Raw genomic sequence first — 66,906 nt, forward strand, 5'->3', positions numbered from 1 at the left:
TTTTGGCCTGAGGGGCCCAGTCCTAGGAGCTCCAGTCTCTATAGGAGGCTATAGGTTCTATAGGATGATTTCCCTGGTGGCTCAGAGGGTAACAGTGTTTGCCTACAACACGGGAAACTGAGTTCGATCCCCGGGTTGGGAAGATCCCCTGGAGAAGGAAACGGCAACGCACTCTAGTACTATTGCCTGGAAAATTTCATGGACAGAGGAGCCTGGTAGGCTAGGTAGGCTGCAGTCCGTGGGGTCACAAAGAGTCGGACGAGACTAAGCGACTTCACTTTCACTTTCTATGGGATAACAGCAACCTCCTCCAAAAGGACTTATGCCAGCATGCTGCACCTCCCAGGACTGCTGCTGCCTGTGACCCTCACCCTGTGGCAGGCCACTGTTGACCCAGGCTTCCGCCGGAGACTCCCAAACACTCACAGGTGAGTAGGGCTCAGTCTTTTCGGAGGTCAGTTCTCCTTTCTCCTGGGTGCTGGTTCACAGAACGTTTTGTTTGCGCCCTCCAGGAGTCTGTGTTTTCCCAGTCCTTTGGAAGTTCTGTAATAAACTCCTGCTGACCTTCAAAGTCAGATTCCCTGGGGATTCCCAGTCCTTTTACCAGACTGCCAGGTAGGGACGTCTATTGTGGGACCTCAAACTTTCGCAACAGTTCGAGAACTTCTTTGATATAATTGTTCTCCAGTGTGTGGATTGCCTACCCGGCAGCTCTGTAGTGGGGCTGTCAACCTCCCCCAAGAGGACTTATGCCACATGCCACGCCTCCCAGGTCTGCCGCAGCCAGAGCCCCGGTCCCCACAGAAGGCCACTGCTGACCCATGCCTCCGTAGGAGACCCTCAAACACATGAGTTTGAGCAAACTCTGAGAGATAGTGAAGGACGGGGAAGCCTGGCATGGGGCAGTCCAAGGGGTGGCAAAGAGTTGGACATGCCTGAGCAGTTTAGCAAAAACAACAATTTAGAGATAAGAAAAGTAAAGCTCAGTGAGGTCCAGTGAACTGCCTCTTCACAAAACCAAAAAAATACAGAGTCAGGGTTACGATCACATCTCTGACTCCAGAGACCACTTCTAATCAAATGTTAAAGGTACCACCAGTACCACCAGTCTGCCTTGGCCAATTCCCCATTCATTCAGTACAGTTTTTACTGAGCACCTGTGATGTTCCAGGCACTGGGAATGCAGCAGCGAACGACATCTCTGCCCCCATGGAGTACAGGTTAAGACCTCAGAACTAAGGTGTACTGAGACATCCTACCAGGAAGAACACACACGCCCAACCCACATTCACAGTCTCCCCGCCACCACGGCCGAGGGATGGGCAACTTCCTCTTTCATTTGAATTTACGGGAATAAAAACCTATGCATGTAAAAATGAACGGAGCTTACAAACTGATTTCCTCCCCCAGTATCATCCCTCCAAGAAGGGTGACTCAAGGTCCCTAATCCCAGCTCCGTGTGTTTCACCCATGGTTTGAGGCACGATGGCCAGCTGGCCCAGGTCTCATTCACAGAGGCAGAGGTTGGCTGCACGTTCTTCCCTTCCTCACTGCAGCTGGCTCTGTGCTAAAGATGGACTCAAGTTCATTCTTACCATCAGTCTCTGTCAGCCCACCCTCGCCTCCCACCATCTTCCCTAGAAGAAAGGCGGATGTCTTCACGCCCTCCACCTAAACACGTTTTCCAACCTTTGTGACAAGAGAATTTTTGTTTGTTGCAGGAACGGGTCCTGACTTGCAGAGTCCTCTCCCTGCAGGGCTGGGATAAGACAAACTTGGAACGATAATGAAAGAATTGCTGAAATCACTGAACCAGAGCTGACTCCCGGGGCTGGGGGCCTGGGGAATTCCTCCGTCCGCCCAGGGGCTGTTTTATCGCCTTCCTATCTTTCAATCTGCCTTTTCATACTATGTATGAGTCAGCTTCCAGATTGCTCAGAAAACAGTCTTTTCCTTACTCAAAGGAGCTCAGTTCTACTTGGTTCTCAAAGATGGAGCCAGAGGATAGTTATCTTTGACTTACCCGCTGAAGAATATTTTTATTGTAAAATACCCCCCTCAGAAATGGTATCCTTATCAGCAGTGCCGTAAGTCCTCTACAGCAGAACAAATTAGCACTGAACTCTGTGTGGCTTGGTCCCCGTCTCTCATCGCGGTAACTCTCAGGGAGTCGCATGCCTCCAGTAAGATTCTAGATACCTCTGATGAGAGCTGGAGCCCCTGGTACAGTGGTACCCAGGGTGGTGCCAGGTACTCAGGCTGCTCAGTGCTTCTGGATTATCCAAAATAGCATATTCAGCCTCAAAACAGGAAGAAAGAGAAAGATTTTTCTTCTGCATCTGAACATTTGTGTAAACAATCAGCTCACTCATCTCTAGAACAAGACAAAGACCAGATGTAGGCAGTGAGTACATCTTATCTGGAGGGAATAAGGGGTTTAACAAGATAAACATCTTGGGATGTGATAAAACCCAGAGACTCCTTCCTGGCCTGTCATTTTTTTTTTTTTTTTAAATCCAGCAATATGTGACTTATCAGAGAGATTTATATTCAGTTGAAAACAAAGTTATTTTGAGCTGAGCAAGTGAGAATGCTTATAGTGGCACAGAGTGAACTTTTAGCATTTCAATGGATGTCTCATTAAGTTTCTCAGGGACAGTGATATTCAGAGGACAGGATTAAAAGGAAATTTTTTGTGATGTCGCACAGGAAACAGACTCTACATTAGGCCCAGCACCCATAGGAGTTCAATCAAATTTTATTTATGAAAATAAATTTATTTTAAAAATTGATTTATTAAAGGAACATTTGCACTGAAAACATGTCAAGCACTATTCTAAGTGTTTTACAACTATTTACTTATGTTCTTTTCTCTTTCTGTTTTGAGGTCAAGTGTGTTGTTTAGCAGAGACAATAGCATAAAGGACGAGACTCTGAGCATCCTGGCACGCCTGGGTCAACCCTGGCCACACTAACCCCTCCGCTTGCGTTGATGTCTGATCCTAAGAGCTAACTTCAGACTCAGGCTGTGTCCAGGTCAGAGTTCCTCTATGTCAGGCACGGCTTCTACCATCTTATCATCTGTCCTTCATAACAAGCTCCCCAGCCCCTGCCATCTCTGACTTGTGCGTTCTGTTGCTTTCAGGCTGAACCACATAAAACTGCTAATCTTTGTTGCTGATGTTTCAACTGGTTTCGTTTTATTGAAAAAATGATAATTTAATGCGATTCAACCTTACGCTGTCTACATTTTTTAAAATCGAGGTATAGTTGATCTGGGGACTTCCCAGTGGCTCAGCAGTAAAGAATATGCCTGCAACGCAGGAGCCATGGGACATGTAGGTTCGATCCCTGGCTCTGCAAGATACCCTGGATGAGGGCATGGCAATCCACTCCAGTATTCTTGCCTGGAGAATCCATTCCACGGAGAGAGGAGCCCGGCAGGCTACAGTCCATGGGGGCACAAAGAGTCGGACGTAACTGAAGCAACTTAGCGCCAAGCACCATAGTTGATTTACAATATTAGTTTCAGGTACACAACATAGTGATTCAAAATTTTTACAGATTATACTCTAGCTCAGTTGGTAAAGAATCCGCCTGCACTGCAGGAGACCCTGGTTTGATTCCTGGGTTGGGAAGATCCACTGGAGAAGGGATAGGCTACCCACTCTGGTATTCTGGGGCTTCCCTTGAGGCTCAGCTGGTAAAGAATCTGCCTGCAACGTGGGAGACCTGGATTCGATCTCTGAGTTGGGAAGATCCCCTGGAGAAGGGAAAGGCTACCCACCCCAGTATTCTGGCCTGGAGAATTCCATGGACTGCATAGTCCAAGGGGTCACTAAGAGCCGGACATGACTGTGTGACTTTCACTTTCATAGCTATTACAAAATATTAGATATATTCCCCATACTGTACAATGTACCTTCAGTAACTTATTTATCCTATACATAGTAGTTTGTTAATTCTCTACCCCATTATGTCGCTCCCCCTTCCTTCTTCCCACTGGTAACCACGAGTTTGTTCTCTATATCTGTGACTCTGCTTCTTTTTTGTTATATTCACTAGTTTGTTGTATTTTTTTTAGATTCCTCATATAAGTGATATCATACAGTATTTGCCTTTCTCTGACATATTTCACTAAGCATAATGCCCTCCAAGTCCATCCATCCATGTTGCCTGCCGTTTAAAGAGCAACGGGCTGCTTGGAGTGGTCTGAGTAACTTGCCCTAAAGTCCCAGAGGTAGTCAACAGCAGTACCTGGATTTAAAATCCTTCTGAACTTATAGTATGCTACTTTTAGGTACATATTAAAATCTTGCACTCAAAAACAGCTGCTGGGGTTTGAACATCAGATGATTATCCACGTAAAAGCCTGTGACTTTGGGATGAAGACTTTTTCTCTGTGCTTCAGTCTTATCTGTAAAATGGAGATAATAATAACGCAGTCCAATTTGTAGGGTGGCCTTGAGGATTGGATGAGGAAACCTAAGTACAGAATTTAGTGTCAGGCACTTATAAGGGTCTGTCTTCCCTGGTGGCTCAGATGGTAAAGCATTTGCCTGCAATGCAGGAGACCCGAGTTCGATTCCTGGGTTGGGAAGATCCCCTGGAAAAGGAAATGGCAACCCACTCCAGTATTCTTGCCTAGAAAACCCCATGGTGAGAGGAGCCTGATAGGTTATAGTCCATGGGGTCGCAAAGAGTTGGACACGACCAAGCGACTTCACTTCTTTTCTAGTCAAGACTATGGTTTTTCCAGTAGTCATATATGGATGTGAGGGTTGGACTATAAAGAAAGCTGAGCACCAAAGAATTGATGCTTTTGAACTGTGGTGTTGGAGAAGACTCTTGAGAGCCCCTTGTCAGCAAGGAGATCCAACCAGTCCCTACTAAAGGAGATCAGTCCTGAATATTCATTGGAAGGACTGATGACTGAAGCTGAAGCTCCAATACTTTGGCCACCTGATGCGAAGAACTGACTCACTGGAAAAGACCCTGACGCTGGGAAAGACTGAAGGCAGGAGAAGAGGATTACAGAGGATGAGACGGGTGGATGGCATCACCAACTCGATGGCAGTAAGTCTGAGCAAGCTCCAGGAATTGGTGATGAACAGGGAAGTCTAGTGTACTGCAGTCCACGGGGTCACAGAGTCGGACACGACTGAGAGACTGAACTGAACTGACTGACTTTTTAAGCACTCTGTCCCTCTGTCAAGTTAGCTATTATCCTCAGATTGCCTTTGATACGTTATCCCTGCTTGAGTAATCACACACACACACAGACACATCTTTGTCTGCTAATATGTTGCCCTCGAACTGAGAAACTCAATAATAACATCGAATCATGATGCCAAGCAGGTAGGAGATGAAGGATTAACAGGCTGAGAGATGGTCTCACATTTCCGCCCGCTACTGGGGCTGAACCTGCAGTTTTCGTTACACTATTAGATTTCCCCCGCTCTTCTTAATTTTTTTTCAAGGGGAAGCGGAGGTCGTCACGCCTAGGGACTACAGGTGTGATTTATCATTCTCAATATGAGCCCAGGAGTCTCCAGACCAGGGGAGGGGTTGCAGCCGGAAAGGCTGCAGGCCCAGGGTAATTCTTGTAAACCGTCCCTAAATCCATTCTAGCGGCGGTGGGGGGTGGGGATCGGGAAATTCCCCCACTTCAAAGTCTAGGAAGCGTGGTCAGGCTGACCCCGGGGCGGGTGAGGAAGTCCCCATCTTCCTCGTCCCAGAAAGCGCTCAGGTAGAAAGCTCACGTCTAGAGTACACGGGGGCGTTTTCCCCGGGGTCGGTCACCGGGCAGGGGCGGGGACGTCTGGGCCGGCGGCCCCTTTAAGGCCGACGGTCCCTTTAAGGCCGCGACCCACGTGTCCCGTGACGTCAGAGCAGGAAGTGTTTGAGGAAGTGGCGCCCGTCTGGCGGCTCCGAGGGCCCCGCACGTTCATGTCTTCCGGGCGGCGCCCGGGCCCCGCCGCCAGGTGAGTGCCTCGGGCTGGCGCCCCCGGTGTCACCCGCCCCCCGTCTCCGAGGCTCCCAGAGACGCGCGTGACCGGCCCCGAGTCCGAGGCTTCCGGGAGGGGAGGGCTGGGAGGCCCCGGCGGGGTGGTGCCGGGCGGGGGCCCGGGACGCGGCGGTGATTCGTTGGGGCCTCGGGGGGCTGAGCGGAGGCGGCGGGGCGGGGGCGCAGCCCGGGGATCCCCGGGTAGGTCCTGGGCGCGGGGGCGTCCTGTCCTGGGCGGGACCTCCCCCCCCTGCTGCTTCCATAAAGCTTTGGGGTGCGGTGGGATGGGGTGCGGTGGGTGGGGGGCTGCGAGAGACAGGACTTGGCTCCCCAAACGAAAACCAGACCCAGCCACCTGCTTTCATCTACGGAGATGAGAAATCAGTTCCGATTTTTCTTTGCCGTCGAAGCGCTGTGGCATCTCTTAAGCTTGTCCATCTTCTCGAGTCCCACTTTTCCTTAACCGTCACCTTTTGTCCCCCCCGCCCCACCTTGCTTGCAGCGTTAGCCGGACTTCAGTATGAGCTGGTCACCTTCCCTACCAACCCAGACATGTGGGGCCTGGGAAATGAAAGAGCGGCTTGGGACAGGGGGATTTGGGAACGTCATCCGATGGCACAACCAGGTAGGCTATTTGCTGCTGGGAGGAGCCGGGGTGCGGCAGGGTTGGGGGGTGCAGACTAAGTCTCCGCCCCCTCCCCTCCCCCAGTAAATGGGACTCATCTTGGCCCTGGGCTTCTTGGGAGAGAAAGGGCCTGGGAAGGCCCTAAGCTGACTCTAGGTTAGTGGTCTCCAAGTTTTACTATGTCACCTAAATAAATAGTTTAAAAAAAAAAGATTAAGTTTTCAGCTTCAAATATATATTTTAAAAATTACCTGTCTTTGCTAACCTAATATTATCACCTACTAATGTATTGTGTACTAATGTATTAGATCTTATGAAACATACAAACATGTTTTCACACTTTAGAAAAGTCTAAAGTGTGAAAATATTTTTAAGTGTTTTAAAAGTTAATGTAAAAAACATTTAAAATACTTAGCAGTTATGGTGTCTTCCCAGTGTTGTTTGCAATACCTCACAGCAAGAGTTATACAGAGGCACACACACGAAAATGAGAATTATTGTTGAGGATGGTGGGTGAACATGTGCATTTCAAGTAATTTTTATAATTTTGAATTTTGGGGGCCGATTTTACATCTCATAGATCCTCTTTGTTTTCTTAATGTTTTTGACACATGGATTTTTCACCCCACAAGCGTTAGGGCTTCCGTATTCCTGTTTGTCCTGGTGTTACATGCACTGAAATTCTCCACAAGAATCTCTTTAAGCCACTCATCCATTTTATGAGAGTCGTTTTATTAAAATCCTGGAATGCAAAATCAACTGGGCCTTATGAAGCATCACTACGAACAAAGCTAGTGGAGGTGATGGAATTCCAGTTGAGCTATTTCAAATCCTAAAAGATGATGCTGTGAAAGTGCTGCACTCAATATGAGCAAATTTGGAAAACTCAGCAGTGGCCACGGGACTGGAAAAGGTCACTTTTCATTCCAATCCCAAAGAAAGGCAATGCCAAAGAATGTTCAAACTACTGCACAACTACACTCATCTCACATGTTAGCAAAGTATTGCTCAAAATCCTCCAAGTCAGACTTCAACAGTACGTGAACCATGAACTTGCAGATGTTTAAGCTGGATTTAGAGAAGGCAGAGGAACCTGAGATCAAATTGCCAACATCCACTGGATCATCAAAAAAGCAAGAGAGTTCCAGAAAAACATCTACTTTTGTTTTATTGACTATGCCAAAGCCTTTGACTGTGTGAATCACAACAAACTGTAGAAAATTCTTCAAGAGATGGGAATACCAGACCACCTGACCTGCTTCCTGAGAAATCTGTATGCAGGTCAAGAAGCAACAGTTAGAACTGGACATGGAACAACAGACTGGTTTCAAATTGGGAAAGGAGTACGTCAAGGCAGTATATTGTCACCATGCTTATTTAACTTATATGCAGAGTACATCATGAGAAATGCTGGGCTGGATGAAACACAAGCTGGAATCAAGGTTGCCAGGAGAAATATCAATAACCTCAGATATTCAGATGACACCACCCTTATGGCAGAAAGTGAAGAAGAACTAAAGAGCCTCTTGATGAAAGTGAAAGAGGAGTGAAAAAGTTGGCTTAAAGCTCAATATTCAGAAAACTAAGATCATGGCATCCAGTCCCATCACTTCATGGCAAATAGATGAGGAAACAGTGAGAGACTTTATTTTTTGGGGGCTCCAAAATCACTGCAGGTGGTGACTGCAGCCATGATATTAAAAGATGCTTGCTCCTTGGACGAAAAGTTATGACCAACCTAGACAGGGGCTTCCCTGGTAGCTCAGATGGTAAAGCGTTTGCCTACAATGTGGGAGACCGGAGTTCGATCCCTGGGTTGGGAAGATCCCCTGGAGAAGGAAATGGCAACCCACTCCAGTATTCTTGACTGGAAAATCCCATGGACTGAGGATTCTGGTAGGCTACACTCCATGGATCGCAAAGAGTCGGACACGACTTAGCAACTTCACTTCAGACAGCATATTAAAAAGCAGAGACATTAGTTTGCCAACAAAGGTCCGTCTAGTCAAAACTGTGGTTTTTCCAGTAGTCATGTGTGGATGTGAGACTTGGACCATAAAGAAAGTTGAGTGCCAAAGAATTGATGCTTTTGAACTGTGGTGTTGGAAAAGACTCTTGAGAGACACTTGGACTGCAAGGAGATCCAACCAGTCCATCCTAAAGGAGATCAGTCCTTAATATTCTTTGGTAGGACCGATCCTGAAGCTGAACTCCAATACTTTGGCCACCTGATGCAAAGAACTGACTCATTTGAAAAGACCCTGATGCTGGGAAAGATTCAAGGCAGGAGGAGAAGAGGTTGCCAGAGGATGAGATGGTTGGATGGCATCACCGACTCAATGGACATGAGTTTGAGTAAACTCTGGGAGTTGGTAACGGACAGGGAACCCTGGCATGCTGCAGTCCATGGGGTCGCAAAGAGTAGGACACGACTGAGCGACTGAACTGAACTTATTAAAATTGGATGAATTGTCCATATTTCTCCATAAGTGGGGCACTTGGAACCTCCGGCGTGTCCCCACCTGCCCCTGTCTGCCCCTGCTGGTGGAAGGCCCGTTGTCCTTGGGATCCCCTGAGTGTTAGGAGTGACACGGGACCTGACATGCTCTGAGCCGGTGCTGCACAGTTAAATAGCAGGAAAGCTTCATTTCCTGTGTATGTTTTTTGGATTCCTGTCTTGAGTAACCTCTGCCTATACCCAGTTTGGAGATCTCTGCTTGGGGGAACCCTCACTCACCCTATAGCTAATACTAGCTTCTTGACCCAAAATTCAGACACACTGAAGCCCTTGAGGGAAGGTACCCACTTTTTAATCAAGGGCCTCTAACATCTTTCTGGACTTAAAGAGATGGCGGATTTCACACGGATTCCCAGGAGCCTGGCTGCAGCCAGCAGGAAGAGTCATGCCGGCCTCTGGCCAGTCACAGCAGAGGTCATCTCACACCCCCACCCTCCCCTATCAACTTGAAGACGTGGAACTCTGAACGGGTGGAGCAGCCCCTGGAGGAACCTAGGGGCCAGAGGACAGTCCCGCAGATGGTAGTTCTCACAGTCACCCGGGAAACTCCCGATTCCAGCAAACCCCATGGCTGGGGGGCAGGGGGGTGGGGGGTGCAGCCAGAGCCCTGGCATCAGGATGGAAGAGCCAGCTCCCTCCTCAGTTCGGTTCTCTCCGTCGTGTCCGACTCTTTGTGACCCCGTGGACTGCAGCACGCCGGGCCTCCCTGTCCATCACCAACTCCTGGAGCTCAGCTCCTTCCTCAGCCCCACACAGACCGGGGCCGGGCGCTTTCAGATGGGCTGGGGCCTTCAGAGTCTCGGCTCCAGCCCGCGTCCCGAGGCAGCCACATCTCGGGTGGGCCACGTCTGCCGTCTCCACCCCCGAGGGCCCCGGTTGGCTCTCTGGGCTTGGGGTACGGTTGTTAGATGGAGGCTGTTTCTGGCTTTATAGCTGCGAGCCCGAGAGAGAGAGTGTGTGTGTGTCTTCTATTTCAAGTTTCTTCTCCTGCTCCAAAACCTTATTTAAAAAAAAAAGAACTGAAAGCAAGCTCTCCTCCCGCCGCCCGGGGCCCCTGCCCTCCCTGCCTGTCCCCTCCGGGCTCCACAGGTCAGTCAGAGGCCCACCGCCGGTCGGGGTCGGTGCTCCCGGAGCGCCTCAGCCTCCCGCGCGGCCCGTGCGTCTGCGGAGGAGGGCGCCCGTCAGCCCGGACCCCGGCTGCCTTTGGCCTCTTTCAGTTCCCTCACGGAAACTTGTGCATGTATTGGGTGCACCAGAGTCAGCCACTGTTTGATGAAGGCCTTTTTTGGAAAAAGGAAAGCACCGTTAATCAAGCGTTATAAACGTAAGCTCCCAACTGTGGTCAGCGTGACCCGGGAGAGGGACCCCAGGGCAGTGAGACCGTACACCGGGGGCCAGGAGGGGTCTGGGGGTCGGGAAGGCTGCCCTGGGGGGCATCGTCCGGCAGGAGGAAGAAGCACCCTGAGCCCGGTGGGGAGGGTGGGAAGAGGGTCCAGGCTGAGGGGGCGGCCTGTTCCTAGCCCCTGCCGAGGGTGGGTCCTGGCCAGCAGGTGTGAGCAGGTGGGCTGAGAGGGGAGCCGGGGGCAAAGGAGGCTGACGTGCAGAAGGTGGGCGCCGCTTTGGGTGGGGGGGACACATGGGAAGGGGCCCAGGCAGTGCTGGGCGGGGCAGTCAGCTCTCCCCCCAAACACGCCCTGACTTCTACGGGGTAACAACTCCCACCTGGCTTATTTCAAACCACTGGCGACTTGACCACCTTTCTCTCCAAATTCCTGGATATTAGCCGTCAGCTCTTGGGGTCTGGTACTGGGACCCCACTGGCCCTGCCCCGTCCACTGGGGAGACCAGTTATGAGGTCTCTGGAGTACTCCAGGCGTGAGACTGGATGAGGCTGATGGTTGTGGAGGGGGCAGATGTAAGAGCTGTTTTCAGGGTGACAGTCGGCAGGAGGTAGGAGTGGGGTGGACGTGAGGGGCTGGCGGGAGGCATCCAGCGTTCGCAGGTGTGTGGTGAGCACTTGGCCATGTGCTGGCTCAGTCCAGGAAGCACTCCAGGGCCTCCTGGGCTGGTCCCCCCATCAGGGAAATCCGTGGGCCGCTCTGGGTACTCAGGGGAGGGTCTTTCCTCAGTGTTCACTGTCAGAACATGAGTCGCGTGTTCTCTGGGAGATCCCCTTGTGTTTGAGCCTCTGGAGGAAGGCAGCCAGGAGAGAGGGGTGGCTATGTAACTCCAGTCGGGCAGAGTCATGGATTCTACTAGATGTGACAGCTATGCATGTTTGCCTAACACTCCACGTTCCTTGTCCATAGAGAGAATACTTGTACCTCCTCAGAGGCGGAGTCCCATGCGAGAGCCTAAGTGTTGGCATCCTCATTGGGATGAGAGACACCTAGTGATGAGACCCACATTTGTGGAGAACGCTCCTCGTGCCTGCATGGGTGAGACGTTTCACCTGCTTTGTCTCCAGCCAGCATGGCAGAAGTACTGTTCTTACTCCCATTCTGTAACCGAGGAAACTGAAGTGTAGGGAGGTTAACCCCTTCCCAGAGAGGCTGAGCTAGTAGGTAATGGAGCCGGAATCTTCTGAACCTCTTCCTCTTTGAATCCCAGCCTCACGCCTCGTCCACTGGCTTGTGGGGATCCAAGGTCAAGGACACCCCCGGAAAGGCTCAGTTTTGTCCACCGTCAATCTTAAACTGTTTTGAAGCACTATAGTGAAAACCCGCCTTTCGATGACAAAATATGTAGGTCTTCATTGCTAAGCAGAGACCCCGAAAATGAGTATCTCCGAGGGAGAAGGGACAGTGGAACGAATGACCCCACCCGCTTCCCTGAGGTTTTTTGCTTTTTTTAACAAGCATGGGCTTCGACAGTCCCTGTTATGTGGATACTGTCTTAAATCTTCAGCCCAAGTACTGTCTAGATGGGCTGGTATTTTCAATAGGATGTTTTGTTAGACACAAAGGAAGAAGGAGAAGAGGAGGTGACCTCAGTGACCTCAGCTGCAACCCTTTCCAGGACTGAGAGCTTGCATCACACGGACCCAGGCTCGGGTCCCAGCTCTGGTGTGGGCAGCTTCGGGACTTTGCGCCACAACCTCCCACGTGGATTTGGAAGAAGCTAAGATGTTAGTCCCTTCTGCTGTCAGCCTGTCTGGGCTGGAAGCCTCCAGAGCACCTTGCAGATACAAGCACTGGCATCCTGAGTCAGGCGAGTGAGATGTCCCAGGGCACCTTGCTAATGCCACATCCTCTGCGCTGCGATGGGAGAGGCTGGAAAGTGCTGCCTGATCCCTGTGGACACACTGGTCACCGCCCGAGAAGTCGGGCCAGCTCTCCCTGCCCCCTCACTGGACGACACTACGCTCGCTGTAGCCTGTCTGTGTGTCTTCAGGTCTTATAGGCTTTGAGCGCTGGCCTGAGCCATCAGGGGTCCATCTTTTTGATGGACTTACTGTGCTCACGCTCTAGTCGAGGGAATGAAATGAATACTCAGGAACATATCAGATAGGTGTAAATACGAGTACCAGATCGTGCAGAAATCGTCACGGCTCCTGTTCAGTGAGGATGTCATCGCCAGGTGTTCTAGGTGCCTTACCCACGCTGCCTCCTGCGTGCTCGGGCGTGATAGGCAGATTCTCAAGCAGGATTTGACGGGAGGTGGGGTGTTCCTGCCTGGAGAATCCCGTGGAGAGAGGAGCCTGGCAGGCTGCAGTCCGTAGGGTCGCACGGAGTCGGACACGCCTGAAGGGACTTGGCACAGAGCGCGGGCTGCACGCAGTGTGGGGGGAGCAGAGCCGGCAGGTCGGGTGGGGAGAGGAAGTAGGAACGTGCTCCGAGCCCCCGAGGGTCAGACGCTCCGTCTCATTTGACCAGCAGCACCAGAGGGGGTACGGTCACCCCCATCTTGTGGACAAAGACCTAGAGGCTTAAGTAATGAACTGGAGGTCGCACATTCACCAGGCGATCTGACCTGCTTCCTTCCGAGCCCCTGTGGGTGGGCCTGGAGGCAAAGGCGGTGGGCGGGGTCAGCCGGCCCCCTGTGGACTGGTCACCAGCTGAGCCGGGGGCAGAGCCGCAGCCAGACCTCAGCCTTCTGACTCTGGGCTGGGGTGCTTTCTCTAGGGCCCTCCTTCCTGAAACACTCGTCTGGGAGGGAGGATCCGAGAAGGAACATGGAAGGTGTTTGCAGTCCTCCTCTTAGACCACAGAGGCCTGTTGAGTGGTTGCCTTGGTAACAGGAGGTGACTTCATGACCCGAGGGTGTGGACAGACCCCTTGGCTTCCTGTTTGTGGCCCCCCAGCCATCAGAAAAAGGCTGCCACTGGCCTTCGGCTCACTTCTATAATGCCGTCCAGGGGTCCCAGGAGTCTGGGGGAGCCTGTCCCCTCACGCTGCCCTCACTTCAGGGTACACTCACCTTTGTACGCAAAAGGCAAAAAGGTCGCAGAGACTGGAAGGACCTTTGTAATCACCTGCCTTCCATGGAGACACCATCCTGGGCCCCTTTCTCTGTTTTCTCCAGAGACACTGCTTTTAAATTTTGTCTCAACTCCCTAGGAGTTGGGTATCGAGATGGTTCGGGCCAAGTCTGGGATTCCAGAGAACTGAGCTGAGACTAGGAGGTTCCAGGCCAAATAGAGCGTCATCCATGCCCTGACGTGTCGTTGCTGCTGGGGGGCAGACACACCCCGAGTTTCAAAATCAGCTTCCTACAGTCCGTTCATGATTAATTGAATTTTGGTTTTCAGAGAAGGTATGTGTTTAGCCACAGAAGGTCCTTCTGACTGGGTTTCTGTTTCAAGTGAAAGATCAGTCCTGGAAAGACGGGAATGTTCTAGAGGACTTCCTAGAGGGTCACAGGGTACGACGTGTCTGTGTGTGGGACCCGCAGGCCTGGGAAGGCAGGGTTTCCCCTGGCACTGCAGGACCAGGCTGAGCTGCCCACTCAGCGTTGGGGCCTGCGCCCACTTAACCCCATGGTGTGTTTGCGTTCACATACAAAATTCACTCTTTAGGTTGAGTTTGACTGTTCCTCAGTCTTGAATACCAGTCTTCAGTATTGGGGTCTATTAGTGGTTTCTGGGATGGGCCAGGTGACGGCTGGATGTGAGGTTCGGTATTTGTGTTGGGCAGGAGATTACAGCTATCTGGAATCACCCAGTGTATATACAGACGGATTCTATAAAAGATCTTCTAAGTCGTGTAATGTCTACCCTTTGGGTTTGACTTCTCCGTCATTTTTTTTTAAGATTCATTCATTTATTTTCTCACCTTGGCTCTGCTGTGCTGTATCTCTGCTGCTGCTCGGCCTTTCCTCTCGTTGCAGTGAGTGCGGGCTGCCCTTCGTGGCTGCCCTCCATGGCCTCACGCCCTCCACGCATGCCCTTCATGCAGGAGCTTTTCTCCTTGCAGAGCACAGGCTCTGGGCACACGGCCTTCAGTAGTCTTGCGTCGTGGGCTCTGGAGCACAGTCTCAGTCGTGCGGTTCACGGCTTAGTGGCTCCACGGCATGTGGAGTCTTCCAGGACCAGGGATCGAACCTGGTGTCCCCTACACTGCAAGGCAGATCCTTAACCGCTGGCCCACCAGGGAAGCCCTATCCGTCATCCTCATGAAGGCAGCGTACTGTTTATGCTCAGGAGACTAGTGATCCCTCCCACGGTGTCTGCGTCCTAACCCCCTGAGCCTGTGAAGGTGTTAGGTTACGCTGCAGAGGGAAATCAGCGTTGCTCCTCAGCTGACCTTAGTTGGGAAGCTCATCCTGGGCGATCCGGGTGGACCCAGTGTGACCACGAGGGTCACTGAAAGTGACGGGAGACTGGAGAGTCAGTGTCAGCAGCGCAGCCGCAAAGACTGGACTGGCCACTGCTGGCTTGGAGCTGGAGGAAGGGGCCATGGGCCACAGGTTGCAGGCAGACCCCAGTTTCTAGGGCGGACATGAAGGGCATTCTTCCCCAGGGCCTCTGGAGAGGACATGCCGCCCTCAGCTTGATTTCAGTCCTGTGAGACTCTTGCCAGACTTCTGTACCTCCAGAACCATCGGGAACTAAGTTGGTGTCGTTTTAAGCCAGCAAGCTGGTGGCAGTTTCTTGTAGCAGCGATAGAAAACGAGTGCGTGGTCGTGTATGTTAACGTAGGTGGAGATTTTATAAACTCGAGGAGACCTTCTGCAGTAACAAACCATGAGTTGCAGTATCTTCTACTCAACGGTTGCTTAAAATAACCGTCCATCTCAACATCACGTGCTCAGCGGACACCCCCGGCGGCCTGACCTCCCTCTGCAGCGTGGCCATCGGTCCCCTCTTGTTGCTGGAGCTCGGGTTTCTGTGCGATCCCACCCACCTGCAAGCAAGCTTCCAGACATGCATAGGGATGGCTGTTGGTGGAGTTACCAGAGAACTGAGCAAAAAAAAAAAATGAGTCTGAACCCTAATGGGAAGTGAAACTTGAAAGCAGATTCGAATCAGTTTGAGAGCCGGGGATTCAGGAAGTTCATGCTGCAAAGGGTGGAAAATCTCGTGCGATGTAACACAGTCTGGTTGTTTGTCGATGAAAGAAGTCGTGGCCTCTTGACACCCTAACTCTGGAGCAGTGCTAGCTGGATGTCCATCCAAGGCCGCTCGTCCAGCTCTCCTGGTGGGTTCAAGAGCAGCAGGATGCCAGTTTTTGAAAGAGGTCAGCTCTTCTCCAAGGGCACCTCCGAATCCTGGCCAGAGATCGGGGTACTGACGGCGCAGTAAGTGGACGAGGTGGCAGAGCCTGGCTGGTAGCACCTGCTGCCGTGGGCGATGCCGGGGATCGTGGCTCAGAGAAGGTGTGGGCCACCAGGGTGAGCCTTCGAAATACTTCTGGGCGAGGGGCCGTCACAGAAAGCCACATCTTGTACGATCCTCTCTATGTGAAGCGTCCAGACGGCTAAATCTGTAGAGGCAGCGTGTGGATGGGTGCTTGTCTAGGCCTGGGGGTAGGGATTTCTTTGGGAGATGATGAGTATGTTCTCTTTTAAAATAATTAACTTAAAAAATTAAAAAAAAAAATAAAACAATTAACTAATTAGTCCCTTGGACTGCAAGGAGATCCAACCAGTCCATCCTAAAGGAAATCAGTCCTGAATATTCATTGGAAGGACCGATGCTGAAGCTGAAACTCCAGTACTTTGGCCACCTGATACGAGGAACTGACTCATTTGAAAAGACCCTGATGCTGGGAAAGATTGAAGGGGGGAGGAGAAGGGGACGACAGAGGATGAGATGGTTGGATGGCATCACTGACTTGATGGACTTGAGTTTGAGCAGGCTCTGGGAGTTAGTGATGGACAGGGAGGCCTGGCGTGCTGCAGTCCATGGGGTCGCAAAGAGTCGGACACAACTGAGCGACTCAACTGAGTGAACTGAGTCTTAGTGACAGCACTTGAGATCTTCAGTCTTGGTGTGGCATGCGGGACCTTTACTTGCAGCATGTGAAGCTGTTGTGGCATGTGGGGTCTAGAGCCCCGACCAGGGACCGAACCCTGGCCCCCCGCACCACGAGCCCCGAGTCCTAGCCACTGGACCCCCAGGGAGGTCCTGGTGAGCGTGTTCTAAAACTGACTGAGGCTTTGGCCACATGACTCTGAGTGTACCCCAGACCATCAGCCTGTATGCTTTCCATGGATGAGTTGAATGGTGTGTGAATGATACATCAGTAGAGCTGTTGGAAAAAAAAAAGAGTAAGCATATAAGCTGACTGCGTGACTGAGCCTTAACCACGGCCGCATGGGGACTTACTTTATAGAAGCCACTTGGGAGAGTGCCCTGGGGGTGCTGGAAGTATCTGCTTCTGGCCTTGGACCCGGCACGGTCAAGAGATGCCTCCACCTCATTCCCGAAGCTTTCATTCGTGTCGGTTTTAGGGACGGGTCTGCTAACCATGGAGTCAGGTGTCCTCGTGGACGCTGTCTGTTTCTTGTCTGCGTGCGTGTGTGCTAGGTCGCTTCAGTCCTGTCCAACTCTCTGCGACCCTGTGGGCAGCAGCCCGCCAGGCTCCTCTGTCCATGGGGTTTCCCAGGCAAGAACGCCGGAGTGGGTTGCCATCGCCTCCTCCAGGGGATCTTCCCCACCGAGGGATCGGACCCAGGTCTATCACGTCTCCTGCATGGGCAGGCGGACTCTTTACCACTAGCACCACCTGGGGAGCCCTGGCTCCCACTGTCCTTTTCTCCCAGGTGGGCCCTTGGTCTGCAGGGATCGTGGCTGGATTGGTGGACCTGTGACCTCGATGCACGTCTGCCACCCTGAGGAAGCACGTGTCCCTGGGGGCCTTGCCACGATCTCGACGTGCATCCATTGAGTCCCAATCTGGACTGAATGAATTCCTGCACTTATAAAACTTAGGATTCCTCGTAACACATGTTTTCATAAGCAGAGAAAATGGTCCAGTGGGGCCTCTAGGATTCCCATCTTTCATTTGGGCACCGGTGGAATTTTGGTACCATTCTGAAGCCTTTTCTTGCTGGATTTCTCCTCTGTCTGCCCTGCAGGTCAGGACTGGTCCCAGGGCGTATGGGCTCTTAGGGGGCTCACACCGCAGGGGCCTGGGACCCGCCGGGTGGGGCGGAGGTCAGCTCACTCGCTGATGGCAGGGCTGGCCCCCGGCTGCTGCTCCCAGAGCTGTGGCCGAGGCCGCTGCTGTCCCTCGGCCGTCCTGGGAGCCCTGGGGGCCCAGGAGGGGGCAGCCATGGGCTCTCCTGGGTGCTGCCTGGACACCCAGGGGGAGGGAAGCGTTAATCTTGGGGACCCAGGCCATCTGTCGTTCACAAGAATTGTAGCGATTCCCTCCTCGTTCACGAAGCTTCCACGGAGGGCACTATGTCAGTTATTGCATTAGAGGTTAAACTCCTGAGGATGGACAGGCCTATAGTTTAACAGAGGAAAGGGGAAGTAACTGTGGACCCTGCAGAATAAGCCTTTGGCGGGTAAGTGCCGTGAAGGAGTGCCCTGTTGAGACAGGAGGGCAGGAGTCCCTGCCGTGGGGGGCACCCGGGCCTTGCCCCAGAGCAGAGACCAGAGGGCCCAGGCCGGCCAGCGGTCTGACCCTGACCGGGCATCGGAGGCCTGGGGTGGAGTCGCAGGAGGAGGATGGAAAGGTGGGTTGAAGCCCAGCTTCAGGGAGTCTTAAATGCCAGCGGTGCCTGCGTGGGTCCACCCCCAGGCGTGTTACCCAGTGCCTGCTAAGGGCTGGATGCTGCTAGGGGCTCAGCTCTAAGGCACCCCCTAGAAGGTTGGTGTCAGTGTTCCCACTGTACAGATAGAGAAGCCGAGCCAGAGCCCGAGGTCGGCCCAGCGTCACAGAGCTGGTAAATGGCTGTGTTGGGATTTGAATCAGCATGTGTTCCGTCTCCTATACCAGGCTTGCCTTCTCTCTGGAGAGAGAGACAGCGCCCCCCGCCGCCCGCCCCCAGCGGGAGAAACGTGAAACCTGAAGCCAGGGCGTGAACCGTTAGGCTGAAGCGCAGGGGAGTGCCTTTTGCATGGGTCGGGCGTTAACAGGCTGAAGCGCAGGGGAGTGCCTTTTGCATGGGTCGGGCGTTAACAGGCTGAAGCGCAGGGAAGTGCCTTTTGCATGGGTCCGAGGTCAAGTCCAGTAGTGCCAGGGGTCAAGGAATGAGGATTCTCTTGGGCAGAAATGGTCCAAAGAGGTCTTGAGGGGGAGGTGGGGACAGGGCAAAGCCTGGGTGCAGACGTGGGGTGCATAGAGATGAGCAGGGGCAGGCTGGGAGGCGGGCTGGAGGGGACTCGGGGACATCCGTTAAGCAGGCACGCTGCCGGTCTCGGCTGAGCGTGGGCGTGTTCTGTGCCCAGAGGTGACAGCTGTGGGTTTGGCCCTTGGCTGTCTCTGATCGTCTGCGCGTCCTCTGCAGGAGACTGGCGAGCAGATCGCCATCAAGCAGTGCCGGCAGGAGCTCAGTCCCCGGAACCGCGAGCGCTGGTGCCTGGAGATCCAGATCATGAGGAGGTGAGGGCCTGGGCGCCAGCATCCTCGGGGCGGGACTGCGGGGGCTTGGGGTGCAGGGGCCGGGGGACCGCAGGGCTCAGGGGACCGCAGCGCTCGGGGTAACCAATGTGGCTTGGGGGACACTGTAGTGACTCTGGAGGAAGCCAGCTGGGCCTCGGAATCTGGAGCCCCAGCTCTCTGAAAAGAGGCGTGAGTCCCAGCGCTGATACCCTGATTCAGGCATCAGGGCCCCAGCCAGACTGTCCAGGCGGGTGGCCGCCGGAGCAGCGGTAGTGACAGCCCAGCACCCAGCCCCGCCGAGGGCTCCGGGTGGGCTTCCTTTGTTACATGATGTAAAGTAGCCGTCACGCCAAGCTTTCCTTTGTCAGCAATGATCCTTTTTCCCCAGTGTTTCCAGTTGTGAGCTGGTAGGTGAGTCTCCCTGCTGTGAACCTTCTGCCGAAGTCTGTTCCTTCAGGGGGGCCGGGGCGGGGGGCTGGGGGGCTGCCCTCCCAGCTGGGAAGGCCTGGGGGAGTCACAGCCCAGCGGGGGCTCCCTCCCGACCTCGGGGAAGGGGTGTCTCCTTGTTTGCATGTGCACACACACGTACTCACACCACACATGCCACGTGCACACACACCACACACTCTACACGCAGACGCACGCGCACACACATGCCACACACACACCACGCACACTCCACATATAGATACACACACCACACGCACACACACAAGACGACACACACCACATACACACCATACACAGACACTCCACATACAGACACAGATGCAGACACACACAGACCATACACACATGTACGACACCCCCCCCCCCGCACACATGCCATACACAGACATACACACCAACACTCCACGTGCAGACACAGATGCAGTCACACACACACACCACATGCACAAACACGACACAAACACGCCACCCACACACCACGCACACACACCCCATTCCCACCCAGTGGCGCGCAGTTGGGAGGCACGGTGGGCCTGCCGGGGGGCCTCTGAGGAGAACCACGTCCCCCAGGGCTCTCGCAGGGCCAGGGCTCATGGTGCTGACCGAGCGCTGCCGCCGGGGCCCTGGGCGAGGGGCCAGCCGTGCCCTCGCCCCCGCACCCTCCAGACCCTGGCACCTTGAGGCCCTGGGGGGCAGGGGAAGGCCCGGTGTCCGCCCCCCTCACCCGTTCCCCTTCCCCCCAGGCTGAACCACCCCAACGTGGTGGCTGCCCGGGACGTCCCTGAAGGCATGCAGAGCCTGGCTCCCAACGACCTGCCCCTGCTGGCCATGGAGTACTGCCAGGGCGGGGACCTGCGCAAGGTGAGGCTGCGGGGCCTGGGGCGGGCGCCCAGGGTGGGGGGCCAGGTGAGGCTGCGGGGCCTGGGGCGGGTGGGGGGCCAGGTGAGGCTGCGGGGCCTGGGGCGGGCGCCCAGGGTGGGGGGCAGGGTGAGACTGCGGGGCCTGGGGCGGGCGCCCAGGGTGGGGGGCCAGGTGAGGCTGCGGGGCCTGGGGCGGGCGCCCAGGGTGGGGGGCAGAGTCAGTCTGCGGGGCCTGGGGCGGGCGCTCAGGGTGGGGGGCAAGGTGAGACTGCGGGGCCTGGGGTGGGCGCCCAGGGTGGGGGGCAGAGTCAGTCTGCGGGGCCTGGGGCGGGCGCCCAGGGTGGGGGGCAAGGTGAGACTGCGGGGCCTGGGGTGGGCGCCCAGGGTGGGGGGCCAGGTGAGGCTGCGGGGCCTGGGGTGGGCGCCCAGGGTGGGGGGCAAGGTGAGGCTGTGGGGCCCTGGGCGGGGTTGGGGGGCGCCCAGGGTGGGGCGTGGAGGTCAGGGCAGGGCTTGGCATACACGCTGTGGCTGTCCCTTGAGTGATGGGGGAGTGCCACCGGTCTGAGTCCAGGGCGGGGCTGGACCAGCCCCAGACAGACCTTCCTCCCCCAGCAGGCAGGGCTGTGTCAGCCCTTCGGTGCCCTATGGTCGCCGTCCCTGTGAGCACAGCTTCCCCCAGACGTGGACGCCCGGGGTCACGGAGCGGGGCAGGAAGGGACTGACTTGGCCCTGGCGGGCCGGGCCAGGGACCCAGAGCCGCCACTGACGCAGCTTCTGGGCTCCGCTCCCCGCCTGCCTTCCCACCACGTCCGCACATCTCTGTTTGGGGCTGTGTGTCCCATCTCTGAAACGGTACCATGGCCTGCTCTTACTCATGGCCTCGTGAGCAGCCCCGCGATGCAGGGGAAACAGATGGGATCCCCAGTGAAGCGGGGGTGCATCGTGGCCCAGAGGGGCTGGGCCGCCACAGCTGCAGCGGGAGAGCCCGGGTCTCACCTGCGGGTCCCAGCTGCGGGCCCTGCTCCGTATGTGAGGACAGTAGTGTGAAGACAGAGCCCGAGGACCGTGCAGGCTCTGGGCAGAAGGTGGCTTTGTATTGCAGAGAGGTTGCCTGTCCGTGCAAACCCCTTACTCCTCACCCCGGAAGAAGGTGCATGATACGGGCAGGGATGGGGATGGGGAGGGCAGGAGAGCCAGTAGGTGCCCCGTGCCCCCTCGGCCGCTCCCAGAGCCAGCGGCGCCTGCTTTCCCGCTGATCTCCTGTCCCCTGCCGCTGTTCCTCTGCAGAGGGACTTTCCATGAGGCCCATGTGCCCGAGCGGCCATCTCCTGCCCGGGGGTGTCAGGACAGGATGTGAGCACAGTCGCTGGCACGGCCCATGGGCAGGGACTGATAGGAGAAACGGGGACTGGACAGCACTTCCGTTTTCCTCACTTATTTTCCTAACCTTTGACAGCTATTGGATTACTAACTGCAGCTATTTAGGGAGATAAGGCCGTGTCCCTGAAGCCGAGTGGACACTCCTTGGCGGGCAGCGTGGGCAGTAGGTGGGAGGCGACCAGCTTACGGCAGCAGGGGGCCTCCAACGTCATCTCATGGGCAGCAGGGGAGCTGGGCCGCCGGGGAAGAGAGTGACACAGACTGGGGCGTGATTGTCCCGGCCGGGAGTGCAGGGTGGTGCGGCGGAGGCAGGGTGGCGCTCCACGGAGCCTGCGTCCACGCGGTCACCAGGGGAGATCGGTGGGGGGGTGGTGCTGCTGTCCCGGCTCCCGGGGTCCATTCTCTCGGTTCCAAGTGGAGTGGCCTGTCTTTCCCCGCTCCTGAACGCTCAAAATCCATACTCCTGGGCGGGGAGACAGGGTCGGCCAGTGCGTGAGCGAATGTAGAAGCCAGAGCTGATCGGAGGAGTGAGGCATGTGTGCTGGATATGGGAGTAGCTCACGGACTTAACATCGGTGCCCCTCTTGTCTGGAAGTTGCTTTCTGAAGTCGAGGCCGGCTTCTCACAGCAGACCGAGCCCCTCGATAGGCTACAGGGGCCAGAAGGTGGACGAGCCTCAGGTGGACTCGCCTCCTGAGGCAGCTCCGTCCTGCAGCGGCCGTGGGGGCGGACAGACCCCTTTGGTCTGGCATCTTCACCCATGAACTGGGAAGGCCGCCGATGCTGGCCTCAGAGGTGGGCAGGGCAAGGTGCAGTGAGACGGGGCAACAAGGCTCCACGGAGCGCATCCACGCAGCTCTCCATCCGCGAAGAGCAGGAGGACCGTGCGGGCTCTGGGCGCAAGCTGGCTTTGTACCAAAACGAGGTTGCCTCCATCCACATCCCCTCACTCCTCCCTAGGGAAGAAGGTGCACGGTTTGGGGCAGAGATGGGGCTTGGGGGGCCGGACAGCCAGGTGATACTGTGTCTGCGCTCGGCCATTCCCGGACCCAGCGTCGTGTGCTTCCCCGTTGCTCTTGTGGCCCTGTCCTGGGGCCAGCACGTGGTGAGCGCTTGCCACGTGATCCCTGCTGTCATCCCCATCCAGGGGAAGGGGAAGGAGTCGGAAGGAGGGGTTCAGTGGGTCCCCAGGGCTCTTGGAAGCAGTGGGTCAGCAGTGGCTGATCTGGCTGCGCCAGCTTCCCTGAGACTGTGGCTCAGGTGAGGCTCCGAGAACAGGTCAGGGTCGCACACATGAGCACCTCCAGGAGCTCGCAGGCTTCCTTTCTCCTTCCCCGCCCGGGCCCCGACCCTGCCAGTCCTGCCGCCCAGCCGCCTGCCCACCCAGGACCCGGGGAGCGCTCAGATGGCCTTGCCTTGCGGAGCACCCTTGTGGACGGCACGTTGGTGGCTGGCGACTGCTCCCCCTGACGCCTCTCCCCTCTTCTCGACAGTACCTAAACCAGTTTGAGAACTGCTGCGGCCTGCGGGAAGGAGCCATCCTCACCTTGCTGAGCGACATCGGTAAACCCCAGCCCCGGACGTCCGGCCATGCCCGCCAGGGAGGGGCCTCGCGGGGGCGGAGGGGAGGTGACGGGTCCGCCGGTCTCTGCGGAGGTGGGGTTGGTGGGGACAGACGGTGGCAGGAGACTGGTGGGGGGGCGGTCGACAGGGCCTAGTCAGGCGGGCGCTGAACTCAGATTTCCCTTCCTTCCGGACTAACTCGTGCACAGAGGAGCAAGTTTCCTTTCCCGTTAAAGAGCCCCACTCCCAGCTTTCCCGGCACGGCCAGCGATGGAGTTGGTTGTCCTTTGAATGCATCTCATCCCTTGGCAGTGAATTTTTCCACTGCCTCGTTGGTACTTCTCTTCCTGGCCGAAGGCATAGGAAAAAAACGGTGCTTCTTTAAACCCTGTTTAACCCTTGGCGTTCTCCGGGGAGGGTGTTGACGGCCCTCTGAGAAGGCCCGGCTGGCCTGGGCAGCAGGAGCCCGACCTCGGCGTGCAACGCTCAGATACCACCTCCCCGGCCCTGGCGCCTGCCCTTTTGGGGTAAATCTGCAGGGTTGATGGTGCCAGGTGACAGTCCGAGATCTGGAGTTGAGAAGTACCCAGGGTTCGTCACTCAATGTTTGCCCCCAGCTTGGGGAGCAACACCGTTTTCACCCCTCGCCCACCGCACCCTCTCGGAAGCTGTGTTTTTCTTTTGGTGTGTTCAGACTTTCTCTTTAGGAAAATACCAAGCATATAGGAAAGTCGGAAGAGCAGTGCAGTGCACCCCACACGCCCTTCACCGAGGTTCACCAGTTATTGCCACCTCGCCCCGTCTGTAAAGCCGCGCTGCTGACGCTTGGCCTGGGAGGGTGGGAGGCTTGCAGTGCCCGGGGCTTTGGCCTTGCCCCTGCCGCCTCTTCACCCTGGGCGAGAAGGAACCGACAGGGAGTGGAGTGACGATGTGCTTACGGTTAGGATCCGAGCAGTGGGACGTGGAAAATTCCCGCTCGCTCTCGAGCCTGTGTCTGTCCTGTGGATGGGGTTCACGGTGAGGACACGGTGACGTGGCAGCAGTTTGGGGTTTCTTTTCCAGCTCCATTGAGGTGTAATTGACGTTTGACACGTGAGTTTCAGATGTGCAGCGTGAAGACGTTGCAGCAGTTTTATGTGGCCTGAGTGTGCGTCCATCATCAGCCAGACTGCTTCAGAGAGGGAGGCGCCCTCTCTGACTCCCTAGAGAGTCCAGTCCTTCGGCCAAGATCCCACCTGCTCCCTGGACCCCTGCCCCACACTGGCCCATCCCCGCTGTGCACGGATGTTTACGTGTCTTTTGCGCCGGTGGCCACATCACAGTTTATTCTCTTTAGTTGAAGGCAGATCAGAAGGTTGGAGCATGTTGTTTTGCTCTTTGTGGACAGCTTTTGTCTCTGGTTAGAGCCTCAAGTCTTTTCTGTATGTTATCTCTTCAAATGTTGTGCTTTCGTTCAGTAGATTATTTGTGCATTCAGGAAATTGTTATTAAGATAGTCTCTGCGTGATTGTCTCAGGCACCCAGAACTGTCCACTCCCTCCTGTACCTTTAGCATCCTCCAGTGACCCTCAGGATATTTACGGAGCCTCTGCGGGTCTTACGTTCTCGGTGTGGCCACGTGTCGTGTCCAGGTACCGCTGCTTCCTGTGGTAGCTTTCTATTATGTATTCAAGAGGTGAGTGTGTGTAAGTTACACGTAAGTCAGAACAGTGAGGACAGGTAAGCCCCAGGGAAGCATATGCGGTCCCACTCTCCTGTCAGTGGATGAATGTCAAAGGTTGTTAGGTCACCTGTTCCCTGTCTTCCTCTCTGTGGCCCCGAGTTGGAAATAACGAGGCTTTCTTTGAAGTGCTAGTCCGCTAGAATTAACCTCGTGAAGGCCAAGAGTTCATCATCGCTGTGATTCCTGCATCTGCAATAGTAGTACCTTGCGTAGCAGCTGATTTATACGTACTTGTCAGTGAATGAAATAAATCCCAAAGGAAATTAGATTAAGGGCCTACTTTTTATTTAAAAGGACAGCTGTTCACATGTGATTAAATGAACTGTCACGGGTCAGATAGCAGCTCTGGCCGCCTGTTAGCCGCGTGACCTTCGGCACGTTTCCTTTAATGGAATTTGGGTCTCCAGTGCCGCACTCGGGCCTCCTCTGGCTGCGGCGAGTCGGGACTGTTCCCCGTTGTGGTCCGTGGGCTCCTCGCTGCAGCGTCTCCGCTTGCTGCCGAGCTCAGGCTCTTGTGTGGACAGGCCTTGGCGGCTGCGGCGCTCAAGGTCAGTAACTGCGGCTCGCAGGCTTCGTTGCCCTGAGGCTCGTGGGAATCTCCCTGGGCTGGGGATCAAGCCCGTGTCCCCTGCATTGGCCGGCAGACTTTTAAGCACCAGGTCCTCAGGGAAGTCCCCTGTTACTTCTTAAGGGCAGCAGCTTTATTTGCTGTGAGACGGGCACATAGCTCGCCTGGTGAGAAGCGTCAGGAGGCTAGGGCAGTTGCCCTTTGCTCGTCCCTCCTCTCAGCCCCCCGGGTGTGGGTTCACAGCACCCCTTTTGGAAAACCTCCACTGTCCTCAGTTGTGTGACCCAGGGCTGAGGTCCGGTGAGCCGGGCAGGTGGCTGTCTTCCAGGACGTCCCTCCCTGGAAGTGGCCGGCCTCGCTCAGACCACCGCCCTCGCTGCCTCCTGGATGCCATCCGGCCGCCTGATTGGGGGATTGCTGATAAGCTCAGATTGTCCTTTCGGTCCCTTTTCTGATTTGTGTACAAGATTCATGAAGCTTATTTTTCTTTTGCACAATGTCGTCACGGAGCCCGAGTTCAAAAGGGTTTCTGGGAGCTCCTCTCACATAACGCTTTTGTATTCTGGAATGTTTCCTGAGCCTGTTTAGTTCGAGTTAGTCCCAGGGGCCAACCCACGTCCCTCTGTGGAGCTGCCCCACTGGTCCCTGCCAGGCTGACCGCAGATATGGCTGGAGCCCACCCCGGCCCCCGGGGCAGGTACGTGGCGCGCCCTGGATGACACCTCGTTCTTGTTGTTGTTCAGTCGCTCGGTCGTGTTCAGCTCTTGGTGACGCCATGGACTGCTGCCCACCAGGCTCTTCTGTCCTTCAGTATCTCCCAGAGTTTGCTCAGATTCATGTCCGTTGAGTCGGTGATGCCATCCAGCCATCTCATCCTCTGCCGCCCCCTTCCCCTCCTGCCCTCAATCTTTCCCAGCATCAGGGTTTTTTCAAATGAGTCAGTTCTTTGCCTCAGGCGGCCAAAGTATTGGAGTTTCAGCTTCAGCATCAGTCCTTCCAGTGAACACCCAGGACTGATGTGCTTTAGAATGGGCTGGTTGGATCTCCTTGCAGTCCAAGGGACTCTCAAGAGTCTTCTCCAACACCACAGTTCAAAAGCATCAATTCTTCGGCGCTCAGCCTCCTCTGTGGTCCAGCTCTCACATCCATACATGACCACTGGAAACACCACAGCCTTGACTGGCTGGTGACTGCTGCTTAGCTTTAACCTCTCCGGTGCCGCTGTTCTCCCAGAGATGCCCAGGCAGAGCAGCCTCGGGATGATAGACACAGGCGGGAATTTCCCAGGGAGCTTCACGTTGCCCGAGACGGTCTTGCAGAGTGCACATGAGCAAGCGAGTGGACGCCCAGGAAGCCTGTGGGTGAGCCCATTTCCTGTGCCGGGACAGGCGGGCCTGTTAGAATGCTGCCCTTATGCTGCCGAGAGGTCTGGAGACAGGTGCTGAGGCAGCTGGAAGTGATCTGTCCTCCACGTAAAGCGACCTTAAAATAGCTCAAGGAAGTTGTAACTCAGTGGACTCACTATCCTCTGGAAAACATTGCCGTGTGTTTCCTTCTGCCTGCTGACAGCAAACTCCTGCCCGCGCTGGAGGCCCGGGTCTGTGCTGCCGGAGGGGTGGGGACTGCCCACGCCCAGGCCAGCCGGAAGGGACAGGGAGCGATCCCTGGGGCCCTCCTGGGCCCTGGCTCTGCAGCAATCTTGGTTCTCCGGGCGCCCGGGGGTCGTGGGGACCCGCCGCCCTGTCCTCGAGCCTCGGGGGCCCCCCACTCACTGTTCCGTATGTGCTCAGCTCTGAGTCACTGTCGGTCCCCGGCGGAGCGTCTCCTCGCAGGGGTCCAGCCCGTGCACCTCACAGGGCGGGGAGGGCTCCAGAGGGAGCGCAGGGCTTTCGGGAGTCAGAGCCCGGGGCTCTCTGCTCTGATTCCTTTCACTGTGGCTTTACTTGCTTCTTCTGTTGAATACCTACATTCTGACTGCACTGCTGATCGTCCTGAAAGGTGACTACCGGATCTCAGAAATTCAGCTTATTTGTGTATAGAGTACCTGGAAAATCGTTAAGTAAGCAGGTTTAACGAACATAATCAGAATAAAAGCGTTGCTCTCAGTCCTGGCCTTCCCCGCTCCCCCGGCTCTGCCTCCTCGTTCAGGGGCCTTTACCCTCCAGGAAACCAGGGTGACTTTCTGGGCCTGCGTGTCCTAGGCTTGAGATGAGCGCTTGGACTGCGTGAGCCCCACGGTCCCTCTGACTCTGAGTGTTGCATTTTTGCTGTTTGGGTTCTGATTTTCGGAAAGGCCGCCTGGAATGTCTGTGACGTTCGCCGTGCCGCCCCGACCTGATGGCTCCCGGGGTCCCCTGGCCTCTCTCTGCCTGCATCCTCTTCTCCCTGGAGCTTCGTCTCGATGCTGTCTGTCTGTCCCTGCCCCAGCCTGTGTGTCCCGCTCTGCGCCTGGTGACCACCCGCTGCTTCCAGTATTCCGTGTGCCAGGTCTCTCTCACCAATCTTTATCCACTGAATATTCTCCCGGGTCTGTGTGTTCAACCCTGACCTCCATCCTCAGCTCCGTATCCACGTCTCCATGGTGCTTCTCCCCAAGTCACTTGCAAGATGAAGTCCTTGACGTCCTCCTTAAACCCGATCCCTTCCTGACGTCCTCTGCCTCGTCCCTGGCCCCGTCTTCTGCCAGTCACCCGGACGCGGGCGCCGACTTTGAGTCTCGTCTCTTCTCAGAATCTGCCCCCCTTCCCACCCTGCGTCCCCCCGTGTGAAGTCTCCAGTCTTTTCCTTCATGAGTGCACCCCGCTTTCCCTTCCTGCGCCCACTGCCTCCACTCATTAAGAGTCGTCCTAGCACCTCCCTCTCCTGGGCGCCTGTTCCCATTGACTGATCCCTCTCTCGTGCTTCTGAGAGGACACGTCCTTCACAATCCCCCGCCGGATCAAGGCCAAACCTGGTCGCCTCCCGTCTCTCCTGATTTGCTGTAGCCCACTTCAAAACCCGCTCTCCGATCCCCTCGTGAGCCTTTGCCCATGCACGCCTTTCAGAATGCCGCTCCGGCCCCTCCCCCCGGCCTGCCCCTCCGTGGGGACCACCCTGGCCCAGCGAGCACAGCGGGCCTCCCGCTCGGATGCTTCTGCCCTCCTGGCCTCCTCCACCCAGTACTCCACTCAGGCATGGCCTCTGCCTGCCCTCAACAGTAAGGACTGACCTCTGGGCTTGCGACCCATAGATCAGACTCAGTTCTCTGTTCAGTCACTCGGGCGTGTCCGACTCTCTGTGACCCCATGGACTGCAGCACTCCAGGCCTCCCTGTCCATCACCAACTCCTGGAGCTTGCTCAAACCCATGTCCATCGAGTCGGTGATGCCATCCAACCATCTCATCCTCTGTCGTCCCCTTCTCCTCCCACCTTCAGTCTTTCCCAGCATCAGGGTGTTTTCCAAGGAGTCAGCTCTTCGCATCAGGTGACCAAAGTATTGGTGTTTCAGCTTCAGCATCAGTCCTTCCAATGAGTATTCAGGACTGATTTCCTTAGGATTCCTTTAGGATATGAGCCATGCTGTGTAGACCAGATTATTTGTGCAGCAAGTGAAGGAAATGGTGCGATCCAGCGGCACATTTTCGACAGCACAGCCACACAGAAGACACTTGTTCAGGACGGCGGGGTGAAGAGAGGGTGACTCTGCACTCCCCTCTCGGCCCTGGCAGCGCCGCCCTGCTACCTCGCTCGTGAGTCACAGGCTCTCCTTTAGCCAAGAACCCATTAGAGGGGCTGGATCTCCCGCCACGCATCCGCACTTGGCCTCCCAGCCCTCTTGCTTGGAAAGCCCAGTGACCTCAGAGCGACTGGCGCTCAGTAGCTCACAGCCGGCTTCTGCCAAGTGAACGCACGTCCTCTTGCCCTTTGACGTCACAGGAACTCACGCCACCGACTGCTGACTGTCTTTTCTGTCTCCTAGTCTGTGTGTCAGCCTGCTGGTCTGTGATCTTTTTTTTTTTAAGCCTTAAGAACTTTTTACTTATCTACTTATCTTTGGCTGCGCTGGGTCTGCGTTGCTGCGGCAGGCTTTTCTCCAGTTGCAGCGAGTCCGGGCTCCTCTGCGTTGCGGGGCGCGGGCTGGTCCCTGCGGGGGCCTCTCTTCTCGCAGAGCGCGGGCTCTAGGCCCGCAGGCTCAGTCAGTTGGGCTGCATGGGCTTGGTTGCTCCACGGCATGTGGACTCTTCCTGGACGAGGGGTCGAACCTGTGTCCCCTGCACTGGCAGGCGGGTTCTTTAACCGCTGGACCACCCGGAGCGTCCCTGGCCCATCGATGTTTGCGCGTCTTCCCCGCGGCGTGAGGGTCGCGGTCGTCCCGAGCAGGCGGCCCTCAGGAGAGCTCAGCGGTCCCTTTCAGCTCAGGGTGTGGTCAGTAGGCTTCGTGGACACAGTCCTCACTCAGCCGCTTCTCTGATGGCAGTCTCGCTGGTCCCGTCTGTTCCCTCATCTCTGGAGCGTGGTTTGGGATTCTGGCTCATCAGTGAGAACTCAGGAGCATCACAGTCTGCAGTTACATGTCCGTGTCTCCCTCATGAGCCAGCGGGAAGCTGGAGTCCAAGACCTGGGTGCCGTTCCCGCCAAGGGCCCAGGAGGGGACGGTGCTTGACACAGACCCCACCCCGAGCCGCGTCCGCCTGAGGAGATGCCGCTGCGTGCGGTAAACTTCCTGAATGTGGGAACGTGGGGGGCCTGCAGGCTTTCCTGCTGGGTGGGCCGCTTTTCCAGTTTTATACGGACGCAGTACCTCTGCGGTGAGGGGCTTCGATTCTTAAGAAAGTTTCAGACACACAGGTATTTCTTTTTTCCATCTCAGAGTCTCATGTTCCATCTAATTTAAGTGAAACTAAGTTCTCTTGCCTTGAGAAAACTCTGCTTCATGACACTGCCCCCCCGCAGTCCTGTTCCGTTAAATCAGCCACCGTCAGACCCTGAGCCTCTCAAGGTCTGATCCTGGAAGCGGTGCTGTCACCGAGCCCTTGCCCGTCAACGTTTTGACCATTTCACTCACTGTAAGAAACATACGGGATTGTCAATATATACATAGTCAATATGTGTATATAGTGTGTGTATATATATACACATATAGTGTACATGGGCTTCCCTGGGGGCTCAGAGGTTAAAGCATCTGCCTGCAGTGCGGGAGACCCGGGTTCGATCCCTGGGTCGGGAAGATCCCCTGGAGAAGGCAATGGCAACCCACTCCAGTATTCTTGCCTGGAGAATCCCATGGACGGAGGAGCCTGGTGGGCTACAGCCCACGGGGTCACAAAGAGCCAGACATGACTGAGCGACTTCACTTTCACTTTATAGTGTACATATGTATATAGTACATGGTGTGTATATGTATATAGTGTGTATATATATATACACGCACTATATATGTGTGTATATATATATATATATATATACACATATATAGGATTGTCTAATTCCAGGTTTGATTAAGTTGACAGAAAGTATTTGAAAATGAGTGACTTCCCGAAATGAGAGCTCAGGTGTGTTATATGCAGTGGCTTCAGCATAAAGAGAGCCCGCTGTTAACCATGGTCACCGGCTTGCCCTCCGTCCTCCCTAAAGACCCGGGCACGGCGCTCGAGCGTCGTGGCATCGAGCGGTGCCCTCCATCCGATGTGAGTGCTCTGCCTCCCCAGGGGCTTCTCAGGGCATCTCCCCGCTCGTCCTACCCCACTCTCAGTGAGACGTTCACGCCTAGAGTCAGAGGCCTTGCATTCCTGCTTGTTCACACTACTGTGAGTCTCAATGTGCACGTATCCTGGCCTTGGACACTGGACCCCCGCCTTTCTGTGAGAGCCCCTGACGCTCACATCACACAGCCACACAAGCCTTGGGACTTGGTGGCTGAGCAGACACACCCCGTCTTCCCCCACGGGTGCTCCCCGCCGGCTGTGAGTTCACGTGAGGGGAGATGGCATCCTCGTGTGCAGGGTCGTGCCCAGGCGGTTATCAGAGCCTGTTTTCACACTGTGCTTTGACCCTAGTAAAAGTCAGTAAGACAAAAGTGAAAGTGCTGGTGAGAAGCACCAGTCTGGTTTTTTTTTGGCCACACCCCATGGTACGGGAGATCTCAGTTCCCCGACCAGGGATGGAACCCCTGCCCCCTGCAGTGGATGGGCATCTGAAGCATGGCCACGGTGGCCAGGGAAGTCCCCAGCAGAACAAGGTGGGTGGCATGTGGGGTGTACCCTCTGAGAGCAGTGGGCATGTGGCTTCATCTGGACGTTCGCTGGACCTAAGCCAATCTGCTGTGCCCAGTTGTGAAAGCAAAGAAGAGGGAACAAGCGTGAAATGTCGAAACTGTACGGTCAAATGCTGGATTTTAAGGGCAGATTCAGTGAGAGGTTTTGCGATTTCACTTAATGTGCGCTGGAACGCCCCGAGAAGGTGGAAGTTGGATGTTTAACTCTCAGGGGTTTCCCTGTGTTTTCAGAAAACACTCAGCATGAAAAGTCTTTACACAGCACTTCTGGTCCCTTGGGTTGTGGAAGGCCATCTCTTCCCCCTGGGGGTGCACCCTTCCCTGCTCGCCCTGGCCCGGCACCCTTTAGGAGATTTCTCTTATTGGTGTTATCGCTTTTGCTTTTGACCTTTTTTTGCCTCGAATAAAAAAAGAGGTTCATGCCATTACCCCATTGACATCCCTCTGAGTCAGGTAATAGAAGCGTAAATAATCTTTAGTAATTGCCAGTTATACTGTGAATTTCCCATCATTCGTTCAGGCGTTCCCTGATTGGTGACTTTTCGTTAGTCTCTGATGATTTCACTTGACTCTGTGCAGTCCGCACCCGTATCTGTACGTGGCGGTGTTGTTGACTTTGTAAGCCGGATTGCCAGAGGCAGAAACAGAGGGTCCAACGACATGCACTTCTTAAGATTAAATCGCTTTTGCCACGTTTCTTTCCCCCAATTGCACAGCAGTTATTACTCCTTCCGGCGATATAGGGAGTGCCTTTTACGTCTCATCTGAGATTCCTTCCAGTTGAAGAAGTGAAAAGGCATTTTGTTGTTCCTTTCGTGTGTACTTTGTGGACGGCCAGTGAGCTTGAGCGACTTTTTACGTGATTGCATAATTCTTTGCGGTCTGTGTTTCGTTTCTATTCCTATAAGTTACCCCTTCACGTGTTCTTTGCCAGTTTTTCTACTGGCTTGCTTGCTTTGTTTGTGTATTAGAGTGGTCTTTTCTTTCTTAAATCACTAATGACTCAGTTCTGTTGATAGTAGATAATATCATTTTTAAGTGTACCTGACCTTGGAAAATAAAAACATAGTCATCTTCTCTTGAACACCATCCTCTGTCTTTATCCATAGTTCTGCTGGCTTGAATCTAAAACCCTGGGAAGCACCTATCTAACCCACTTCTTTGTTTTCTTTTATGTTCCTTTAAGGTAAAAAAAAAAAAAAATGCATTTTTTTTCTTTAGAAAAGTAACACAACATTATGATTTTGAAAATAGTACTGTTGCTTCCCTGACACCTGGGTTACTTTCTTATTGGTTTGTAGGAGTTTTTGTCTGTAAATACATGTATTTTGGCATATGTGTTACAGATATTTTTCTTCCCCTTTTTTGGTCTTTTGCTCTTTGTATAGTATCTTTTGCCATAAATATTTCTTTCTTTCTTTTAAATTGAAGTATAGTTGATTTACAGTATTTCAAGTGTACAGCAAAGTGATGCAGTTATATATATGTGTGTGTGTGTGTATATATTTTTCATTCTTTTCCATTATAGTTTATTACAAGATATTGAATGTAGTTCTGTGTGCTATACAGAGGTCCTTGTCGATTACCTGTTTTCTGTACTGTGGTGTGTTTATTAATCTCAGACTCCTAATTTATCCCTCCCCCTTCTTCCCCTTTGCTAACCATAAGCTGGTTTTCCCTCTCTGTGAGTCTATTTCTGTTTGCATAGAAGTTCACTTGTATCAGTTTCTTTTAGATTCCACAGTTAGTGATAACCATGTGATATTTATCTTTGTCTGGTTTGTTTCACTTACTGTGATAATCTCAGGGTCCATCCATGTGGCTGCAAGGCATCATTTCATTCTTTTTTACGGCTGAGTAACATTCCATTGTACACGTACCAACATCTTCGGCATCCCTTCATCTGTTAATGGACGTTTAGGTTGCTTCCCTGCTTTGGCTGTTGTGAACAGCACTTCAGTGAACATGGTGGTTCAGGTATCTTCTTGAGTAGACTTTCATTAGAGAGAGTAATATGTGATTCCTCTGGTAACTTGATTTTTAGCTGTTTAAGGACCCTCGATACTCTCTTCTCTAGTGGCCATAAACTTTTAAAACCTCTTTGTGTTTTTTGTTTGGCTTTTTTTTTTATGCCATATCGTTTTCCTCCCATGACACTATATTTTTTTTTCTTGCTAAATTTATCCTGTGGTGTTTTAGAATTTTTGCTGCTAGTGTGAATGGAATTTTTTTTTTTCCTTTCAGCTGGATCTATGACAGGGACAAAAGCTGTTGATTTGTATCTACTTGTTTTGCTTCCAGACAGCTTACTACATTTCCCCCAGTTTTGAGTCTATTGAGTCTTCTCGGCTTAGAGTCAGATCATTTCCAGATAAAGATCATTTTATCTCTTTCCAATACTTCCTTGTTTCTTTCATCTGTGGTACATACAGGTTGTTAGGGCTTCTGCTAAAACCTCTCTTAGGGGTAAAAACCGCATCCTGATGGGCGTCTGAGCCTTGGCCGTGCTGGGTCATGGGGTCACATTTGCTCTTCATAGCCGAGGCTGTGGTAGCGAGTGAGCTGGGTGATGCGGGCTGCTTCCTTGTCAGCTAGAGTCTGAGCCCTTTAAAGCTGGGAACCACGTCCTCCCTTATTTCACGGCCCTCAGAGCCCAGCAGGGGACGGGGCACATGGCAGATGTACGCTGGACCGGCAGATGTATTGAAGGTGCCCCCCACTCTCCCCTTCTAGGCCCCCCACCCCACTTCTTCCCCGGCGGCAGCTCTGCCCTGCGTCCTCTGCATCCGATGACCAAGTGCTGTCTGCCCAGAGGGCCCGTCTCCCTTGTCCACGCTGCAGAATTTACTTTTCGAGCCTCTAGGCCAGAGAAGGTCCCCGTCTCAAAGTTAGTCATCACCACGTAGAGGGCTTGGTAAAGAGCAGACCGCGGGGTCACCCCCCGCTTTCCGACTCAGTCCAGCTGGGGCGGGACCCGAGGGTCTGGCGTTTCTGAGAACCAAGTCTGATGCTGCGGGAATGGGCAGTGCCATTTGAGAACCGCTGCTCAAGACTGGAGGTGGTGACCTCGTGGATGGAAGGCTCGGAGTTCTTTGTGTGAACCAGGCAGATTCTGGTGCCAGCCCCAGTTCTGCTCACGTAGCCAGGTCCCCCTGCCTTCACCTGCGGGGCGTCTGTGGGCCTGTCCTCTACCCCCACCGCGAGCCCCTGCACGACTTGAGGTGTGCGTCCGGGACACGCGATAACCATCTTTCACTGGGGAGGCAAATGCCGAGTGAAAGGCGTTGTCCGGGCTTAACGGGAACTCGCTCCCCTTTCCACCCTCTCTCAGCCTCTGCGCTTCGATACCTTCACGAGAACAGAATCATCCATCGGGATCTGAAGCCAGAAAACATTGTCCTGCAGCAAGGGGAGCAGAGAGTGAGTGACCCCGCGGGCCAGCCTCGGGGAGGGGTGGGCGAGCGTGGGCTGGGCAGCTGGGGGCAGGCAGCAGGGGCGAGGAATGCGCTGTGTGGGTCTGCTTACATTGGGGTTTCCTTGCTCACGTATTTACTTTGATTCTCTGGGAGCGCTCTTTGAATCAAAACAAAATCCGGTGAAAAGTTCAGGCTCACAAATTGAAGCCAATTTGAATGGACCACATTGTTAACTGTCCCAAGTTGCAGGAATCTGATAAGAAAAATAATGTTTGTCTTCCAACTGCCACCCCCCACCCACCCCCGCCCCAGCCTTTGGGCCTCACACTTCTTGGAAATGGACTATTTTTGTTTTCCATTTGTTTGGGAGCCTCAGCTTTTGAAGCTCACAGGGAATCCAGCTGTGGGTGGGTTCTGGACGTGGCCGAAAGGATGTATTTGGAACTGGCCTGGTCCAGCCTGCCGTTTCCCCAGAGCTCTCGGGGTCCCCCTGCTCAGGTGTGGGGTCACCTCCCCGCAGGGCTGGGCCGTGTTTGTTCAGCTGGGTGGGGAGCAGGGCTCAGACGAGTGGAATGCAGCCGCTCAGCCGTGGGCCGCCTGATCTCTCCACCGCGGCTTCCGTCAGTATCCCAGCGTAACCCATGCCCGTCCTAGCCCTCACCTCTGCCCCTGTTCACACTCATTCCCGGCAGTCCATCGGAGGTTTGAGAATTTAAGGTGTTTACTGAGAAGGAACCCCGCCTGGTCCTCTGCATCACATCAAGTCTGGGGCTCGCAATCCTGACGGCTGGTGCATGCTCTCCTAATTCTGACCTTCCTCTAGCAAGTGGTTGCCAGGCGAGGGAGGACACGCGCCTGGCATTTTTACATTGTTTTCTTTGCCTGAACCTGCCGCATCTAGGCATTCTGCGTATTCGGCGGTCCTGAGGAGCTCAGGGTCTTAGGACTGGGAATTCAGAGATACACCCTCTGCTCTAGCGAGACGTTGAGGATTCTTGAAGGACAGTGGACTCTCATAACCCTCAGATGTCTCCCCCTCCCTGTTTTTTCTTTCAGTTAATACACAAAATTATTGACCTGGGATACGCCAAGGAGCTGGACCAGGGCAGCCTTTGCACCTCCTTCGTGGGGACCCTGCAGTACCTGGTAAGAGGCGGGTTCCCGGCTCTGCGCGTTAGCCTCTCGGGAGGCCGTGGCCGCGGGGTCCTGCTTCCTCCCTGCCCTTTTGCGTCTGAGCTTGCTGGCTCTCTGGATGATTCCTGGATGCACAGGAAACACACTGGTGTGTGAGGTCAAACTCCTCATCCTCCCAGAGGCCCTGTGGAGGGACACGGTCATCCTCTTGTGTCTAAAGGGCTTGGCTCCTGGGCCGGCACGTGTCCCGTAACCCTCCCGTGATGCCGTGTTTTGATCCAGAGAGTTTAAACCAGGTTCCCACTGCCCTAGAGGGGCCTCTGTTCCCACGCAGAATCTCAGGGGCCACAAGGAGAGGGCTGGCTTCCAGCTCCCACCCTTTCTTCTTCTTATTTGGTTGGAATATTGTGGTTCTATTTGAGTCCCCCATTCATCCAAGAAATACTGATCACCTGTAGTTTTTCTTTTTACGTTTTGTTTTTTGGGGGGAGGGGAACCGCATTGCATGTGCATATATTTAAGGCTTTAAAAAAAATTATTTAATTGGAAGATAATTGCTTTACAACACTGTGATGGTTTTTGCCGCACATCAGTATGAATCAGCCACAGGCATACACATGTGCCCCCGCATCCTGAGTCCCCCACCCACCTGCCTGCCTCCCCACCCCATCCAGGTCGCTGGCTCTGGGTGCCCTGCTTCATTCATCAAACTTGTACTTAAATATATTTCTTTCTTATACTAAGAAAGCCACTTTACTTGGAACCCAGTGCTTCCCAAACTTATTTTTCCTGGAAGCTCTTCCTCACTTCCTGCAGATGCGCTTCAAGTGTCCTTCTATGACCTGGTGTTGGACCTGGAGGGTGAGAGGGTCCAGGGGCTGGGGGACTAAGACGGAGTTCCAGGCGGGGGGGGCAGGAGGCGTCCGGAAGGCATGGCCGGAACCAGAGAAGGAGGAGGAAGACATCTCGAGTTGAGGCTGGAGAGAGGGGCAGGGGACAGATCATTCAGAGCCTCACTGGCTGCTTTAGAGATTCCGGACTTTATCCTGAAACCTGTGGAGAGACGGTGAAGGCCCTTAAGCATGAGAGGAATCAGGCTTACCTTCGAAGAGACCATACTTGGCACAGTGCGGAGGGTGACTTGCAGGCAGTGAGCGAGTGGTATGGAGGCCATTGGGGTGGGCTAGTCTGAGCTGGTGGGTAGCCATGAGGATGTAGAGGACGGCTCAAGAAGTGCCTGAAAGAGGGGCATCCCTGGGGGTCCAGTGGTTAGGACTCCACGCTTTAAACACCAAGGGCCAGAGTTTGATCCCTGGTCGGGGAACTAAGATCCCACAAGCCACGCAGTGTGGCAAAAAAGAAACATAAGCAAACAAACAAATAACAACCAAAAAAAAAAACAAGAAAGGCCTGGATCAGGCTCAGCAGGACTTAGTGATAGATTGCCTGCAAATGATGATCAGAAAATGTGGACTGAATAACAGAGTCTGCAGTTTATAAAAGAAAAACGAAAGTTGAAAACCACTGGGCTCCATGAGCTTAAATAGCCTACCCGGGTCTTACAGAAAAACGAGAAAAAGCAGTCACTGAGGTCCTTGTGAGCACATCCACACTTCCCGCTAGCCCCCACTGGGCAGTGGGCGCTGTCCTTTTATCCCCTGCTCGGGGGGGTGGGGGTTTCCGGGCGAGGACCCGGGGCTGTGACTCAGCACCTGCGCCCACAGAGCCGGGTCCTGGGGGTCCCACCCTGTGTCATCTGGACCGCTTGTCGGCTCAGCAGTGAATGCAGGGCCCGAGCTCTGACCACTCGGGGGGCCGAAACGTCTGTCCAGAGCCAGACACAGAGGCCGAGCTGACCTTCCCACACCTCTCCTCGGGCTTGTGGGGCGTCTGCCCTCAGGCGCCCTGAGCCGGCCCCACCCCGCCTGTGCTTCCCGTCACCCCAGCCTGACTGCTCGGGCAGCTGGCCTTTCCTGCCCGACGGTCCCATCGTGGACCGTGGACGCGTTAGGGGACTGGCGGCATTCGTGGCATACGCTGCGCCCGGGCTTGTGTGGCCTGGATCACTTCCCCTTGTGGCCCTGCCCAGCGCCTGGGAGAAGCGAGCACAACACACCTCAGCCCCCCACCCCCGGCCCCCCGGCAAGCCCTTGTCTCAGCCCCAGGATGGAAAGAGATCCAGAGAGTCTAGGTGCCACCTGCCCGACTCGTGGTCGCCTCCTCCCTCAGAGCAGGTCCAGGGAGCGGGGGGCAGATCAGGATGCTGGGCGCCCCCACTGTGGTGGCCCCTCAGAGCGGGCTCAGCTCAGCTGTGCGCCACCCCGCTCCCTGCAGGCCCCCGAGCTGCTGGAGCAGCAGAAGTACACGGTGACCGTGGACTACTGGAGCTTCGGCACCCTGGCCTTCGAGTGCATCACCGGCTTCCGGCCTTTCCTGCCCAACTGGCAGCCGGTGCAGTGGTGAGTGAGGCCGGGCCCGCCCCCGGGAGGGTGTCCCCCGTCTTCGTCAGACGTCGCCTCGCCTTCCCGGTCTCACGGGGTGCCGCGCGCGGGGCCTGGGACGCCTGTGATCTGTCACCCGAGGAAGTTCTGTCGGGACCCGGCGTGTGCGCAGTCTGAGCTCCTAAAGCCTGGAGAGCTGGGGTGTTAAGTGTCGGCCTCGATCCTGCACCTCAACAGCCTTAAATCCAGTGTAAATGACTGCTCTGCGGGGCAGGAAGCCAGTGTGTTTGCAGTGTGTGTGTGGGGGGGGGGTTGGTGCGCGCCTATGCCAGCAACACGCTCTTGGTAAACAAGCAAAGGGCCTGTTCATGTGACAAATAATGAGACGTATATATGCGAAAGTTTATTGTTGACAAATGTTACTGCTCCTCAGTACAAACTTCTTTCTTTTTTACATATGGTAATATACACTTTTTTTTTATGGTAATATACACGCTTCAATGCTATTCTCTCTTATCGTCCCACCCTCGCCTTCTCTGAGTCCAATAGGCTGTTCTTGACATCTGTGTTTCTTTTGCTGCTTTGCATATAGGATCATTACCATCATTCTAAATTCCATATATATGCGTTAATATACTGTATTGGTAAAAGAATGAAACTAGAACACTTTCTAACACCATACACAAAAATAAACTCAAAATGGATTAAAGATCTAAACGTAAGACCAGAAACTATGAAATTTGATTTTAAAAGCATCAGACAGTGGCTTAAAATGTGAGCCGAGTACACTGCCAAAAAGATATTTTCTAATAAGGAATATGATTAAGGTTTTTAAAACTACTATGTATTTTTAAACTTTTCTTCTAATTGTAATATTAATATGTGGTTCGTTATATACATAAAAGTTAATCATTACTGAAATGCGTCATTTAAAAGTTAATGTTCCCTTGAACCAATGAGGATTCATTCACAATGATCCCTCGAGGGACCACACGCTAACTGAAACGATAGTACCATTGTCCAGAATTTTTTTATCTCTGGCTTTAGTGTTTGGAGCAGTGCTGAGTTCATGGGGTTCATCCTTCAGAAAGCAGAAGAGTGAGAAGTCACCCCACACCACCTGCTTGGTCCATGCCCCGCCCCAGCACAGACGCCTGGCGCTGTTGGCTTTGGGTCCGTCTCCAGGGATGTTCTGTACATCCACAAGCGAGCGGGCGTGTGTCTGTCCGCTGACTCATTTGTGGATTTCGCCCCTTCTCTCCTCGGTGATGACACCGCAGGCACGCCGCCCTGGGAGTGCTCCCCCAGGGTTTTTACACTGAGAACTTCCTCCCGCCACCACTGACATCTCTCCATCTCCAGACTCTTCTTCTGTGTGCCTGTGTTTGTTCAAAAAACAAAGTAGGTTGCCATACGTGCTCTCATAGAACCTGCCTTTCTCACGTAACTGAAACCACTCGTTGTAGGGAAATCCTGGTCCATCCACAGTTATTTCCCTGGGATAAGTTCCTAGAAGTGGGAGCAACACACCAAAGATCGTGCACACGTTCAAGGTTTTTGGTTTTTACTAACAACGTGCTGCACAGGTTGTATAAATAACATTTCCACCAGGAACATGCAGAGGTCCCCCACCCCCCGCTCTTCGGAGCAGCACTGGCTGATGTCACGTTTCTCAGTATCTTTCTGGAAGTACCAAAAACCGGACTTTCTCAAAGGACACGGGTGCTTACATCATGAGAATGTTTATCTGTAAGACCAAGACGTAGCCTTTGAAATCCGTTCAAGAAGACTAGCTTTCCGTGACGCAGGCCAGTGTGGTCACCGTCTACACATCAGACGCTGGAAAAGACCCAGGCTCAGTCTCCGTGCCCGAGGGGCCCAGGGACGTGGTGGAGGGCGCCCCCCCGTGGGGACTGGCGGAGCTGACTTAGCTCCTTGCGTTACAGTCACAGTGCCTCGCGCGACCGTCAGGTCAGCGACTGTGAACTGTCTGCACGTGCGTCGTGCTTTTAACTCCCCGAGGGATGACTGCAGTTCTCCCGTTCAGTGTAGAGCGTCTCCATCATTTATAGCAAGGTGAATTAGAATCCGTCAGACCTAGAGGAAATGCCGTTTGAAACCATCCCTGATGGCCTGGCCGTCTGCAGAGCCAGCCTCCCTCACTTTGCCAGGAGGCCAGGCAGCCACTTCAAGCACACATCTCTGAAACCCGAGAGCTTGTGAGACATACCTGTCTGGTCTGCCTGCAGTGCCTTGGGCAACTTGAACAATTTCGCTCTCATCTCAAACGGCAGGTAGATAGTAATTTCAGAACAAATGCAATTTGAGCCTTATTATCCTATCATAAAGGTGCTTGGAAGGACCAGTCTTGAAAGTACGTTTTAGGACCAGCCTCAGCAGTAAGCGTTTCGCTTACTGTGTCCTTTTAGTTAGCTGTGTAGTTTCCCATGGACAAACTTGAGTTTCTGTCAGAGCACCATCCCACCATGTGTAATGCCCGCCTGGCTTCCGGCAGGCGGTTCGAGCCCCACCCTGGCTCTTCCAGGCTCCGTGTGCTCCTCGTGGCTCAGTCTACCCCCTCTGCCAATGAGACTTCAGGCTAAAGCATCTTCTGTCTGAATCTCCAGCGTCTCTTTGGAAAGGAAGGACGCGGACATTCAGAGTGGAAAGAGCAGCTGCCCTTGGGTCCAAGTCCCTGGTTCTGTCTTTCTCTAGCTGTGTGACCTTGGGCAGGTCATTTCCTCACCTGGTGAGGGTGGGGGATGGAGGGCTGAAAACCGCCTGCCCCACGGAGGTCTCCGGGCGGAGAGGGGTGCGTTCACTGTCAGCGCTTGATCCTCTGTGAAGTGTTGTTCAGACTCCTGTCATCACGCTTGTCGCCGAGAACATGTGAAGCCAGTTTAAAATCTTTTTTCCTTAAACACTGTTTCAGATACATCAAAAGGGTCTCCCTAAGTTGGAAAACGTTAGCGCTTCACTCGCCTTCAGAAGTCAGGCATAGCCATTGCACTTAGAGGGAAGTGCGTGGTGTGTGCAGATTTCCCGTGAAGGAACCGTGGTGCGGACGTCCTGTCTTCATTCTTTGTGTTAGATGGAAAGTGAAAGAACGAGCAGGATGGGCCGGGCTGAGGTCAGGAGACAGCGGTACAGGCCGGCAGGTTCCTGCCAGGGCAGTACTGATGCCCTTCACCTCCCGGAGACGCGTCCCAGCGGGTGGCTGGGCCTCACAGGTGGTTCAGTGGCACCCGGGGGATCCTGTCCGATTGTCAAGTGGCAGGTCGCCATGTAAGGGGGCTGTTGGGCGCCTGCTGGCCTCAGGGTCGCCACACACAGCGTGACGGTCGGGTGTCCACGTCTGCAGGCACTCCAAAGTTCGGCAGAAGAGCGAGATGGACATCGTGGTGAGTGAGGACCTGAACGGGGCCGTGAAGTTCTCCAGCTCGCTGCCGCACCCCAACAACCTCAACAGGTAAGGCCCCGCCCCCCCCACCCTGTCCTGGCCTTCTAGAGGCGGAGGTCAGGCCGACGTCCCCGGCAGCTGTGACCCCCGGTCCTGCCGTCGTCCGTCTGGGTCTTAGCGCGCCGTCCCCACCCTGCCGTCTGGAGTCACCTCGGCTCCCAGCATCGCTCGCCGCCCTCCTCACCCGTGGTGGCTCTGCCTTGCCTGCGTTTGGTCTCGCAGAGGGCTTATCTCCTGGTCAGCCGTAAGCCTCTGAAGGGTAGGGAATTGCCCCTTAGTGCTCTTTGCCCGTCCTCCTGGAGCCCAGCACTGTGTTGTTGTCAACAAATAAACCTTTGCATTTTGAACAGCATAGCGGTCTGGTCTCAGAGCCAGAATATGAGCCGTCAGGTCATCTTACCAGAACCGGGAGATGGTTCGGGAGACAGCAGCCGGCAGCCCCATGGCCGGGGCGCGGCTCAGAGTTTCCATGAGTCTTTGGAGGACGGGGAGGGGGTCCCCTGTGGAGGAGCTGGGCTGGAACTTCCCGGAAAGATCTGGACCGATAGGCAGGGCGGGTGGGTGAAGAGGAAGGCTCTTCAAGGGGGAAAGACTTGGGGGCGGCCAGGGAGAGGCAGCGGGTAGTGATGTTGGCCTCTGGAGGGCTTCTGTCGGGGGGCAGGGAGGAGTGCTGGGGGTGCCCAGCAGTGCGGCATGGACCCCTCAGATGCTTTCCAGGGAGCGACTGACAACGTGGATCGAATCCGCGATGCGGGAGGGGGCTGCTCAGCACCTGGAAAGCTGCCTGGAGGGTCTCGCACGGCCCTCTACCCAGAGGCCCCCGACGGGAGTGTGTTTGCACAGATCTGGTGGGGGCGAGGGGGTTGAGCCCCCAGGCAATTCATCTTGTTAGGGGAAGGCTTACCCTTCCTCAGGGTGATTCAGCCTCAGGGATCACTTTAGCCCCGTTGTGTGATGGTCATGTGGAGCGTGAGAAGCATATGGGCTTTTCGGTCCCCATGTACGCCGAGAAGCTGGTGCTGGGCCTCACGCACATGCACGCACACACGTGGGATGGGAAGCTGGTGCTGGGCCTCACGTACATGCACACACATGGGATGGGAAGCTGGCGCTGGGCCTCACACACGCATGCGCGCGCACACGCACACACACACATGGGACGGAAAGCTGGTGTTGGGCCTCATGCATATGCACACACATGAGACGGGAAACTGGTGTCGGGCCTTGCACGCGCGCACATGCACACACACGTGGGACAGGAAGCTGGTGTTGGGCCTCGCATTCACGCACATGCACACACACGTGGGATGGGAAGCTGGTGCTGGGCCTCACACACATGCACACACATGGGACGGGAAGCTGGTGCTGGACTTCACACACGTATGCACATGTGGGATGGAAAGCTGGTGCTGGGCCTTGCATGCGCGTGTGAGCACACACACACACAGGCACACATATGGGACGGGAAGCTGGCGCTGGGCCTCACACGCGTGGGTGGGTGCACACACACGGGACAGGAAGCTGGCATTGGGCCTCACGCGTGGGTGGGTGCACACACACGGGCGGGAAGCTGGCGCTGGGCCTCGCACGCGTGCGTGGGCACACACACACGGGTGGGAAGCTGGTGCTGGGCCTCGCACGCGCGCGTGAGCACACGCACACCCCCCCGCCCCTCAGCGTCCTGGCCCGGCGGCTGGAGAAGTGGCTGCAGCTGATGTTGATGTGGCACCCGCGGCAGAGGGGCAGCGACCCCGTCTACGGGCCCAACGGCTGCTTCAAGGCCCTGGACGACATCCTGAACTTGAAGGTGAGCCTGCGCCCCATCTGCCCCAGCCCGCGGGCCCCCTGACCCCGTGAGGGTGTGACGGGACCCTTGCTGACTGACGGGCCATGAGGCGCTCACCGGGGATGCACAGGAGGGGAGAGACTCCGGCCTGCAGACCCCAGGCGGGGCCCCGGAGAGGCCGGGCCAGCAGGCAGGCATCCCCGCCGAGCAGTGTCTCCCGTGGCCCCCCCGTGACCCCCCCGTGACCCGCCCGTGACCCCCGGGTTGTTGCAGCTGCTTCACGTCCTGAACATGGTCACAGGCACCATGCACACGTACCCTGTGACCGAGGACGAGAGCCTGCAGAGCCTGAAGGCGCGCATCCGCCAGGACACAGGCATCCTCGAGGAGGACCAGGAGCTGCTGCAGGAGGCGGGGCTGGCCCTGATCCCCGACAAGCCTGCCGCGCAGTGCCTCTCGGACAGCAAGGTGAGCCCGGCCTCCTGCGGGCACGGGCGGCCCGCCAGCCACAGCACCGAGCAGTGCCTGCCCGTTCCGAGGTGGGAACACGAGATCCCACGGGCTTGGTAGGAGACACAGGTCGCCCCACGTTTTACCTGTTCCTTCCACTCCACTGGGCATGCCTTTTGCCCTTGCTGCCAAAGGGATGCTTCATTCTTCCACATCACCCGGAACTGTTTCTGACCCCCCTGACATGTGCAGTACCGTGCTGACCGCTGCACGAAATGAGCTGCAAAGTTAACACAAGGGAAGAGGAATTGGACAGTAAAGAAGATGGCAGGCATCTGAGTCACACGATAAAGACGGGGGATAGAGCAGAATGTACTACGCTGTAGATGAGGTGTCATTCAGGTAGTAAGCATAAAGGGCACAGCCAAGGACAGCAGAGGCCAGAGGCGCTGGGAGAGGCCTGGTGGGCGCCTGGCACATCCTGGCCCAGGGTGCTCTGTAGTCTCCCCCATTTCTTGGGGGAGACGGTGGGGTGGGGGCCGCGAGACCTCATTTTGCCTCTGGTCCCTTTGCAGCTGAACGAGGGCCGCACCCTGGACATGGACCTCGTTTTCCTCTTTGACAACAGCAGGGTCGTCTATGAAAGCCAGGTCTCCCCACAGCCCCAGCCTGAAAGCGTCAGCTGCATCCGTAAGCACAGCCTGTTCTTTTAAAAATGGATCCCTTACAGCTCTCGGGACAGAGCTGGGGGGAGAGCCCTGGCCACGAGAGGGGTCCCCCAAGCAGGCGAGTCCCCCCGGTCCTCAGACAGCCATCTTCAGTCACACGTGCGAGGAGCAGCCCCGCCAGAGGCAGGACAGGATGTCTTCAGCTGATTTCGGCCTCATCTGAACAGAGGACAGAGAAGATGGCCCACGGGCCGTTGACCTTGAATTGCAAAACAGTTTTATTTTTGAACTTGTCTTTGTATGTTAGTAATTAATACCCACACGTGATGCCAAAAGGCACAATAGAATCATACAGTGAAGAGCAAGCCCCTGCGTGTCCCCAGTTTCCCAGGGAAGACTGCTGCCAGACTCCTGGGTCTTCCTTCCAGGGTGTTCTGTGCTTTTGTAAATTTGGCTGTGTGTGTACAGCGGGGTGCAGAAGTGAGCAACACCCAACACCCAAGCAGGCCCAGCACCCAAGGCGGTTGTGTAACAGCTGAGCCAGCGGGCTCCGGGGGCGGGGTGCTGGTGTCCACCGCAGGCACTGCGCCCTACCGTCGCCTGTGTTTCCGTTCAGTGCAAGAGCCCAAGAGGAACCTCCCGTTCTTCCAGCTGCGGAAGGTGTGGGGCCAGGTCTGGCACAGCATCCAGGCACTGAAGGAAGACTGCAGCCGCCTGCAGCAGGGCCAGCGTGCAGCCATGTAGGTGCCCAGAGCGCCTGGTGGCCCAGCCGCGGGGCGGGGGCCTGGGGTCTGCCGTTGTCAGGAGGGGCAGGACTGCTCTGGACGGGCGGGAAGCCGTCGGTGGGCGGGATGTTGTGGTCTGCGCAGAGCAGGGGTGTGGACGGAGTGGGGGGTGGCCAGCCGGAGGGCTGGCCTGGCTCCGCTGTGGGTCGGCCACCCTGTCGGGCCGGGCCGACTCCTTCTCTGGGTTGTGGCTGGTCTGGGTTCCTTTGCATTGCACTTCACCTAATTCCAGTCTTGGGGCAGAGCCTCACCCATCACCACGGGCCAGGAAATTGTCGTGAGGGTTATAAGTGGCTGCTCTTGTTATGATTATACTAATTATAGCAGGGGCCTGCCAAGGTGTTGGAGGCCGCTTTTATTACTGTCCGGGAAGTGGTACCTGGATCCCAAAGACGCCCGCGGTGTGTCTCTTGGGGGCCCCTGCAGGATGAATCTGCTGCGGAACAACAGCTGTCTGTCCAAGATGAAGAACTCGATGGCTTCCATGTCCCAGCAGCTCAAGGCCAAGCTGGACTTCTTTAAGACCAGCATCCAGATTGACCTGGAGAAGTACAGAGAGCAGACAGAGTTTGGGATCAGTGAGTGCGTCCTTTGCAATCAGTCTTGGAGAGACCATTAAACTCTTCTTTCTCAAGTGTTTTTTTGTTCTCTTATAACAGAGTTCCTTTTTACTTTCTTGGTTTTGGGGTGTTTTCATTTTGTGTTTTTTTCTTCCCTCCGTGTTTTTCCTCCAGCGTCAGACAAGCTGCTGCTAGCCTGGAGGGAAATGGAGCAGGCCGTGGAGCTCTGCGGACGGGTAGGAGGCTCCCTGGGGTCCCCAGCCCGGCCGAGGGTACCCCCTTCCCTTTCCCCTTTCTCACTGAGCGCTCAGTCCAGCTTCTGTGTCGAAAATCACACTTTCCTCGCCAAGGCTCTCTGCCCTCAGCTAGCACTTGCTGGCAGGAGGTGGGGTTGCCATGCAGAGGTCCCCAATGTGGCCGGTCCAGGAGCCACACAGAGTCAGGCTTACGATGTGACGTGTCCCGGGGAGTGCAGACCTCTTCCCGCAAGAAGGGCCCTTGGATAAAGGAGTAGCACTCGGTCATGTCAGAAGTTGCCCTGACCTCCCCCTCGGGACACTAAACCCATAGGAAGGAACGGGTCTGAAGGGGCAAGTCTGAGGGCTGTGAATCAGACACAGCTGAACAGTGCTGATCATGAGGCTGGGGGGGCGGAGTGCCCCGGTGGACCTCACTCGGAAGCCTGGGCTCCAAGGCCTTTTCCTGGACGTTTCCACCATTTGCCCGGTGAACTCAGGCAGGGAGCCTCCCCTCCGTGTCGTAGCGTCTGTTTCTGTAAGTCGGTGCCGATGTGCCTCGTTCGAGGTGGGTGACCCCTTGTTCAGGCACAGGGACGCGAGCCACCACTCCACACCCACCCCCGTCCCCCGATCTCTGTCCTCGTGCGCGTAACCCCTGAGATCAAGGATGAGTTAGGAGAGGGGAGCGTGCCCCAGCTGGTCTCCACCCCGGGGCCAGGCCAGGTCCTCTCCAGCCCCATCACATCTCGCCCTAGTCTGCGGTGGGGGAGACTGCAGCTTGGGGCCAGGGTGACCTGCCCCAGGGCCACAGAGCTGGCGGGTGGCAGGGCCAGAACCCAGCTGCGGACTCCCAAGTCCGTGTCCCTTCTAGCTGGGCAGCTGAAGGTCCGTGGTGAGGCCTGAGGGCTCCCCTGAGAGCCCAGCATCCCAGGAGTCCCTGGCTGATTCGGCTGGCCTCAGCGCGGCTCTGTCTCCAGGAGAACGAGGTGAAGCACTTGGTGGAGCGGATGATGGCCCTACAGACGGACATCGTGGACCTGCAGCGCAGCCCCATGGGCCGGAAGCAGGGTGGCACGCTGGACGACCTGTGAGTGTGTGCATGCGTCTGTGCGGGGCGGGCGGGCTGTTTAAGCGTGGGTCCGCTGGAGCGCGCCCTCCCGTGCAGCCCAGCCCTGGGGAAGCCCTCTTGGCACGTCTGGAAGATGACCCCAGGCAGACCTCCGTCTGTCTGAGCCTCACCTGATACAGAAGAGCCGTCTGACCTCACGGTTGTAGGGAGCAGTTCAGATAAGGCCCCGACCCTTGGTTCGTGAGCTCCAGAGCATCAGGTCAGACGCCTGGCTACCCAGCATACCCCAACCTGGGCACGGCCCAAGAAGCAGGAAGTAGGAAGGGAAGGAGCCGGGAAAGTCTTAGAAGGTAGGACCTTGACTCTTCATTTGAGTCCTGATCAGGACTTGGCCTTGGCTCCAGGGACACCCACCCCCCACCCCCCGCTGGTCAGAATAACGTCTCCTGGCATCCTGGGAGCCGACGGGGGCACCAGGAGAGCCTCCTTGGGGCTCAGCCAGGCCTCTGATGCATCTGCCAGGACTCTTAGGACCGGAAGCTCTGATTGTTTGTAGCCTGTACTTTGTCAAGTTATTCAGCGTTTTATTTTACTCTGGTTTTCAAACAAAAGTCAACTCCTGAAAATGTCAGTCCGTCTCACTGTGTTAGGGCCCCAGGGAGGGCATGTCTGCTCCTGGCTTGAGTTTCAGGGGCCACGTTCTCTGAACTCAGGACCCGCACCTCTGAATTGCAGGGGACAGGTGGGTGGGGAATCCTGAGGGACAGAGGAGGCTTCTGTCCTGAGGACTCTCAGGAAGTCTCAGCAGTGAGCTTTGAGTTGGAGTTTCGACAGTGAGCCGGGCCTCCCTGTGTCGTGGGTTTCGCCCGTGATGTCCCCAGGAAGCATCCTTTCCTCCAGCCGGGACGTGCTGACCACCCGGCTCCTAGAGGTCGGTGATGCTGCCGGCAGTGGCTCTGGTGCTCCAGGTGAGCTCATTAGCCTCTGGTGCTGACGGATCCGCTGCCTCGTGTGTTTCAGAGAAGAGCAGGCGCGGGAGCTGTACCGCAGGCTGAGGGAGAAACCAAGAGGTGAGTGGGCCGCCTCCCGGGTCCCCCGCTGCCCAGCACTGGGCCGGCCCCCCCACAGACCGTGTGGCTCTGGCCCGCTTTGCAGACCAGCGGACTGACGGCGACAGCCAGGAAATGGTGCGGCTGCTCCTGCAGGCAATCCAAGGCTTCGAGAAGAAAGTGCGAGTGATTTATACGCAGCTCAGGTACCAGGCTGCCGTCCCCTCCCCTGGGCCCCAAAGGAGCTCCCACCCGAGGCAGCCGAGCAGAGTCCTCCCCGCCGAGGCCCGCGTCCTGCTCCCCGCTGACCCAGGCGCGCTGGAGCTCATCACGCTTGGTCTTCACAGTAAGACCGTGGTCTGCAAGCAGAAGGCCCTGGAGCTGCTGCCCAAGGTGGAGGAGGTGGTCAGCCTGATGAGCGAGGACGAGAAGACGGTGGTGCGGCTGCAGGAGAAGCGGCAGAAGGAGCTCTGGAACCTCCTGAAGATCGCATGTGTGAGTGAACCCTGGCGGGCCCGTCCTGGAGACAGCAGGGTCTGCGTCCACGTGTTAGCTGAGCCAGGCCCCCTGGGGAGCCTTGAGGGCAGAATCCCTTCTCGCCACTTCTCAGAGGCCACTGGCTCCAGCACTCCTTGGCTCGTGGCAGCATCACTCCAGTCTCTGTCTCTGACTCCGTGTGGCCTTCTTCTCTACGTCTCTCTCTCTTTCTAAAATTTGTTTCTTTTTGGTGGCACTGGGTCTTTGTTGCTGCCCGTGCACTTTCTCTAGTTGCATTGAGCGGGGGCTATTCTCGAGTTGGCAGCACACAGGCTTCTCACTATGGCGGCTTCTCTGGTTGCAGAGCACGGGCTCTAGGGCGCGCGGGCTTAGCCTCTTCACTGTACATGGAATCTTCCTGGACCAGGGGTTGAACCTGTGTCCCCTGCATAGGCAGGCGGACTCTCCTCCACTGTGCCACCAAGGAAGTCCTCTTCTGTGTCTCTTGTAAAAACACTTGTTCCAGGGTCTAGGTCCCACCCAGATAGTCCAGAGCGATCTCATCAAAGGATCCTTAGCTACATCTGCAAAGATCCTTTTTCCAAATGAGGTCACACCCCGGGTTCCTGGAGACCTGCATTCAGCCCCCGCGGGGCGTGCCTGCGGGGCCCTGAGCCAGGCCTGTGCTGTGTAGCGCTCAGCCCGCCCTGCATGCGCCCACCATCCCGAGGTGGCTGTGATCCCACCGCGTGCTGCTCACAGAGAAACCGCAGCACAGAGGAGAGCCCAGGACAGACGGGAGAAGAGCCGAGAAAAGCTTGGCATCGAGCTGGCTGGATAGAGCCCGCTGCGCAGGCGGCAGGGAGGCTGTGGCTGCGGACGCTGACAGCAGAGCCACTCGGCCACGGGCCGGGGGAGGCCCGCTGCCTCAGGAGCACCGGCTGCCGCGGCCCAGGAGTCAGAACACCTCAGCCCCGTCTGTTCCCCAGGTGGCGCACGTCCCAGGAAATCACCTAGGATCTCCATGGGTTTGTCTTCTCCTTGGGAAGAGTAAATGCACCTTCCTTCTCGTTTCCTTGTAAGGGTTTGTTAAGCAATCCAGCTAATGAAGTAGAATCCTCAGGGCCTTCCTTGGTGGTCCAGTGGTAAAGAATCCACCTTCCAGCGCAGGGGACGAGGGTTCGTTCACTGGTCGGGAAACCAGGATCCCACATGCCACAGGGCAACTAAGCCCTCAACGCTACAACCAGAGAAGCCTGCGACTGCAATCAAGAGCCTGCAGAGCCAAAAAAACAAAATGAAATGGCCAATGGTTGATTAAAAAAAAAAAGAAATAGAACCCTCAAATCTCTCTGTATTTAGAATCCAAAAAACTTAAATGGCCAATGGTTGATTAAAAAAAAAGAAGAAAAAATAAACCCCTCACATCTTTCTGTATTTAGAACCCTTAATCAAAAAAGTTACACCTGCAGATGCAGAAGCAGTTTCTAAGCCGAAATGCGAACCATCAGACGGCGATGTTGCCTGATTTGTGCAGGAAGAGCAAGTGTCTCGTGGCCAGGCGGCTCATGAGAAAACCTCCTGCCGTGAAAGCAGAGTTTCAGCCATCCCTCTGCCCCCAGGCCGCTGACTCTTTCTGGTTTTGCCTCCTAGAGCAAGGTCCGGGGTCCCGTCAGCGGAAGCCCGGACAGCATGAACGCCTCCCGCCTGAGTCACCCTGGCCAGCTGATGTCGCAGCACTGCGCGGCTTCCGACAGCTTGCCCGAGGCCGCCAAGAAGAGGTCAGTCCTTATCCGTGGCACCCAGTGCCGAAGTCTGGGGCACGTTGGGAGGCCATGGGCGCAGAAGCACGGGTCTCTTGTCGGCGACCTGGTCACCCATCCGTGGCTCCGTGCGCACCGGTTGGCATCTGCACCCTGTGCCGGGTGTGGTGGGGGTGGACGTGGTGTGTTGCTCGTAGAGCTGCTTGAGACCTGCCCAGACAGATATGCTTATCTGAGGCCGGGTTGCTCTCACTGGCTGGGAACCTCTGTCCAGCGCTGACCAGTCCCGTGCTGTCCCCTCGTCCGTCCATCACTGTCTGCTCATAGAAGCAGGTCCCCGGTGTCCTCTGGTCAGCGCACTCCAGTCACGCATTGCTGGTCCCTCCTGTGGTCCTCCCCCCCACCCCGTTCACCCCTCCCCCCCGCCTGCTGCGCACTCCCCTGCTGCAGAACTGGGCCTGCAGCCTCAGAGCCCTTCCTGTGAGGTTTTCCCTCCCTGCCTACTGCCCATTGCTACCCCAGGCCCCCTCTGGTCAAATCCGTCTTCGGGGGAGACCATTTTGATTGAGTTATTCTTCCGGATATTCAGGGACCAGCCATGGCGGCCCGCTGCCTCGGGGCCAAGGCTGAGCCTTTTCCAGCCTCCAAGCGTCCTCTCCAGGCTCACCCCCGCTCCCAAGCAGCTCTTGACTCTGCCTGGGGGTCTTAGAGCCTGGTCCAGACCAGCAGCATGAGTGGGTTCTGGGCTCTCGCTGGATATGCAGGTTCGGGATCGACAGCCCCGGGTAACCAGGCTGGGCTGACCCCCCTGCATCCTGGAGTCCCGGGTCCTCAGCTCTGCTGACGCCCTGCCTCCCACCCCCTCCGCGGTGCGGACAGACACGCACAGATCGCCATCTCTGAGACCCCCGTGTGGTTTCTTGTTTCTGGTTCAGTCTCACACCCATTTCTTCAGAGCCATCCCTTGCTGGGCCCCAGGCACTGGAGACGGTTAAGATTGATTCCTAAGGGAAATCTACAGACTAGAAAGTAGACTCGATTGCTGAGGGAGGGGAGTGACTGACAACAGGTACAGGGTTTCCTCTTGGGTGATGCAAACGGTCGAGAACTAGACCTCTGCGGTGGTTGCACGACGCTGTAAGCGCACTAGAAGTGTGTAGTCGTGCACCTCAGACGGGTGAATTTTATGGTTTGTGAGTCTATCTCAGTAAAGCTGTTTTCAAAAAGTCCTGTTCCCATACTTTGGGGAGTTTGTAGCCTGTACTGTTTTGGATTTTTTTTTTTTTCTTTTTTTGGCCTCTTGGCTTGCAGAATGTATTTCCCTGAGCAGGGCCTGAACCTGGGCCCTTGGCAGTGAAAGTGGCAGAGTCCTAACCACTGGGCCACCAGAGGATTTCCCGTGTCGGATTCTTAATTCTCTCCCCAGCTGCCAGTTAGCTCCCTGAGGGTGGTAACCAGGTCCGGGGCCTCTGGGGCCGGCACAGGGCCTGGTGCCTGGTCAGTGGCCGGTGGCTGAGTCTGGGCTCTGCTCCTCCCACCAGCGCCCCCTTTGCGATGAGAGGGGGAACTGCGGGGCCCTTCCTGCTGGGTTTGTCCCATTCCTCCAAGAGAGCCTCAAAGCGCTGGGAAAGGCGTCCTGGGGGCGCAGGCTGCCGTCTGTCTGCCCACGTCCTGGAGCCGCTGTTAGAACAGGACAGGTGGCTTGCTTTGCCCTCGCTTTTCTCAGCCACGTCCTGTTCTCGGGCCGTGTGCATTTCTTCCCGTAGAGAAGGTGGAACGTGTGCGTTTCTCATCATAGGAAAGGCAGAGGGCAGCAGATGAATCAGTTCCTAGAACACTGCTCCCAGTCTCAGAGAGCCGAGGACGCCGGGGGAAGTCTCGTGGTCTGTAGGTCTTTGTCAGTTTCAAAAACTGTGACACAGGTGATCTGGGAGAGATTTTCAGATTGTGGCAGTTTAGAGAGAACCTAAGAGATCTCTTCGGCTGCGAACTTCTTCATCAGGCCAGACCTGTGATTTCTCTCGTGAACGGCGATGCTCACGGCTGGCTTCGAGCTTCTGTAACAGCGCTCAAGAAGACAGATGAAGTCGCCAAGGCCGTATCATATATTTTAAGACACTCAGTACCAGAATAATCGTTTAATTTTTAAAATCTTCCCAGAAGCCCTTTAGCATATCTGTACACAGTAATCTATTACTTTTGAGAAGTTCACACGGACCGTGTTCTAATAGTCCACTCGTTCTCTGCAGTGAGGACCTGGTGGCCGAGGCGCACACCCTTTGCGCCCAGCTGGAGAACGCCCTGCAGGACACCATGAAGGAGCAGGACCAGAGTCTGCGGGTAACGGCCCACGGGGACCCCCGCCGCGCCACACCTTTCCTTTTCCGCAGCCAACGAGGGGAAGCTGGGCGAGAGGCGACGCCTTGCCGCCTTGATCTCGGTGTACACTTGGGATTTTCTGGTACATCCTTTTTATTCATCCTGATAGCAGAGCTGACGGCTGTTGAACGAGCGCAGGTACCTCTCGTGCTCTATCTCCTCTCATCCTCACCACGCTTGGTCCTTACGAGGCAGGTAGCATCCCCGTGGGAACGCCTCTCTCCCACTCTTCCTTCCGTGCAGTTGCTGGGCATGCACGTAGGAGGTGCAGTGCTGGGCTCCAGGGACAAAGCCATCACCACCCCATCTCTCAGGGACTCGGAGCTTAGGGACTCAGCAAGACTAGCTCTAGGGAAGCTGATCTAAAGAAAAATGAGTCCAGGTGCAGAGACATCGAGGCAAAGCTGAACTTGCTGAGAGGATGCTTGTTCATCCGCTTGGGTCTTTTAATGGCCATTTCCTGCCAATACAGTCTCGGTTTGGGGAGACTGGAACTTCTCGGTTTGGGGAAGGATTGGAGGGATCACTACCAGTGGTGATCACCTCTTTATTTCTTCAAGTGTCCTTCTCCGGATTGGGGCTTTCTGTGTCTTCTTCCTGCTCTTCCTCCTCTGGGCCCTATATGTTTTGATCCCTGCACCGCCTGTTTGCTTCTGCTGGAGGAAAAGGAAGTCTGGCCAGGCGGTTCCACCTGGTGAGGCTGGAGGTGGAGAGCTGAGATGAGCCCTGGGCACCTGGGCGTGCAGTGAGCATAGGTCAGTGCTGTGAGCTGCAGGAATGACACTTAAATGGCCTGGCCAGAGTCTCAGGGGCTCCATGCCCGTCTGAAGATAGGCTCCTGCACGGTCTTGAAGACATAGCTCTGGCTCTGGGGTCCCTTGCAGAAACTCGACTGTCTCAATGAAATGCTCTTGCCTTCCTTCTAAATCGTGCCGGTTGCCTCCCGAAGAAGAAAACCAGGTGCCAGGGTGGCTGCAGAGTTGTTAATGTGCCCGTTGACTTTCAGTCTCTAGACTGGAGCTGGTTGCATTCGGAGGAGGAGGAACAGCAGAGCCTGGAGCGGGCCTCGTGATGGTGGGCAGCCCTGGCCGTGATGAGCCGCCTGGCCCCAGGCCCCAGCGTCATTGCACCCGGTGTCCTTGGCATCCAGATGGAGATCGCGCTCCTCCAGCAGCCGTGACGGTCACCATGGACCGAAGGCGTGGCCCTCTGTGGGCACGGCCAGCAGCTCGTCCACTCGCTGGATTTCCTCTGCTGCAGAGACCCAGCGGACATGGATGCAGGGGGGCAGTGTGTAGGAGATGCTGCCGGGGCCACCACTGCCCCCGCATGGGGAGAGGAGTGCTTCAGACACTGTGGCTGCAGGCTCCCAGGACGAAGTCTGAGCGGCGCTCAGTGCCGGCTGCCTCCTCCTGACCCCTCCTGCTCTCCACAGGAGGCCTGTCTTCATGGCTCACGGTTCATCTGGATCTGGCTTCTCTTGTGCAGACCTTAAAACCGCGGATCCTGCGCTGCCCCATCCTCCTTCCTCCTGTGATCTCACTGCTGCTAACGTTTGTCCTTCCACCTGCGACCTGCAGCCAGGCTGCGGTCCTTCCAGCCAGCATGACTGTCTGGAGCCAGGAGGGAACAGCATCTCCCTTCCTGCAGGTCCCAAAGAGTCCCTGGGAGCGAGCTGCCTTGGAGCAGAAGGAAAGGAGGAACGGGTGTCTGTCACCCACGAGCCTGCTGACCCCCTGTGCCCACAGCCCTGCCCCGTGTGCGGCCGTGGGGGGACGGGGGAGGTCCCGCCCCTCATGTCCTCTCGCGGTGTTATTTAGTGAATTATTTAAAAAACAGATTCTCTATTTTGCAACATGACTCAGATCTCACTATTTTTATAATACCTCTGGTTAGGACTTAACAAACTCGAAACCCAACTGCAGTGGAACGTTTGAAGAAACCGAGCAGTGCCAGAGCCTGCACTGCCTCTCTCTCGTCTCACGAAAGCTCCTCCTCCGTGTAACAAGGGCTGCACGGTGAGCTCGGGTGATCCCGAGCAGGCAGGTGTGGTTGGAGAAGAAAGCCGGATGAGGAGAGTTTCACAGAGTGCCTTCCGTGGAGGCGGTACCGTGGGTTCCATGTAAAGGATGTTTGGGGAACAGCGGTTCATGCTTTAAGTGCCTCTTAGAGATTCACATTGTGCACTGGTTTACTGAAGGATCTGAAAGTCCCGTGATAATAAACGGGCTTCCTTCTGCCTAAATCCACTGTTTTCCCAACTCGCTTGATAATAACACCTTTTATTTTCCTGCCATGTGCATGTAACATTGATGTAACTCCCAAAGAACTAGAGTGTGATAAAGCATGATTTTGGAAACACTGGTGAAGAACACAGTGGGAATTTAGACTGGAATGGTAGGCTGGGATGGGGTCAGATCAGGGAGGGAATGATTGTCGAACTAAGAGTCAGGGGCCGATTTCAATGGCAGTTGGAAGTCACTGAAGAATTCTGAGTAAGGAACCATCACCAAACTTCTTGCTTCAAAAGAGTAACATGGGGACTTCCCTGGTGGTGCAGGGGTTAAGAATCTGCCTTCCAGTGCAGGAGACATGAGTTCGACCCCTGGTCGAGGAACTAAGATCCCACGTGCCAGGGGGCAGCTAAGCCCACACACCACAACTAGAGAGACCGCAGGGGAAGATCCAGTATGCGGCAACTAAAACCCAGTGCAGCCAAATAAATAAATAGAAAATTTTAAATACAAAAATGATATAAGAGTAATATAACTCGAAAATGCTAGTAGGTTGAAAAAATGAAAACCCTGGAGGTTGGACTCCTACTTCCAGAAAGTGGAGCAGACGTGCTTCCCCACCTTCTAGTACAGCTGAGACCCTGGGACGTTATTTACAAACAAAGAAGACCCTGAAAGATAGAGGGATGCAGAGCCGCGGGGACCTGGCCCTGAGCGGTCACGCGTGAGCTCCCCGGGAGCTCCTCTTGCCCCCGTGTGTCCTGGCGGGCGCTGGAAACCCCAGCCACTGACGCCAACAGACGCTGCTCTCCAGCTCTGGTAGCTTCCTTGGTCTGCTGTAACAAATCACCGCAAACTTAACGCACATTTATTCACACAGGTCTGGAGGCCGGAAGTCTGAAATCAAGTTCTCCAGAGTCTCTAGGGGTGATTCTGTTCCTTGCTTCCTCCAGCTTCTGGTGAATCCAGGAGATCCTTGCCTTGTGGCCACATCTCTGCCTCTGTGGTCATATTGCCACCACTTCTTCTGTCTCTCAAATCTCTCCTGTGTGCCTTGTAGAAAAACCTTTGTGATCAAATGCAGGGCTGATCTGGATAATCCAGGATAAGTGTCTCTTTTCAAGACCCTTACTTTGATCACGTTTTGCAATATAAGGCAATATTTATAGATTCTGGGGGTTCAGATGTGGATATTTCTTCCTGGGGGCCCTCATTGAACCTATCTAACCCCTCCCCAAAATTCATGGTATCAAGGATGACTTAGAACAGAGAAGAGCAAAATAAAAGCAAGCAGAATGAACAAAGCAGTAAAGATTGGAGCAGAAATCAAAGACGTTGACAAATAGGAAAACAATATGATTGACAAGTGAGCTGATTCTTTGATAAGTTCAAAGAGGGAAGACACAAGTGATCAATATCAGGAATGAAACAATGAAATTACTGATGTTGCAAATATCAAAACAATAGTACAGGAATACTATGAACAACTATGCATATAAATATAACAGAATAAATGAATCAGTTACTTGAAAAATACAACCTACACAACTCATCAAATTTGAAATAATATGAATAGCACTATAGCTATGAAATGAATTGAATTTATAATTTAAAAACCCCTGAAAAAGATCTCTGGCCCAAATGGTTACATTGGAAAGTTCTACCAATGAAAAAATGAACACTTATTCTGCACTATCTCTTCCAGAAAATAGAATTCGGAGGAAGTATACCTACCTCCCAATTCATTTTTTGAAGGGATTAACATGGTACCAAAGTAGACAAAAACAGTACAGAAAATGAAAACACATAAAGATGCAAAAATCCTTAACAGAATAGTAATGAAAAAATCAGCAGTGTTAGAACCCATTACCAAGTGTGGGTTTTTTTTCGTGGATGTGAAGCTGGTTCAATATTTGGAAATCCATCAATGTAATCACACAGTAAGAGGCTAAAGAAGAAATATCACACAATCATATCAATTGATGCAGAAAATCTCAGGACAGTATTCAATACCCATTCAAGATAAAAGTCTCAGAAAAATAGAACTAGCAGGAAACGTCAACTGAATGAGTAGCATCTACAAAAAACCAACAACTACCACTTTACTTAATGGTGAAAGACTGCTTTCCCCTTCCAATTCAAATAAAGCAGGGATATCCTCTCTCACTTCTGTTATTTAACAGTACTAGAGGTCTTAGCACAGTAAGGCAAGAGAAAGAAATAAAAGGCATAGGGATTGGAAGTGAGATAAAACTGTCCTTATTTGCAGATGGCATTATGGTTTATGTTGTTTTTCAGTCGCTCAGTTGTATCCAACTCTTTGCAACCCCATGGACTGCAGCACACAGGCTTCCCTGCAGCACACAGGCTTCCCTGCCCTTCAGTGTCTCCCAGAGCTTGCTCAGACTCATGTCCATTGAGTCTGTGAGGCCATCCAGCCATCTCATCCTCTGTCACATACTGGTGCTCCTGTCCTCAATCTTTCCCAGCGTCAGGGTCTTTTCCAGTGAGTCAGCTCTTCACATCAGGTGACCCAAGTATCAGAGCTTTAGCTTCAGCATCAGTCCTTCCAATAAATATTCAGGGTTGATTTCCTTTATGATGGACTGGTTTGATTTTCTTGCTGACAAGGGACTCTCAAGAGTCTCCTCCAACACCGCAGTTCAAAAGCATCAATTCTTTGGCACTCAGCTTTTTTTATAGTCCAGCTCTCACATCCCTGCATGACTGCTGGAAAAACCATAGCTTTGACTATATGGATCTTTGTTGGCAAAGTGATGTCTCTGCTTTTCAATCCTCTGTCTAGGTTTGTCGTAGCTTTTCTTCCAAGGAGCAAGCGTCTTAATTTCAAGGCTGCAGTCACCATTTGCAGTGATTCTGGAGCCCAAGAAAATAATGTCTGTTGTTGTTTCCATTGTTCCCCAATCTATTTGCCAGGTAGAAATTTCAAAGAATCTACAAAAGCTCTCCTAAAACTAAAGGGTAACAGGATACAAGATAAACATTCACAATGCTATACTAGATGAGCACATGAAACCCAAAGTTAAAAATACACTAGCATTTATAATTAACCCCAAACCAAATTAATACTTAGATGTACTAGTATCCAGCATCCAAATAGCTCATATACATCGATATATATATTTTTTAAAAAAGCAACCTGATTAAAACATGGGTAGAAGACCTGAAGAGAAATTTTTCCAAAAAGGAAATGCAGAGAGCCAACAGGCACATAAAAAGATGCTCAGCTAATCATCAGAGAAATGCAAACCAAAACCACGGTGTGATATCACCTCACATCTGTCAGAGTGGCTGTCATCAAAAAGAACACAAGTGACAAATGTTGGCAGGTGTGCGGAGGAGAGGGAAGTCCAGTGCACCGTTGGTGGGAATGTAAATTGGTACAGCCACTATGGAAAAGTATGGAGGCTTTTCAGAAAAACGGAAAATAGTACTACCGTATGACCCAGCAATTCCACTGCTGGGTATATTAAAAAAAAAAAAACACTAATTACAAAAAGTACATATGCATCTCAGTGTTCATAGCAGCATTATTTGTGATGGTCAAGATATGGAAACAACATAAATGTCCATCAACAGATGCATGGGTAGAGAAAATGTGGTATATATACAATGGGATACTGTAAAAAAAGAATGGAATTTTGCCACTGGTAGCAACCTGGATGGGCTTGGAAGACATTATGCCAAGTGAGATAAGTCAGAGGAAAATACAGCGTGATGTGACTTAGATGTGGAATCTACAAAGTACAAGACACCAGTGACTGTAACGAAAAAGAAATGGGCTCACAGACACAGAGAACTCACTAGCGGCTCCAGTGGGAACAGGAAAGCCGGGAGGGAGAACATTCGGGAGAGGAGCTATCAGTACACACGACCGGTGTAAGACGGGCTCAGGGATGCGTTGTACACACAGGGAATGTAGCCCACGTTTTGTAGTAACTGTAAATGGAGTGTAACCTTTAACATTGTATAAAAATAATCATAAAAATAGATCCCAAGAACCTCCCCCCCAAAAAAAAAAACTAGGTGTAAACCTAACAAAACATGTGTAGGACTTGTATGCTGAAAACTGTAAAAATGAGGATGAAGGAATCCAGAGGACTAAATAAATGAAATATGATTGAGAAATAGCATGTTCATGGATTGGATGACCTAGTGATTTAAAGTATCAGTTCTCCCCACGTTAATAATCAGGCTGAACAGTTTCTATCAAAATCCAAACAATACTTTTTGTAGGTATAGGCAAGATCATTCTAAAATTAGAATGATTTTAGCTTAGGAGCTAAAATAATTGTGAAAGAGAAGAGTGAACTGGAAGTAATGACACTACCCAGTGTCAAGACATTATAGTCAGGACTGTGATGTTAGATAAATGGACACATCATAGATCAGTTGAGTAGAATAGAGGGCCAAGAAATAGCCCCACACAAGCTCACAGCGGATTTTTTATTTTTTAATTTTTTTTTTTTGACACAGCTGATTTTTTACAAAGGTGCAAAAGTAACTCAATGGAGAAAGGACAGTCTTCTGTTTGTTTGTTTGTTTTAGCCATACCACACGCCTTGCAGGATCTTAGTTCCCCGACCAGGGATTGAATCCCAGGCCACGACAGTAAGAGGCAAATCCTAACCCCTGGAACACCAGGGAATCCTGAAAGATAGTCTTTTTAAACAAATAGTTGTATTTCCATTAGCAAAAAAAAAAAAAGAAGAACATAAAGTTAAGTATAAAATGTGAAACTATAAACCTGATGAGAAAAATACATAAAATTTTCAGGGTGTCGAGCTTGGTGAAGTTTTCAGGCATTATATCAAAACTATGGTCCATAAAATTTTAAAAATCAGTAAAGTAGACTCCATCAAAATCGAGAACTTTTCCTCTGTGAAAGATATTTAAGGGAATGAAAAGCTATAGACTTGGAGAAAATATTTGCAAGCCATATAGTTCACAAAAGATTCCTCTAGAATATATAAAGAATACTCAAAGTCATCTTTTTAAATTAACAGTCTCATTAGAAAATGGACAAAAGCCATGGAGAGACATTTCACAAAAAAACAAATATATATACGCACACATGAATGGCAGTCACATAAATTGATGTTCATTATAACTGGTTACTGCTGCTGCTGCTAAGTCGCTTCAGTCGTGTCCGACTCTGTGCGACCCCATAGACGGCAGCCCGCCAGGCTCCGCCGTCCCTGGGATTCTCCAGGCAAGAACACTGGAGTGGGTTGCCATTTCCTTCTCCAGGGCATGAAAGCGAAAAGTGAAAGTGAAGTCACTCAGTCGTGTCCGAATCTTAGCGACCCCATGGAGTGCAGCCTGCCGGGCTCCTCCGTCCATGGGATTGTCCAGGCGAGAGTACTGGAGTGGGGTGCCATTGCCTTCTCCAAACTGGTCACTAGAGAAATGCAAATTAAAATGATTCATGATAAGACATTATCACTTATCAAAATGGCTAACTTAAAAAATAGTGACAATGTGACATGAACCCGTAGGAAACAGAGTCACTCATACATTGCTCATGGCATGTGAACCGTGCTCTGGCATGGTTTGGCAGTTTCTTAGGAAAAACTAAATGGATACCATATGACTCAGCAATCAATCATATTCTTGGCGTTTATCCTAGAGAAATGAAATCTTATGTCCACACAGAAGGGTGTTCATTGCAACTTTATTTTTAATGGCTAACAACTGGAAACAACACTTCCTACAACAGGTGAATAGTTAAACTATGATACATCACAGCTTGGAGATCTCAGGAATAAAAAAGCACAAACTATTGGTACGGGCAACAATGGATGAATCTCAAGGACGTTATTTCAAGTGAAAAAAAAACAGCTGGTCTCAAACAGTCACACACTGTGTAGTTCCATTTATAGTATCTTTCTCAGAATGACTTATGAAATGGAGAATACAGGGAAATTAGTGATTTCCTGGAATTAGGAATGTTGGAGGGTGGATATTTAAGCGTAATCCAAAGGAGATGCTTATGTTGTGGTAGAATTCTGTATCTTGATTCTGGTGTGTGCGTGCAGGCATGCCTAGCCACTTCAGTCGTGTCTGACTCTGTGTGACCCCATGGACTGTAGCCTGCAGCAGGCTCCTCCGTCCATGGGATTTTCCAGGCAAGAGTACTGGAGTGGGTTGCCATTTAACTTCATTCAAAATAATTTTGATACATCATACTGTGACAGCTGTCATATCCTCATGCATTAAAAATAAACTTACCATGCTTGGTGAATTTTTATGTAGCCATTTAAATATTGAAGATGGAAGAAAAAGGGAACATTTTCAGCATATGATGCTTTATTATTTCAAGAAAGGTAAAAACGCAACGGAAACACAAACAGTTTGGGCAGCGTATGGAGAATGTGCTCTGACTGATCAAATGTGTTAAAAGTGGTTTGTGAAGTTTCGTGCTGGAGATTTCTCACTGGATGATGCTCCACAGCAGTTAGGTAGACCAGTTGAAGTTTATAGCAGTCAAATCAAGACATTAATTGAGAACGGTCAATATTATACCATGTGGGAGACAGGCAACATGCTCAAAATAGGCAAATCAAGTCTCAAAAATTGTACCAGTTTGGTTATGTTCATCACTTTGATGTTTGGGTTCCACATAACCGAACCACTTTCTTGACCATATTTCCACTTGTGATTCTCTACTTAAAAGTAATGGAAACATTCCTTTTTTTTTTTTTTTTTGAAACATTCCATTTTTAAAACAAGTTGTGATGGGCAATGAAAAGTGGATACTGTACAGTAATGTGGATAGAAGAGATCCGAGGTCCCTTCCTCTTCGTCTACATCTCTCTGCGTCGGTGGCCTCATCAGAGAGGGCTCTCCTGGCCAGCCTCTCTGCCTGGTACCCACTCCCTGCCTCACTTCCTGGGGCTGCCCTGTAACTCTCTTGTCTTCTTCGGTTTTATGCTACTTATTACCATCGGATATATTTATTTGTGCCTCCACCCGCCCACTAAAAAGGTCCACAAAGCATGGGATTAGCAGATACACACTACCCCATATAAAATAGATCAACAGCAACTCCTGTCCTGAAGCACAGGGGACTTCAGTCTCCCCGATGGTTCAGTGGGTAAAGAATCCACCTGCAACGCCAGAGACACAGGAGATGTGGGGTTTAGTCCCTGGGTCAGGAAGATTGCTTAGAGTAGGAAATACCCACTCCAGTATTCTTGCCTAGCAAATTCCTTGGACAGAGGAGCTTGGAGCGCTACAGTCCGTAGGGTTGAAAAGAGCCAAACACAACTGAGCGACTAAGCATACACACATACAGGGAGCTATGTTCAATATCTTGTCATAATCTATAATGGAAAGGATTTCAAAAGAATGTTTATATAAATGTACAGATTTTTTTAAAGTATATATTTGATCATATTTTAAAGAATGTATATATATTTCAAAAGAATATATTTGATTATATGTATTTATGTATATTTTAAAAGAATGTCTGTATAGATATATTTTTAATATTTATTTTTTGGGCTGCATCAAGTCTTAGTTACAGCACTCAGGCTTAGTTGTTCTGTGACATGTGGGATCTTAATTCCCCGCCCAGGCATCAAACCACTGTCCCCTGTATTACAAGACAGATTCTTAACCACTGGACCGCCAGGGAAGTCACAAAATGTGTGTGTGTGTATATATATATATATATTTTTTTTTTTAAAGAATGTGTATATTTTTGGTTATATGTATATATACACACGTGTATACCAAATCACTTTGCTGGTACCTGAAACTAACAAAATATTGTAAATAAACTTCAATTTTTAAAAATAAACCTCCACAGGATGGAACTCAGTCTGTCCATTGCCATATACCCAGACTCCAGAGCAGTGCCTGGCTCTTAATAGGTATTCAGTAAGTATTTGTTGATTGAATGAGCACTTTTCACCCCAGAGAAACTTCCTCAATCACATTTTGTCTCAGAAGTACCAAGCACTAACTATCTCTTTAAAGGTTTCAGACTTTGGGAATCTTGAAATGAGAGACAAGGACTTTTTGCTCTGTTACTTTTTTTTTTCCTATAACTTTTTTGTAACAGAAACAACGTCAATTATTGTCTTGGGATGGGTGGAAGGAAGGAAAAAATTGACAGTCTAGGTTTCAAAAATATTATCCCCACAGCAGCTTTTACGTACCATTTTCCCAAGAGAGTCCACAGACTTGTAGGTTGTAAAGTAGAGAATGGTATTTCTGCAGGAGCCAAAACACTTTACATGTAGAGCCCTGAGGCCCTGCTCATCACCCCCCCCCCTTTTTTTTTTTGACCACACCACATGGCTTGCAGGATCTTAGTTCCCCGACCAGAATTGAACCCACAACCTTCGCAGTGAGAGTGCAGAGTCCTAACCACTGGACCGCCATGGAATTGCTCCTGCTCATCACTTGATTTCCTCCCACCCACCTCTGCTCACTCCTTTGCACTGTGTGTGAATCTCTCCGGTTCTCCCAATGACTGCTGCGGCTTCTAAAGCTTTCAATCCCCCTTCCTCCTTTTCCCCTCCTATGCTCAATTTTGTAGACTTTCAATAAATAATTATTTTTTAAATTGCTCCAGTTAGGAGCCCTAGAAGAATCTCAGAATCTATATTCCAAGTTAGATTTTGTTAGTGTCGGTTTGTCAAAATGGTGACAAAACTTAGGATGACCGACTTGTCTGTTTGCCCAGAGCTTTCCTGGTTTTAGCCTTGAAAGTTCTGTATCCCAATAAACCTCCCAGTCCCTGCCAACCCAGGATGATCACCATCCCACATCATAATCGGTCCATATCCTGTGTCATTTGAAATATTTGCCACTTTGCTTCAGTGAGATTACAATTTAGGATATTCATTCAAGTATTTATGGAGCATCTCTATGTGGCTAAGAAAGATGAAGCCCCCCTCTCCCATGGAGCTTAAAATCCATGTTGGCAGGAGGGAGAGTGGGGCAGGGAGCAGGTAACAGGTAGATCACATGTGTGTATGTTTCAAATACTTTTCTTTTTTGAAAAAAACGTATTTATTTGGCTGTGATGGGTCTTAGTTGCAGCCCATAAGTTTCTCTAGTTGCAGTGCCCAGGCTCTAGATCTCACCAGCTCAAGTCGTTGCAGGCCAAGGGCTAGGGCCCTGCAGAATGTGGGATAATCCTTTCCCATCCAGAGATTGAACCTGTTTCTCCTGCATTGGAAGGCGGACACTTAACCCTGGACCACCCGGGAAGTTCCTCAAATATTTTTCATGCTAAGATGAAAATAAAAGGCAAGAATGGAACAGATAGTGCCCGAGTGGTGTTTGGGACTGTGACAAGAATGCATCTCCTGGGCAGGGACTCAAGCAATGAGCAGAAGGAAGCCAGGCAGCTGCCTGAACAACGAGAGACAAGCCCTGAAGCAGGCACCCCTGTGCACACGTGTGCCCCAGACAAAGGGGAAGGTGATAAGAAGCGAAGGGGGGCATTAGTAGGAGGTGGATCACATGAGGCCTTCTAGGCCATGAAAGGGGTATGCTTTTATTCTAAGTGCAATGAGAAGGTATTTAAGCAAATGAATGACATATGCTGATGCATGTTTTTAAAAAATCACTTTTGTCCCATTTGGAGGATGGCCCATAGGGAAGAAGAGCAGAAGTGGGGAGCCCACTTGCCTCCCACTAGGAGGCAGTAACAAGGAAGCAAAATCACAGTAGGTTGGACTAGGGTGGTGGCATAGAGGTGGCGAGAGGTAATCCAATTCAGAATAGATAAGCTGGAGACAAACCAGACAAGACTTGCTGACAGATTGGATGTGGGGTACGAAAAGGGCAGTTAAGAATGGCTCCCCAGGTTTTGGCCTGATGGCAGGGCAGATTAAATATCATTAACTCAGACAGGGAAGAGTTAAGGAGCAGTTAGTGGGGGCAAGCAGTAAGAATTTGTAGGAAGTTTTATCCTCAAATGTCTATGATGATGGACAGGGAGGATGTCCACTGTGCAGTTTGATATATGAGACTAGAGTTCAAGGAAGATCAGGACTAGAAATATAAAAGGAGTCTTCAAACGAGACACGTCATTTTTTTAAGTTTTTAATTGGAGGATAATTGCTTTTCAGTGCTGTGGTGGTCTCTATCGTACATCAACTCGAATTAGTCATAATTGTATATACATATCCCCTCCCTTTTGAGCCTCCCTCCACGCCCCATCCCACCCTTCTAGGTAATCACAGAGTGCCAGGCTGGGAGACCTGGTGTTTAAACCGGACAAGGTGGAAAAGCCAGTTAGAGGATCAAGGCCGCAGGCACTTTCCCAAGAAGGTTGGTGGGTGGAGGAGAAGCCGGGAACCAGCATAGACACACAAACAGCTGAAAAGGAGCGGTTAGTAAGGCAGAGCAAGGAAGAAGGGAGACTCACAGCGTGGACTGGACTAACGTAGAAGCCAGTGAAGACAAACTACAACAGGAAGACAGTGACCGGTGGGTCAAATGTTACTGGTTGGTCCAAGAAGATAAGGTTGGTCCAGAGTACTGATTATTTTCCTTGGGTTTTCTGAAACTGATTAAAAAAAAAAAATATATATATATATATATATATATATATATTTATATATATAAAATATATATAAATATATATATATATAATATACACACATATAAACAGTGATCCCACAATTTCCCAAACTTTAACTTTCATCATTTAGAGGGGAATACAAACTTTTTTTTTAATGAGAAATAACCATCCTTCAGAACAAAATAATAGGAATAAAATCTGGAATAGAGATTGCATAGGAAAAAGGAGAATAGAGAATATCTAAATGTTCTCAAGGGACTCAAGGTGTTGAGAAGTTTCAGAATAAAGTTTAAAGACCAAGGATAAGCTGCTGCTGCTGCTAAGTCACTTCAGTCGTGTCCGACTCTGTGCGACCCCACAGATGGCAGCCCACCAGGCTCCCCGTCCCTGGGATTCTCCAGGCAAGAACACTGGAGTGGGTTGCCAGTTCCTTCTCCAAGGCATGAAAGTGAAAAGTGAAAGTGAAGTCGCTCAGTCGTGTCCGAC

At 53.2% G+C, this 66,906-nt stretch overlaps 1 protein-coding gene across 1 annotated transcript; it reads left to right on the plus strand.

Annotated features, from left to right (window-relative positions):
• The first annotated feature begins 5,865 nt into the window (after positions 1–5,865).
• Positions 5,866–60,294, plus strand: IKBKB (inhibitor of nuclear factor kappa B kinase subunit beta). Its single transcript, XM_065946680.1, has 22 exons — positions 5,866–5,984; positions 6,510–6,632; positions 19,051–19,145; positions 20,339–20,456; positions 23,329–23,398; positions 35,275–35,363; positions 36,416–36,505; positions 38,828–38,952; positions 42,296–42,403; positions 44,072–44,201; positions 44,454–44,648; positions 45,206–45,320; positions 45,915–46,038; positions 46,510–46,661; positions 46,818–46,879; positions 47,860–47,969; positions 48,972–49,021; positions 49,107–49,206; positions 49,348–49,495; positions 51,131–51,258; positions 53,490–53,580; positions 54,626–60,294. The coding sequence occupies exons 2-22, from the start codon at positions 6,528–6,530 to the stop codon at positions 54,689–54,691; spliced, it is 2,271 nt and encodes a 756-aa protein (XP_065802752.1). The 5' UTR covers positions 5,866–5,984; positions 6,510–6,527; the 3' UTR covers positions 54,692–60,294.
• Positions 60,295–66,906: the final 6,612 nt, after the last annotated feature.

The sequence above is a fragment of the Muntiacus reevesi genome, chromosome 10, assembly GCF_963930625.1.
Source record: "Muntiacus reevesi chromosome 10, mMunRee1.1, whole genome shotgun sequence".
In the NCBI taxonomy this organism is placed as follows: Eukaryota; Metazoa; Chordata; class Mammalia; order Artiodactyla; family Cervidae; genus Muntiacus; species Muntiacus reevesi.

Coding starts and splice junctions, on each gene's coding strand:
- IKBKB (XM_065946680.1), top strand. CDS start 6,528: ATGAGCTGGTCACCTTCCCTACCAACCCAGACATGTGGGGCCTGGGAA. Junction 44,649..45,205: donor AGTGCCTCTCGGACAGCAAG/GTGAGCCCGGCC, acceptor GTCCCTTTGCAG/CTGAACGAGGGCCGCACCCT. Junction 46,880..47,859: donor CCGTGGAGCTCTGCGGACGG/GTAGGAGGCTCC, acceptor CTCTGTCTCCAG/GAGAACGAGGTGAAGCACTT.